We start from the raw sequence: 62,685 nt of genomic DNA on the forward strand, positions 1-62,685 counted from the left end.
TGCTAAAAAATTTAAAATGCTTGGGGTCTTTGAATGCAGCGGAAAAAAAAAACATTTTTAGGGCTTATTCACATGTCCGTATATCGACCGGGTTTTCCCGCCCGGCCGATATACAGTGTCCCTTTCTGCAGGGGGAGGAGGTGGGTTGGGCCAAAAGCAGTGCACTGAGCTCCCGCCCCCTCTCGCCCCTTTCCACTGTTTGCAATGGGAGGCACAGGGTGGAGCTAAGTTCAGCCCCCCTCCCATTGCAAATAGTGGCGAGGGAGGCAGAGAGAGGAGGGAAGCTCAGTGCACTGCTCCCAGCCCGGCCTGCCTCCTCCCCCTACAGAAAGGGACACTGTATATCAGGCGGGCGTGAAAACCCGGCCGATACACGAACGTGTAAATAAGCCCTTAACCCCTTAACGACCAGCCCATAGTGTTTTTACGTCCTCCCGAAGTGGGCTTTATTCTCTGAGGACGTAAAAACATGTGTCCTGCAGAGAATAAAGCCCCTCGGGCTCTGGACGTGACAGCTCCATGCTGTCGGTGTCCACAGGTAGCTGACAGCACGGAGCTGTCATCCTGGGCTGTTCGGACCCCCCCCCCCCCCCCCCCCCGGCATTGCGATTGGCGCTATGCAAGGGATAGCGCCGATCGCAAAAAAGTATACAAAACTGCAAAAAAAGTTAAAGATTCAGCTTCTCTGATGGATCGGATCCATCGGAGCAGCTGAAATTACTCACCGAGGTCCGCGGCACGGCTCCCCACTGTCCCGATGCTTCGGGCCCCGTAGCCGTCCTTCTGCGCATGCGCGCCAGGCGGCATTACGTCAGCCGCATGCGACAATCGCGGAAAAGTGAAAAAAAGTGTAAAAAAAGAAAAGTTTCACCTCCCCTCATGGATCGGGTCCATGAGGGGAGGTGAAAATACTCACCTCATGTCCGCTGATGTCCTCCGGCCGGTGTCGGGACCCCCTGCTGGCTTCTGCGATGTGCCGATGTGGCGCGCATGCGCAGAATCCGGCGAGCCCGGCAAATTCAAAATCTCCCTGCACCCGGCTGTCACAGTTAGCCGAGTGCAGGGAGATATGACTGGGGACCACTGTATCAGATAACGGTGATCATATAAAGTTAAAAAGTAAAAAAAAAAAAAGTTTAAAGTTAAAAAAAGTTTAAAAAGTTAAAGTTTCATCTCCCCTTACGGATCGTATCCGTAAGGGGGGATGAAATTACGTACCCAAGGTCCCGGATTTGTTCCCTGGTGGGATGTTGATCCGCGGACCTTACCCCAGCTTCGGCGCATGCGCCCGTCAGCATGATGGCGGACGCATGCACAAAAGTGAAAGATTGCCCAAGAAATTCAAAATCTCCCTGCTTCTGGCTACCAAAGGTAGCCAAGAGCCTGGAGATGTCACGGGGAGACGCGGTATGCGGTTACTGGTCACGTGATCGCCGTTATCCAATGCATAATGGCGATCACGTAAAAGTTCTTTAAAAAGTGTCAGTTTCATCTCCCCTCACCGATGCGACCCGGGCCATCTAAATGGGCGCATAAACGGGAGATGCAGCCATGACTTGGTCATGGCTGCCTCTTGTTCTTGCGATTTTTGGTCGCTCTGTGCCCATGACACAGATGGCCGAAAATGGCAGCGCCCGTGTGAAAAAGCCCTGAGGCTCAACCTTTCTGATCTTTTTATTACATATTTTCTTGGAGATGAGGAGACCAAAAAAGTACAATTTTAGCATTGCATCTTGTTTTCTCATCGCGTTCACCATGCAGGATTAATAATGTAATATTTTGATAAATTGGACCTTTACAGAAGCAGCAACTGAAACAAGGGGGGGTTCAACCCCTTTGTGATGCGGTTCTTTCTTCTCCACTTTCAAAAAATTCTCAACGGAGATGTCTGAGGGTTTATTTTTGGCAGAGCAAGTTGTATTTTTAATGTACCATATAATGTACTGAAAAACGTTCACAAATTCTAAGTGGAATGAAATGGAAGAAAAACTCACAATTTTGCCATTTTTGGAGGGATCTTGTTTTTTTTTTCAGTACTACTTTTAAAAAGTTAAATATCTTTGGAAAAAAAATAAAATTTTATGCTGCCTTTTTCTGACAGTAACTTATTTATTTTTCATCAACATTTTTTTTGCATAACACAATGTAGTTTCTATTGGTACTATTTTGAAGTACATAACTTTTTGATTGCTTTTTATTAAATTGTTTCTTGGAAACAGGGTGACCAATAAAGTGGAATTCTGTGGATTTTCTTACTGACTACTTTCATCACGTAGGATAAATAATGCGTTGCTTTGATAAATGGGACCTTTATGGACGCAGCAATACAAAGTATAGTTTTTTTTAAATTTTCTTTTATATAAATATGGGAAAAGGGGGTTACACTTTTATTACCTCTTATTTTTTAATAATAAAAAAACTGTTTCAGGGCTTATTCACACTAGCATAAATCGGCCGTCGTTTTCACGGCCGGCCAATATACACTATGATCTTATGCATTGGATTCCAATTCATCAGATCACACAGGCGTATTCCTGTGGAGTAATAGCGCCCGGCCGGCCAATATAGCTCTGGACACTTTTACGCCGGGCAGAAAGGATAGTCCTGGAACTATCTTCCTGACCTGACTACGGCTGCTGCCATAGACTCCTATGGGATCCAATGATAGCGGCCAGAGAAGGGAGGTGGGAGGGAGTTTAGCAGCATGACTGCTAAACTCTCCCTCCCTTCTGTTCTCTTTTCCTCTTTGCCGCTGTTTGCAATGGGAGGGGGGGCATAGCTAAGCTACCTATCCCACTCCCTCCCATTACTGGCTGCGGACAAGAGGTGGGGAAGGGTGGGAGCTTAGCTCTGCCCCCACCCCACCCTGTCCCATTGCAAACAACTGTAGGGGAGGAGAGAAGAGGTGAGTCAGCATATATGCCGAGCTCGTGCATTATATGGTAACGTATACCGGCCGTCCTTAAAAAAGGCCGGCTGATATATGCTCATGTGAATACGCCCTTAAACTGATTTTTATTTTTGAGTCCCCAAAGGGGACTTGAACTTGCAGTAGTTTAATCACTCCTGCAGTATGATATAGTACCTTAATATTCATTATTGCATTGTAATACGACCTGACAGGTAGTCTATCAAGCCACGCCATAGGCAATCTGCAATGGCAGCCTTGCGGTCTTTCAAAAGGCACCTGGCTGCCATGGCAGCCGGATGGCATCCTGCAATCTCCCCCGAACTCTCAGCAGAACATTTTCTGAATTGACAGCGGCATTTAAAGGGTTAACAGCCATGATCAGCCCGAGCACTTGAGAAACACCTAGCACCTGCATTGTATGGAACAGGATAGGCTCACGATTTCCACACCCCCTATACAAACAATAACTATACCCTGGATGTTAAGGGGTTAATCTTCTAATATTTATTTTTTTAAATAATTAAACCATCTTTACTTTAGTTTTTTTTTCACTTTTTTTAATCCCCATAGGGTACTTGAACTTGCAATTGTTTGATCATCTATACACTGTAAGGGCTTAGTCAGACGGGCGTTTTTAGCCGCGATTTGCGCATGCGTCCGGCGATTTTATAAAACCATTGCTTTGCAATGGTATCGGACACATGAGCTCTTTTTATGCGCTCGTCCGATAAATTATAGAACAGAAATCGCAGATCGCACCTATCTGCAATCTGCGATTCCTGTTCTCTTCTCTATATGCGCTCAATGGGGCCGGCGGCAGCAGCGCCGACCCCATTAAGAGCATATGCTAGACAAATCATTCTTCTCTGCCACAGCTGTAACAGCTGTGGCAGAGAAGAACGATGTTTGCCCATTGAATTCAATGGAGCCGGCAATACAACTATCTCCATTGAAAGCAATGGGCTGCCGGCGAGCGCTGGATGAATTGTCGGGAAGGGCTTAAATATATAAGCCCTTCCCTGCAATTCATCCTAAAATGTGTTAAAATAAAAAAAAATTGTATACTCACCTTTCCGCTGCAGCCGGAGTCCAGCCGCGGCCGCTGTCAGTTCTCCTGAACTGCTTCTCGGCACTATTCAGCCGGCGGGGCTTTAAAATCCCCGCCTGCTGAATGATCTGCCTCTGATTGGTCACAGCCTGACCAATCAGAGGCAGGTTTCACTCACACACCCATTCATGAGTTCATGAATGGGTGAGTGACTGCTGCCTCTCATTGGCTCAGCGGGAGCTGCCCCTGATTTTCAGTCTGGTCTAATTGCGCAGTCTGGTCTTCTCCCTTCTGAATGGGGCCGCTCGTGCCAGAGAGCTGCTCATCGTAGCTCCGCCCCGTCACGTGTGCCGATTCCAGCCAATCAGGAGGCTGGAATCGGCAATGGACCGCACAGAAGACCTGCGGTCCACCGAAGGTGAAGATCCCGGCGGCCATCTTCGCAAGGTAAGTAAGAAGTCACCGGAGCGCGGGGATTCGGGTAAGTACTATCCGTTTGTTTTTTTTTAAACCCCTGCATCGGGTTTGTCTCGCGCCGAACGGGGGGGGCTATTGAAAAAAACAAAAAACGTTTCGGCGCGGGACAACCCCTTTAATAAACCCCACTAACAGTTTTGCCATTCCTGAAACACTGTGCTGAAGTGTTCTTTAGTACTCACAAACCTCTCTGAAGATTCTTTACCTCTTGTTGTCTGGTAGAAAGCAACGCTGGCTTGAATGGACATCAGGTGTGGAAAAACAATCATTCTCTCTCTGCATTGGGGTAATTTATGAGCTGCTGCACACATGATTTCTTGAAAGCTTACATAACATGTCTCTAATTACCGCAAGACATAGAAGAAGTAGGAAGCTGGGTCGTCACATGGGTGTACACCTTCTCCGTGTCCATCTCAGCACGCAGTTCAAGAGCCAGAGCGATTTTTACATTAGAAAGTCCCATTGAAAAAACGCAGCGATATCGCAGCTTTAAAAGAACCCTAGTGGGTAGAAGCCCTGAAAACAATCAAAATATATGTTCCTAGAAATTGGATAAATGAAGACTAGAGTTCATCCTGCAATAAACAAGCCCCGATAGAGCTCCGTCAATGGAAAAATAAAAATGCTATGGCTCTTGGACTGCGGCGACACAAAAGCACATCTTAAAAAAGTGTTTTTTTTGTGTACAAAAATAGCAAAACATTAAAAAACTGTATAAACTTGGTATTGCCAGAATTGTGCTGACCCAGAGAATAATGTTATCATATTTATTTTGTGCACTCAACGCCATAACAATTGAATCCAAAAAACAAATGCCAGAATTCCTCGCCCCCAATTCCCTAAAAAAAATTTAAAAGTTATACAATACATGATATGTACCCAAAAATGATGACATTAAAAAAAATACAACTTTTTTTCCCGCGAAAAAACAATCCCTCATATGGGCTATGTCGATGGAGAAATTAAAAAGTTGTGGCTCTAGAAATGCAACGCTAAAAAAACTGAAAACAGGCTTTGTCACTAAGGGGTTAATGTTGGAATAAAAGGCCTTGTTTGGTAAGTGATGTAAATTCATTTCCACTGAATGCTATCTTGGATCTGACATTGATGTATTGCTGAGCCCTATCGGTTATGCATGGATCCCATCTGTGTTCCTTCTTGAATGGATTCTTGCTGTACTGCAGTGCTGATGGTTGTATTTGTTATCTTTGAAGTTGCACTTTTATCATGCCGCACTATATACAATGTGAGTGGTTAGTGGTAGGGAGGCAGAGATGGATGTCTCACAAGGGTTTAGCGATGCATCCTTGAGACTAGAACTTGAGATTGCCAGTGCATTCTTGGTACGGTGCAATTTGAAAAATGATCTACAAGTCATGGGTACCAAGAGCCTGGAGATTAAAATATGACTGTTCTGGACTATTAGCGCACTACAGTCTTAGGGCATGTTCACACAGGATGGATTTACTGCAGAATGTCTGCAGCGAACATTCTGCAGCAAACCCACAGCTGAAAATCTGCCATGATGTGGATTTTTTACACGGTTTTTAATGCAAGGTGGTATTAATAGCCGATTGAAGGCAAATGTTTTCTGCCACATGAATCCTATATAATCAGGTAAAGTCTTGTGGTATGATTATGCGATGCCTCCTGTTCGTTGACGTGCCAGTCATCGCCATATGTTACTAATAGAGGAACAGAATCCTTGAACTGAGAGACCTTGTATTATTTCTCTGGCCGATCACTATGAGCGTAGAGCAAGATGTCAGCAATAGAGATGAGCGAGCACCAAAATGCTCGGGTGCTCGTTACTCGGGACGAAATTATCGCGATGCTCGAGGGTTCGTTTCGAGTAACGAACCCCATTGAAGTCAATGGGCGACTCGAGCATTTTTGTATATCGCCGATGCTCGCTAAGGTTTCCATTTGTGAAAATCGGGGCAATTCAAGAAAGTGATGGGAACGACACAGCAACGGATAGGGCAGGCGAGGGGCTACATGTTGGGCTGCATCTCAAGGTCACAGGTCCCACTATTAAGCCACAATAGCGGCAAGAGTGGGCCCCCCCCCAACAACTTTTACTTCTGAAAAGCCCTCATTAGCAATGCATACCTTAGCTAAGCACCACACTACCTCCAACAAAGCACAATCACTGCCTGCATGACACTCCGCTGCCACTTCTCCTGGGTTACATGCTGCCCAACCCCCCCCCCCCCACGACCCAGTGTCCACAGCGCACACCAAACTGTCCCTGCCCAGCCTTCAGCTGCCCTCATGCCACGCCACCCTCATGTCTATTTATAAGTGCGTCTGCCACAGGAAAAGCAGGCACACACTGCAGAGGGTTGGCACGGCTAGGCAGCGACCCTCTTTAAAAGGGGCAGGGCGATAGCCCACAATGCTGTACAGAAGCAATGAGAAATATAATCCTGTGCCACCGCCATCAGAAGCTGCACACGTGGGCATAGCAATGGGGAACCTATGTGCCACACACTATTCATTCTGTCAAGGTGTCTGCATGCCCCAGTCAGACCGCGTTTTTTAATAAATAGTCACAGGCAGGTACAACTCCGCAATGGGAATTCCGTGTGAACCCACGGCATGGGTGGCTCCCTGGAACCCACCGGCGGTACATAAATATATCCCATTGCAGTGCCCAACACAGCTGAGGTAGTAATGTCATGTTTAATGCAGGGTCTTAATGAAATTTTAGAGAAGTTATAATGAATATACATTAGGGGTTATAAAGATAACAATAATAATAATAAAAATATTTTTATGAATTGTTTTATATTTTATATCATTTATCATTATTAATAAGCATGATATTAATTATATTTATTATAGGTTTTTATGAGAAAAATATATAGAATTAATTGATAGTGTCATTAGATTTAAGAATAATTTTATGATATATTTATTATAATGATATTTATACATATACATATATGTTCAAAATGTATTTATTTATTTTGTATATTGTTGGAATGCCATTAACAACAAGGCCTACATTCCAGGCCAACTTACATCAATACAACAATCTTAAGCTTATAAGTAGATACATTAAATAAAACCTTTTCAATAATTGGTTCTTGTGTTCTGTTCTTTTTTTTCCTTTTCAGCTAGTTACATTCTTCCGAACCATTTTCAAGAAAAACTAAAACTATCAACTCAATTAAATGGTCCAACGCACCTCAAGAAGAGGCACGAGGTGCGTTGGTCCGAGAAAGAAGAGAGTTAGAAGGATAGAAAGTTAATAAATTTTGAGTTTATGAGGAAAGGTTAGGGAGGGGGGGGGGGGATAAGACCTTCCTGCCTTTTCCTACTATTCCCGCGCGCATCCACTGATTCCTTTTCTAGCTGGGTGGAACGACCCTGTCAGGGGGGGACCGAACCTGTTTGGGTCCAGTTGAGTACCTCTGCCCCCTCTCTCAGGGAGATCCAGGCACTCCATGTCGCTATATATTTGTTGTGCCGTAGTTCATCTCTAGCCGCTAATTCTTCCATATAAGTTATACGATCCATCGTTTCCAGCCACATTAGTCTAGAGGATGTAATAGTCGCCTTCCAATTCTTCGCGATAACCTGACGTGTTGCAAGTATAAAGAACCTTAGCAATGATTTTTTAACGCTTGATATGGAAGCCTGAAACATTGAGAGTAAAGCCACTTCTGGCGTCATCTGAAAGGGTCTCCCCACGACAAATGCATAGAGTGCACCCACCTCCCGCCAAAGAGGACAGATCAGTGGACATGACCACCACATATGTACAAAGGTACCTCTTTCCGATTGGCATCTCCAACATGAGTCCGAGTACTGGGGGTATATTCTGGCAAGTCTCTCAGGTGTTCTGTACCATCTGATCAGGATCTTGTAATTCAGCTCTTGTGCTTTACTGGATATACTCAATTTGTGTGTCAGGATGAACGTTTTTTTCCAGGCCGCCTCCTGGGGTGAGTAGCCCAAATCCTTTGCCCATTCCTTTTCTAATACTATCCCGCTCTCCTGTGTGTCCCTTTCCACCATGAATTGATATAAATCGGACGTGCTTCCCTTTGCGGTTGAGTTAAGGATATATAAACTTTCAAAGGGCGTTGGGTTGGCCCCTAATAGTTGGGTTCCTCCCAGCGATGTTATGTAATGGCCTAGCTGCATGTATTGGTAGCATGCTCCGGTCGGGGACCCTCTCCCCCCCAAGATCTCTTCTAATGTTTTCAGGCTACCCTCCTTAGTCATATCTCTTACCCTGGGGATGTCTACTGACTGTCCCTCTTTCAGCATATTGACCAGTGGAGAGCCCTTAAAGAATGTTGGGATGTCCTTGTTCCCCACTAGCGGCGTTAATGGGCCCGGTCTCCTGATCAGTCCCGTCCTCGTGGCCCATCCTATCCAAGCTGAGAATATCCCTTCTGTGAATGGGGATAGGCCCGCGTCTTTGTATTTCCCCTTTCCCGGGATCCATATTAGACCGGTCACACAGTAGTGAGCTGCGTCCCGCTCCATAGTCACCCATCGTTTGTGTGATCTATCTTGTGTTAGCTCTAATATGCGTCTGGTCAGAGTCGCCCTGTAATATAAGGCCATATTTGGGATCCCCATGCCCCCTTTTTCCTTGTGTCCCGTGAGAGCTCTCCAGTTCCGTCTGGGTCTCCCTGAACCCCAGATGAATCTCATTATCAGTTTCCTGACTCTGTTTAGGAATGTCGCCGGGAGAAAAATTGGTAACGTCTGCATGACATACAGCAGTCTAGGGAGGACATTCATTTTTACGGAACTTATCCTGCCGAACCAAGTTAGAGGTGCCGCTCGCCACCTGTCTAAGTCTTTTTCAATTTTAGTCAGTAGTGGTTGGTGGTTTTTTATGAAGAGATCTTCTGGTTTTGGTGTGATATTTATACCTAGGTATTTGATTCCTTCCTTCTTCCATTTGAACGGGAAAGCCGCCCGCAAGGCTCCCTCCTCTTGTTCAGGTATGTTGACATTTAGGATTTCTTTTTTTTTTAAATTCTTTATTGTCTCGTTTTCAATTTTCATTTTCAAAGACAGTGACATAATAACGGAAAAGTATGACATTTTCATTAAACATCTTCAAACATTTGTCTGAACATAACTTGGACATCCTATACATTGTCTCGTCTCAGCCGCTTTGTGTAGTGTGGTGTTTTAGAGTTCTTCTGCATTCGCCTCTCCTCAGGCGGAGTACCGCCCCGAGGACAGCGAGAGCAATCATTCTCTTGCTATTAGAACCGTTTCCTGTAGTGTTCTTTGCCCGGCTGTTAGGTGTATAACCATTGGCTAGACGGGGCACGGGTATAGCAGCCGCAGAGGAGCAGTATGCGTGGGGGCAGTCGATCGCCGGGGGGTTTCGTGTCTCACAACACTGTTATGCCCAGCGGCCGATTGCTCCACCTGTAGTCGCATACCTCTGCCAGTGCTTGCTCTCATGTGCATTTGCAGAAATATGGAACATGTCAGGGTAACTTACAAACATCTCACGAAGGGGAGAACAGTGGGAGCAGGGGGCGGGGAGGTTGTAGGGATTCTGGGGGTGGGGTACTTGGTACCTTAAGTGCGGAGTAATTGCTGATATTCCTTCGAACCCTGGAACGCTATCCAATGATACCAGGTCTTCCTGAATTTTTCTTGTGTCCCTTTTAAAGATGCAGTAAGGTCCTCCATTTCCATGATCCAGTTGGCTATGTTAAGCCACATGTGTAGGGTAGGTGGCGCAGTCTGCCTCCACAGTCTGGGGATACAGGATTTCGCCGCGTTCACCAGATGGCGCACGATCGAATTTTTGTATCTCGCCAGTGGTATGTCGCTATGATGCAGGAGGAAGAAGGCCGGGGATTTCGGAACCGAGTAGTCTGTGAACTTTGATATGATCCGCCAGACTTCGGACCAGAAGTTCGCTAATGCCGGGCACTCCCAGAACACGTGCAACAACGTGCCCCGTTCTGCACCGCACCTCCAGCACAGGTGCGAGACTGACGGGAATATTGTGTTGAGGAAGGAGGGCACCCTGTACCAGCGCGAGAGGATTTTGTATCCTGCTTCTTGTATCTTGCTAGATATTGAAGAGGAGTGCGTAATATTGTATAGTTTTTCCCTTTCCTCTGTGGAGAGCGTAATCCCGAGCTCTGTTTCCCATTTCTGTATGTATCCCGGGGGCGGTGTCTCTGGTTGTGAATTGAGTAGATTGTACATTCTGGAGAGTGTGTGTCTTGAAGGTCCCTCCTGAATGCAGGTGGTTTCGAATTGTGTTTTGGGGCGCGTGAAGGTATTGGGTCGGGGGAGGGAGGTGAGGAAGTGCCGCGTTTGCATCGCCCTCCAGTGCGTCAGTGGTGCTCTGCCTGTCCCACTTGCTAGTAGGGCGTCCACCGAGAGCCATTGGCCCTCCTGTATAAAGTGCTCTGCCCTGAATACGCCCTCCGCGAGCCAGTTTCTCAATGTCTTGTCTTCAGTACCTGGGGGGAAGGCAGGGTTGCCCAGGATTGGGAACAATGGTGAGGGCTTAGGGGAAATGTTTGCTCTGGGGAAAGTTTTTGCTGCTACTGCCAGCGTGGGGCCAATCGTGGGGTGGTTTGCTATTTCCGAGGGGATTCCTGTTTGTGCCCAGGGTAGAACTTTGAGCGGGACTGATGTAGTGTGCTGTTCAATCGTGACCCATTGTTTGGATACTGAGTGCCTGTGCCAGTCTACTATCCGTGTTAGATGAACTGCCTGATAGTATTGCGTAAAATTGGGAAGTCCCATACCCCCTTCATTTTTTGGTCTGGATAAAGTGCTTCGTGCGATGCGGGTGGGTTTTCCTGCCCACACGAATTTGGTCATCAGGGAATTTAGGTGCTGAAAGAATTGTTTCGGTATTTGGATAGGGAGGGCCTGGAGTAGGTATAATACTCTGGGTAGAATATTCATCTTGATAACTGCCCCTCTACCAAACCATGAGAACAGGCCTTTCGTCCAAGAGTTGAGATCCTGTCTCACCCTGTTCAGGAGCGCTGGAAAATTAGCCGCATACAGTCCCTCAACCTCTGGTGTCAGCTTAGTTCCTAAGTACTGTATGTGGTCACCTTTCCACGAGAAAGGGAAGGCGTCCTCCAGCTCTGTCGCTGTGGTCTGGGGTAATGATACATTAAGCGCCGCAGATTTGTTGTAATTAATTTTGAAATTCGATAGGGCGGAGTATTGGTTTACTTCTGCCATTAGATTAGGGAGCGATATTCGTGGGTTTGAGATAAAGAACAGGAGATCATCTGCGTATGCCGCTATCTTATGTTCTGTGTCTGCTAGCTTGATTCCCTTAATATCCGGGTTGGAGCGGATATGTCCTAATAGCGGCTCTAGGCATATGATAAAGATTAGGGGAGATAGGGGGCAGCCCTGCCTTGTGCCGTTATTGATCGTGAATGGGGTGGAAAGCTGGCCGTTCACCTTGACCGATGCTGAGGGGTTGGAGTAAAGACTTGCTAGCCAGGATAGCATGTTAGGGCCCATCCCCACATGGGCGACCGTGGTGAACATAAAGTCCCAGTCTACTCTGTGGAACGCTTTGTCCGCGTCTGTGGAGAGTAGACTGATGGGGAGCGAGCTTTTTTTTGCTATGTTGATCAGGTTTATGGCCTTCGTCGTATTGTCTTTTGCTTCCCTGAGTGGGACAAAGCCCACTTGGTCTTCATGGATCAGGCCCTGTAGGAATTGGGAGATCCTGTTGGCTAGAATTTTGGCGAATAGTTTCAAATCTGTATTTAGCAGTGAGATGGGGCGGTAGCTCTGGCACTGCGATGGGTCCTTTCCTTCTTTTGGTATTACCGCGATGTGGGCTTTTAGGGTGTCCCTTGGAAGTTTGTTCCCTGACGTAATTGCGTTAAATGCCCGGGTAAAGTGAGGGGACAGGACCTCTATGTACTTTTTGTAATATGTGAGCGTGAGACCGTCTGGTCCTGGTGCCTTCCCTGTGTTGGAGTCTGCTATGGCGTTTGCTAGTTCTGTTTGTGTGATCGGGGCCTCCATCGCTTTTATGGTCTCACATGGGAGTTTGCCTAAGTTGGAGTGTTGAAGATAGTCTCTCATTTTTTCTCGTCTGGCTGTCCTCTCCTGCTCTGACAGGGTGGGGGCCGAGTTGTACAGGGCCTGGTAGTAGTCCCTGAATGCTTCGGCTATCTGTTGAGGTGTATGGTGCATATGCCCGCCGCCGTTTGTGATGTGTGGTATGTATGTCCTGGTTCTGGAGGTGCGGAGTGCACGGGCTAGTGTGCGGCTGGGCTTATCCCCGAATTCGAAGAAGTGGCGTTTACATTTTGTCAGATTCGCCTTTGCTCGACCCAGACAGAATGAGCGGACCTTCTCTCTGAGCTGAGCTAGTTCTGTCCCCCTGTCGTTACTGGAGGATTTGTGGGTGCGTTCTAGCATCTGGATCTGTGAGAGCAGTCCCTGGAGGTGTGCGTTTCGCTCTTTCTTGATGCGGGATCCGAGGCTGATGCAAAAGCCACGGATGACACATTTGTGGGCTTCCCATATCATTAATGGGTCTACATCTGTGGTGTTGTTGTGGGCGAAGTAGTCTTGCAATGCCTCCTTAACTTCTTTGGAAGTAATCGGGTCATTGATCAGGGATTCATTTAAACGCCAATGCCATGCTCTGCCATACACATTGGGAAGCGTTATTGACATAGTGATCATGGCGTGGTCTGAGAAGGTGATATTGCCTATGTCCGCTGTGACTAGGGCAGGCAGGTTTGAGTGATGCACTAGGAAGTAATCTATCCTGGAGTATGTATTGTGGGGCGCGGAGAAGAACGTATAGTCCTTTGTAGAGGGGTGTAGGATCCTCCACGCGTCCACTAGTTGGTATTTGTGGAGTGTCTTTCGAATTCTACGATGTGCGGCTTGCGATAGGCAGCTACTCCCCCTAGAGGTGTCTATGTGTGGGTCTAATGGCAGGTTGAAGTCTCCCCCCAGTATCAGGGTGCCCTCCTTGAACTCCTCTAAGTCCTCCAGGGTCCTCTCCAAGAAAGTCACCTGGTTGGAGTTAGGGAGGTAAACCATTGCAAATGTGACTGGAGTGTCGGCCAGCTTACCTTTAATGAAGAGAGATCTGCCTCCTGCATCAGCGTGCGTCTTCACGTGCTCCCACGGAACCGAATTGGCGATGAGGATCGATACCCCCTTAGACTTGGATTCGTGGTTCGTGCTGTGGTAAGCGTTCGGAAACCTGGCATCGCAGAACCGGGGGGCTGCGTCTGTCCGGAAGTGTGTCTCCTGTACGAAGGCCACTTGTGCTTTTCTTTTCCACAGGAGATGGAGAATGGAGGACCTTTTCTCCGGAACATTCAAACCCTGTGCATTTAGGGACACAATCGTAAGATTAGCAGTATCGGGTGGCATTTTTGACATGGTTGGGGTTGGTGTACCAGTAGGTGCCGTTACGATGCCTCTGCGGTCAGAGGTGTTCCCCTGGGGATGGGTCCGTGGGGGAAGAGGGGAGGGGGGAGAGAGGGGGGGGTACGCACAGACAAAGACGTACACTAAAAACTTAACTGCTAGCGTAAAGCCAGCAGAATACTATAAACTATTCAGAGGGCCTGTTGCTCTGAGTTTCTGTGAGAAACCAGTGCCCCTGAAACCCTACTTGGGGTAACGTGGCAGTGCGTAGGGTCCGAGGCGGCGCTACGGCACTCCGAAATCGTGCAGTGAAAGATAGAGGAGGCGACGTCCTCCTCTATCTTGGTACTGTGTAACCAAAAACAATATAAGTGCTTGGCCTAGCCGCTTGGCCGCAATTTACGTGTCCTACTCAGGGAGGAAAAAGAGTGGTTATAAAGATAATGTCCATCTCGTTGCTTCTCTGCTCGAGGGTAGAAAGGGTGGAGAAGTCCACTCCAGTGGGAGGGTCAAAACGGTGTGTCATGTCCCGGTAACTGGTCTCGTGCCAGCGAACTCACCAGTCTTGGAGCCCCGGGGGACATTTAGGATTTCTGACTTATTTACATTAACTTTAAAATTGGAAAGTCGACCAAATTTCTGGAATTCATCAAGTACGTTGGGGAGGGCCACCCTTGGGTTTGATAAATATATTAGGAGGTCGTCGGCGTATAATGCAGTCTTCTGCTCGTTTTTAGCTATCTGTACCCCTCTGATGCTGGGATTTGCCAATGTCTCCATCACTAGGATATATAGAAAAGGGGACAGTGGGCAGCCCTGTCTCGTTCCATTTCCTATTTGTACCTGTTGTGAGAGTTTACCATTAACCCGAATTCTCGCCGAAGGATTATTATATAGTGCCATAATCCACCCTAACAATCTTGGGCCTAGTCCGATCTGCTTCAACACCGTTTCCAAGAAACTCCATTCCACTCTGTCGAACGCTTTTTCAGCGTCGACTGACAACAGGCACAAGGGGTCTTTAGACTTAATGGCCCTTGAGACCAGGGCTATAGTTCTTATGGTATTGTCTCCTGCTTCCCTTCCCGGCACAAAGCCCACCTGGTCTCCATGGATCAGGGTTGGGATATGGTTTTGGAGGCGTCCTGCTATTAATTTAGAGAATAGTTTGGTGTCGATGTTTAATAAGGAGATCGGTCTATAGCTTCCGCAACATGTTAGGTCTTTACCCGGTTTGGGAATGACCGTAATGATTGCTTGCAACGCTTGTGCCGGGAAGGGACAGGTTCTTGAGATTGAATTGAACGTTTCCAGCATCAGAGGGGCCAAACGATCCATGCAGATCTTATAGAAACGTGGCGAGAAGCCATCTGGGCCTGGACTCTTCCCTATTTTTAGTGAAGTTATTGCTTCTTTCAGCTCCTCAAGGGTGAAGTCCTGTTCTAGTGCTTGTGTGTCCTCTCTCGGTATGTGCGTGTGGGTGTGTTTGGCCACGTATGTGTCCCTGTCCCTTTCTAGCTCTCCTCCAGATTCCTCGGACTGTTTCCTGAGGTTGTATAAATCCTGGTAGTACCCCTGGAAACTCTCGAGGATCTCCGTATTGCTATGGACTATTCCCTTTCCCGGTTTATGTACCTCGAAAACATACGTTTGGGGGGTTCTGGGATTTAGCGCCCTAGCTAGGCCTTTACCACTTTTGTCCCCGTACTCATAATGCCAACCTTTTGTTTTGTTTCTTTGGCATAGTGAGGCCTGATCTAGGATGCGCAGTATGTTAATTCTAGTTGTTGAAATCTCTGCTGCGATGTCGTCTGATGGTGTTGTTTTGTTGTTTGTCTCCAACCTATTTAGTTGGGCAAGGAGCCCCTCCAGCTTGGCCGTCCTCAGTTTTTTAAGACGTGCCCCGTGGGAAATGCAGATTCCTCTGATCACACATTTGAGGGCTTCCCATTTCAGTGGGGCAGATGTGGTGTCCGTTTTATGGACGTCCACGAATGTGTCGATAGCCTGCTGTATGTCCCGCAGACAGGCCCCGTCCTCTAGCAAGTTATCATTAAGTCGCCAGGATGGGCTCGAGTCACCCACCTGCCTCCTACGTAGTGATCCCCAGACCGGAGCATGGTCAGACCAAATGAAGGAACCCATGGTTGAGGTTGGTGTTCTATCTAACAAATTATGGGATATAAATAGGTAGTCTAACCTATGATAGCTATTGTGGGCTAGAGAGTGGAAACTAAAGTCCTTCTCTCCTGGGTGCAGGACCCTCCACAGATCTATCAATTTAAGGTTAGCTAGTTCTGATCTGATTTTGTGTAGTGCTGATGGGGAGATCCCCGACTTACCCCCGGAGGTGTCTCTGGTTGGGTCCATTGCCAGATTAAAGTCTCCACCGAGAATGATAGGAGATCCACCCGCGAAGTTCGCCAAGGCTTACATATACATATATAATCCAATTGAGAAATGAAGAGAACAAGTTGCGGTAGAAAGAATAATAATAAGAATGAATTGCCATGAAAATATTTTCTTCCTCCCGTTTTATAAAGAAGAGACAAATGTTTTTATAATAATATTTTATGAACCAATGAATCATGATAGATATGGGTGGAAGCCAGTAACACTTATATTCTTCATGCATCCCAATAGCTGCAGTTCTGCCCGTCTAGACTCTCTCTCACAGAAAGAGCAGCGCCCGGCTATGTGACGTCACGGCACCATGTGATGCAGGTCACATGACACGCACGGGGGGGCGTGACGCCGCAGGACGCTGGAGGAGACACGGGACGGAGCAGACCGCACGGGAGAAAGGTATGTGCATTTTACTATAAATAGAATGTAATTGAATGTATTTGTGCACTTGAAAAAGTCCTCCTGGAAGGACGAAACGCGTAGTTTAAAGAAATAAACTTATTTAAAGGAAGATAGAAGTGTCAGTTCTCGGAGCGCGGGTCCATATTCATTCTATACGGCTATGTACGCAACACATGGCTGTCCTCACTAGGAAGATCACTTTCAGGATCCTCCTCCTCCTCAGGCCATACACGCTGAAAGGATGACAGGCAAGCAGCATGGGTACCCTCAGCAGTGGGCCAAGCTGTCTCTTCCCCCTCCTCCTCATCCTCCTCATGCTCCTCCTCCTCCTCAACGCGCTGAGATATAGACAGGAGGGTGCTCTGACTATCCAGCGACATACTGTCTTCCCCCGCCTCTGTTTCTGAGCGCAAAGCGTCTGCCTTTATGCTTTGCAGGGAACTTCTCAAGAGGCATAGCAGAGGAATGGTGATGCTAATGATTGCAGCATCGCCGCTCACCATCTGGGTAGACTCCTCAAAGTTTCCAAGGACCTGGCAGATGTCTACCAACCAGGCCCACTCTTCTGTAAAGAATTGAGGAGGCTGACTCCCACTGCGCCGCCCATGTTGGAGTTGGTATTCCACTATAGCTCTACGCTGCTCATAGAGCCTGGCCAACATGTGGAGCATAGAGTTCCACCGTGTGGGCATGTCGCACAGCAGTCGGTGCACTGGCAGATGAAACCGATGTTGCAGGGTGGCAGCGTCCGTGTCGGACTTGCGGAAATGTGCGCAGAGCCGGCGCACCTTTCCGAGCAGGTCTGACAAGCGTGGGTAGCTTTTCAGAAAGCGCTGAACCACCAAATTAAAGACGTGGGCCAGGCATGGCACGTGCGTGAGACTGCCGAGCTGCAGAGCCGCCACCAGGTTACGGCCGTTGTCACACACGACCATGCCCGGTTGGAAGCTCAGTGGCGCAAGCCAGCGGTCGGTCTGCTCTGTCAGACCCTGCAGCAGTTCGTGGGCCGTGTGCCTCTTATCTCCTAAGCTGAGTAGTTTCAGCACAGCCTGCTGACGCTTGCCCACCGCTGTGCTGCCACGACGCGCGACACCGACTGCTGGCGACGTGCTGCTGCTGACACATCTTGATTGCGAGACAGAGGTTGCGGAGGAGGAGGAGGGTGATTTAGTGGAGGAAGCATACACCGCCGCAGATACCACCACCGAGCTGGGGCCCGCAATTCTGGGGGTGGGTAGGACGTGAGCGGTCCCAGGCTCTGACTCTGTCCCAGCCTCCACTAAATTCACCCAATGTGCCGTCAGGGAGATATAGTGGCCCTGCCCGCCTGTGCTTGTCCACGTGTCTGTTGTTAAGTGGACCTTGGCAGTAACCACGTTGGTGAGGGCGCGTACAATGTTGCGGGAGACGTGGTCGTGCAGGGCTGGGACGGCACATCGGAAAAAGTAGTGGCGACTGGGAACTGAGTAGCGCGGGGCCGCCGCCGCCATCATACTTTTGAAAGCCTCCGTTTCCACAACCCTATACGGCAGCATCTCCAGGCTGATAAATTTGGCTATGTGCACGTTTAACGCCTGAGCATGCGGGTGCGTGGCGGCGTGCTTGCGCTTGCGCTCCAACACTTGCGCTAGCGACGGCTGGACGGTGCGCTGACAGACATTGGTGGATGGGGCCGAGGACAGCGGAGGTGAGGGTGTGGGTGCAGGCCAGGAGCCGGTAGTGCCTGTGTCCTGAGAGGGGGGTTGGATCTCAGTGGCAGGTTGGGGCACAAGGGGAGAGGCAGCGGTGCAAACCGGAGGCGGTGAACGGCCTTCGTCCCACCTTGTGGGGTACTTGGCCATCATATGTCTGTGCATGCTGGTGGTGGTGAGGCTGGTGGTGGTGGCTCCCCGGCTGATCTTGGCGCGACAAAGGTTGCACACCACTGTTCGTCGGTCGTCTGCACTCTCAGTGAAAAACTGCCAGACCTTTGAGCACCTAGGCCTCTGCAGGGTGGCATGGCGCGAGGGGGCGCTTTGGGAAACAGTTGATGGATTATTCGGTCTGGCCCTGCCTCTAGCCCTGGACACCGCACTGCCTCTTGCAACCTGCCCTGCTGCTGCCCTTACCTCCCCCTCTGAAGACCTGTCCTCAGTAGGCGTAGCAAACCAGGTGGGGTCAGTCACCTCATCGTCCTGCTGCTCTTCCTCCGAATCCTCTGTGCGCTCCTCCCTCGGACTTACTGCCCTTACTACTACCTCACTGATAGACAACTGTGTCTCATCGTCATCATCCTCCTTACCCACTGAAAGGTCTTGAGACAGTTGGCAGAAGTCCCCAGCCTCATCCCCCGGACCCCGGGAACTTTCCAAAGGTTGGGCATCGGTCACGACAAACTCCTCCAGTGGGAGAGGATTCGGAACCCTTGCTGCCCATTCTGGGCAGGGGCCCGGGAACAGTTCCTGGGAGTCTGCCTGCTCCTCAGAATGTGTCATTGTAATGGAGTGAGGAGGCTGGGAGGAAGGAGGAGCAGCAGCCAGAGGATTCAGAGTTGCAGCAGTGGACGGCGCAGAACTCTGGGTGTTCGATAGATTGCTGGAAGCACTTTCTGCCATCCACGACAGGACCTGCTCACACTGCTCATTTTCTAATAAAGGTCTACCGCGTGGACCCATTAATTGTGAGATGAATGTGGGGACGCCAGAAACGTGGCTCTCTCCTAAACCCGCAGCAGTCGGCTGCGATACACCTGGATCAGGAGCTCGGCCTGTGCCCACACCCTGACTTGGGCCTCCGCGTCCTCGCCCACGTCCACGTCCTCTAGGCCTACCCCTACCCCTCAGCATGGTGTATTACCAGTAGTGCAGAAACAGAACGCTGTAATTAAATGTGCCGCTTATTGGCCTGTGGTTGGAGGCTGACTTCGCTTACGGAACGCCAGGAAATAATTTTGCGCAAGCCTGCTGTAACACTTAGCTGGCTGCGTATGAATTAGGAGGACAACTACACCCAGCACAGACCCAGTACACTGAGGACAGTCACAGGCAGCCCAAATAGATTTTTTTCCCAAATGTTTTTGGAAAGGCCCACTGCCTATATACACTGTATATGTCTTCTCTCTCTGCGTCACCACTACTGGCCCTGGAGTATGTAAAATAACTGCAGACTGTTGCACTGTGGACAGGAATACAGCGGTGATGTAACAGCCAACACAGAGCCAGGAAATAATTTTGCGCAAGCCTGATGTAACACTTAGCTGGCTGCGTATGAATTAGGAGGACAACTACCCCCAGCACAGACCCAGTACACTGAGGACAGTCACAGGCAGCCCAAATAGATTTTTTTTCCCAAATGTTTTTGGAAAGGCCCACTGCCTATATTCAATAAATATATGTCTTCTGTCCCTGCCTCACCACCACTACTGGCCCTGGAGTATGTAAAATAACTGCAGACTGTTGCACTGTGGACAGGAATACAGCGGTGATGTAACAGCCAACACAGAGCCAGGAAATAATTTTGTGCAAGCCTGCTGTAACACTTAGCTGGCTGCGTATGAATTAGGAGGACAACTACCCCCAGCACAGACCCAGTACACTGAGGACAGTCACAGGCAGCCCAAATAGATTTTTTTTCCCAAATGTTTTTGGAAAGGCCCACTGCCTATATTCAATAAATATATGTCTTCTGTCCCTGCCTTACCGCTACTGGCCCTGGAGTATGTAAAATAACTGCAGACTGTTGCACTGTGGACAGGAATACAGCGGTGATGTAACAGCCAACACTGAGCCAGGAAATAATTTTGCGCAAGCCTGCTGTAACACTTAGCTGGCTGCGTATGAATTAGGAGGACAACTACACCCAGCACAGACCCAGTACACTGAGGACACTCACAGGCAGCCCAAATAGATTTTTTTTCCCAAATGTTTTTGGAAAGGCCCACTGCCTATATTCAATAAATATATGTCTTCTGTCCCTGCCTCACCACCACTACTGGCCCTGGAGTATGTATAATTACTGCAGGGCGCAATGCTCTGCACGGCCGATATACAAAAAAAAAAAAATGTGCAACACTGCAAAAAGCAGCCTCCACACTACTGCACACGGTTAGATGTGGCCCTAAGAAGGACCGTTGGGGTTCTTGAAGCCTAAAATACTCCTAACACTCTCCCTATAGCAGCTCCGGCACCAACAGCACTTTCCCTCCTCTATGTCAGAATAAATCTGTGCCGAGCCGCGGGAGGGGCCGATTTTTATACTCGGGTGACACCTGATCTCGCCAGCCACTCACTGCAGGGGGGTGGTATAGGGCTTGAACGTCGCAGGGGGAGGTTGTTATGCCTTCCCTGTCTTTCTATTGGCCAGAAAAACGCGCTAACGTCTCAGAGATGAAAGTGAAAGTAACTCGAACATCGCGTGGTACTCGTCTCGAGTAACGAGCATCTCGAACACGCTAATACTCGAACGAGTATCAAGCTCGAACGAGTACGTTCGCTCATCTCTAGTCAGCAATGTTCAACGTTGCATGTCCCAATGTTTGGGAGAACAAGAACAATCTCACATGAAACAAGAGGTGCACAAAGCCGAGTCTCCGTATGGATGGATCCTCAGATTGGAATAATGGCACATAGTAATCCATTCTGTGCTGCGTGTGAAATTGAACGTCATATCCCAAACCTAGGGCGTTGACTAGTGTCTACACAAACCATCTGAAGACATGTGCAAGCCAGATGTTCTACTGAGCTCATGACACAGCTCTCACAGGCTATCGTGGTGCAGAGCAAGATGGCAATCAAGGCTGGTATGAAGGTCCATCTTCTTCAGAGCTCCACTTTTGTCTCAGATGCAATGATAGCCAGAGATTGCCCTGGAGATCACGTGGGAAATACCCTGAAGGGGCCTTCGGGGTGGAACGTCACACCGCGCCTACTCCCAGGATTTTGGTGAAGGTTGGCATAATGTACTGTAGCCAGACCCCTCTAGTTTTCATTCCAGGTACACTAACAGCTTTATTATTGATTTGTTCATGGAGTCAGTATGAGGTCTTTTCTCCAGGAGCCATTTTTCAACATGACAATGATAGGCCGCATGTTGATCGTGCAGCTGTGAGCAGCTTGTGTGCTATGGACTTGCTTCCCATTGAGCATATATGGGAGGTCATTCGTCAGCAACTGCACAGGGAGCCCCTAGCAACACTTCTTGATGATTTGCATCCCCATGTGCATTCAACATGGCAGAACATTTCTCAGATGACCATTAATAACCTCATTGATAGCATGCCAAGGTGTGTAAGTGTGTGTATTTCTGAGCATAGACCTCATACTTAATACTGAATAAATAGGGAAGTTTTTAAAGTTTCTTTTGTCAATTTTTTTCCAGTCAAGGATGGATAAGGCTGTACTGCTATTTCATTCTTATCAGCCGTCAGTTCTAATAAGTCACTTCTTTGATTTTAATTGCTGAGGATTGTTATAATTATTGGCCGTCATTCCAGCTACATTTATCTGTGAAGAAAAATTTTTGGGAGCAGTTTTTTGAATGATCTTTGGGTGGTGCAAGCAACCTACACATGTTTTACCTATGTCTTTTACATATGTGGGTTAAAATATGCTTGTGGCGTTTGCACCAAACTCCTTTTTAAGGGTTGATTTGGTAATGGCTATATTTCTTCCGATATTAGGTTGGTTGTTCAATAAATTTGTCAAAACACATGGTTGGCTTTCTTGCAGAACCAATGTGTTAAGTGGTGACACCTCTTTAAATACTTTGCTGCTGTAAATCATCAGCTACCGTGTTTCCCCAAAAATAAGATTCGGTCTTATATTAATTTTTGCCCTAAAAGAGCATGAGGTCTTATTTCCGGGGGATGTCTCATCATACTTACCTAGCAGGCACTGTCCGGGTCCCTCCCGCTGGTCTCTACAGTTCCGGCTGGCTTCCTTAAAGTTCTCAGTCGCCGACAGAAGATCGCTTGCTGGTAACGGGGTTCGTAAACCCTACCTCCAGCAAGCAATTGCTCTGATTGGTTCTCGAGCATCGTAGCTCAGCCAATCACTGCAGTGCTCGATGAACCAACCACGAACGGTTCCTGCTGGGTAATGTATTGCTTTCTTTTTGTTTTTCATGTAGTGTAACTAGGGCTTATTTTTGGGGGAGGGCTTATATTTCAAGCCCCCCAACCCTCCAAAAACTGTGTAGGGCTTATTTTATGGGTACGTCTTATTTTCGGAGAAACCCGGTAGTAGCAGGCATTAATTAGAACCCTGCAGCCCAGTCGGAGATCTGTGCCAACCTCTGACTGGAGATCTAGAGAGAGCCATTAGTGACAGTTGGGTGAGCTGCTGTGATGGCAAATAAGAACAGATTAGGCCTTTGGTTACCAGATGGTGTTCGGTGTTGGTCAACTGATGAAATCCCAAAGTAGGCTAGGTGGGAAATCCCAAAGCAGGCTATGAGTATACCCTGAGGAACAGAGCCACCACAAGGGAGAAACAGCACATTGGAAATGAGGACATTGCACAGATATGCAGTGGCTACAAGAAACTAAGTATCCCTGTGTCTACAAAGAGCCTCAGCAGCATTAGCCTATGAGTGACTGGTAAGTGTCTCCAATTGTGATTGCATCCCTCTATGAGAAGTAGGCATAAAGTGAAAGTGGCCTTTAGTCCTGCAAGCTAAAATTTGGCCTACTGAAGTACTAAAAATTTATAAGCCTTCTATTTTAGAGAGAACGTGCAATAAAGTGTATTCATCAGCAAAATAAACGTGTGGTTGTCGGTTCTTGTAGACCCTCCCACCTTATTCATGTCTACGGAAGATACTGTTGCTTTCTGAGTAGTTTTATCTACATCTTACAGACTTGATGTGGTTTGGACTTTACAGCTTTTCAAATGTTTTCGTCTGTAAGAACAACCAGTATGTTAAGTGGTATCTCTGCAGTGAACGGCCAGGATATTGGTCGAGTGGATGGCAACAAATAAAATAACGCACTTGTTGCCCTTGTTCTTGAAGTTTGGTACATTGTAAGTGGCAGAGATTGTAGTTATGGATACAGTATCCATACTGCCTGTCAACAAAACAGCAACTCCTGTAGTGACATTTGTAGAATTTAAAGAGATTTTTTTGTTTCAGGAGAATTTTGGAGCCAGATATTGATGGAGGATTTGTTAAAACTGTTTGTATAACTTCTTTTCTTAATGTGTGCTTAAGTTCATCATATGCCACAATTACCTTAATCTAAAGTACCTAATGTTATCCAGGAGCGCTACATCACATTCGGGGTTTACAGGATGTTTTGAGTTCTCTAGCGCCGACACTCAGCGGATCCGTTTAACTACCGGATACAACATTACCGGATGTGATGTAGCGCTCCTGGATTACATTAGGTACTTTACATTAAGGTAATTGTGGCCTCTGTTTATCCCAATTTGTTACACCTGATGCGGTGGGAACCTCCATCTTTCTGACCAATCCTGGTCATACCCCTGTGGGGGATTGTCTTTTGGGTCCTTTGTGATTGGTGGGGGTTCATTTATATGCTTGTCTTTGTCTCTATGTGAATATGCTTGACAAAATCCTCTGCGTAGGACGAAACATTGCAAGTTTTTGTTGGTGCTAATGGAGTTTTTTACTCAATAAAGATGGAAATTTGGATTTAGATTCCCTGAAGAATCCAGGATGTTCTTGTGAAATAGCTTCTATTGATGCTGCTTTCCTCAAATATTTTCTCTGTGCCTGACTGGGACCTCTGAAGTCCGGATCCCATGGTGAGCGTGCATCTATTGGCTTGACGCTGTATTCAACCTTTTTTCTCCCTATTTGTAAGCCTGTGTGGCTGAAGGTGTGCTGCTGAGATTCTTTGCCTTTCTTGCAAGGATCAAGGTATAGGATTTAAGGGAAAAAATTAGGTTATTACAGGAAGTTTGTGTTTAGGGTGGGAAATCAGTGGAAAGCATGCTGGAAAAGCAAGCAGCAAAAAATATTTCAATAAACTCTACACTACTTTAGAACAAGTAATATATATATATTTTTTTTTAATCAAGTAGTTTTTAGGGCTCCCACACACTTGCGTTTGCGTTTTTTGTTAACGCGATTGTCAATGGGACTTTCTTATGTTAAAAACGCAACACAACCCAATGCACCAAAAATGCAAATTGCGTTGCGTTGCGTTTTTAACATTAGAAAGTCCCATTGACAATCGCGTTATTAAAAAGCACAAACGCAAGTGTGTGGGAGCCTTTATTGAACATTTTCTATTTTTTTCAAAACACACAAATTCCCACATCCTAGAAACAAAAAGAATTTAAAAAACGGAATTCCCTCCCTTTCATAGTAAGAGTCTGATATGTGGTGGAAGTCCATTACTGAGGATATTGTCCAGAATTCACCATGTCATTCAATACGACGGTATAATCCGAGGTTTCATGAGTTGTGTTTAGGACATTCCACAGCGCTATGAACAGTGTACACCATGAACATATGGTCTTATTAAGCTTAACATTTAGGCAATTATAAAGGACATTCAACATATATTAAAAATCAGTGAGGACCAATAAGTAACTGGGTTCATACACCAATATTATCATCTCAAGCCATGTGTATCTTCTACAGACATACTCCAAGACAAAAGGATATACCTGGGGTACTAGCTACCCAGTAGCATCATACTGATCAGATTAAGCGGAGCCAGTCCTGGGGTGTTAAACCATTTTTGCCACATCGTGATGAAATTCTTCCCCGTATTGCGTTTCATATATATACGTTTTTACCCCAACAAAAGTTTGTTAACTCTGTTACGAAAATCTTTAATTGCAGGAGGTAGCTCATCTAGCCAGTGCTACGCTAGAACAAGTAATATTTTGAAGATGTTGTTGTAGCAGTCTGTGTCAGCCAGAAGCAATCTTCAGGACAGCAGCCTATGAGAAACCAGGACGGGTCTCCGGGACAGGTCGGCACGATAACATCATTCATTCACATCGGCCTGTGCAAAGGCCTTCCAGTGTCTCAGGCAGAACTTTTGAGGAGGCTAAGGTTCGTTCAGTGTGGGAATGGCACTAGGTAAGTAATATATTTTTTTTATTCTTGCACTACAAAATTGTGCAGACTCGATTAATAAATGTGGGATGGTGGTTGGAGGGAGCATTATTTTTGAGGGCACTAACAATGGGCACTATTCCTGAGTATTGGGGTACTAAAAGGATACCATAATTAACTGTGGACACCAGTACTGAATATTGGAGTACTATAGGGGCACTATAACTAACTGGAGGCACTATTACTAAGTTGTGGGCACTAAGGGGGCACCAGTATTGAGTAGCAAGCACAACTGTTAAGTGTGTAAACACAAAGGGTCACTATTACTTTTTTCTAGGGAACTCAGGAGCTTAATTACTGTCAAGAGAAAAGTAATGTACTGGAAAAGCAAGGATTCAAAAATCTGAAGACAAAAGTCATAGCTCTAAGAAGTCATTATGGCGGTCTGGGCTAAAAGGAAAATATGGTAAAATGATTGACACCAGTCAGAGAGGACATCATCTGTGATCACTGGAGATAACTGCTCTGTGATCACTTATATGGTCTGTAGTGCACCTGTGTAAAACTGGTATCTACCACTATACTGTCATTGTGCTGTGGGAATATTGGAAATATTGAATTTTATTCAGTATTAGTATGGTAATATTGTTCAGTTACTTCGTAGTGGTCATAGTGCGGTAATAATATTTGGACCTTGAATGGTGATATTATTGGTAATATTGCTCTTTGAATAGTATGTTTTTTATTTAAATACACTATGATAATATTATTCAGTCAGTTTAGTAATAGTAGTCCTGAAGTGAGGGCATGTACATTGCCACTCCATTCATTTAAGTGGGACTACTGAAGATAGCAAAGTTCTCTGGCAATCCCACCGAAATGAATGGAGCAGCAGTGCATGGGTGACTGTTGCTACCTTCACTTCAGGACGCGCTGGTGGAGTCATATTCTCAGGATCGTTTGGGGGTCCCAGCAATGATACCCTCATCCATCAGCAAGCTATCCCCTGTTCTATGAATAGCAGATAACTTGCTTTTGTGGCATAAATCTTTTAATCCTTTAAAAAAATGTATTGTTATCACTTAGTAGTATTTCCTAATCATTCTCCATGATAGAATAAGGAAGATACAGAAAAAGCTAAGTCTAGCTTACCTCTCTACACTTTTATAACAAGAAGTTGAAAGTTATAGGAGTAGTCATATAAAAGTTGCAAAGTTAATGGCAGTTACTTGTATTTTTTAGATTGAGCCAACCTAATATTTCAAAGACTTAAAGCACACAATGAGTAAGTCCCTTAGTCATTTTAATGAAGATACGTCTTTCTGGAATATACACATACTGATCAACCACTTCCTCTACAATTTCCTGGTTAAAAGGACTTGCTCTGTACCGGCATATTATGACTTTGTTGTCACACAGATTGTGGGTTAGATCACCCCTAGCAATTTTACTTTGTTGTTCATTCACTTGCCTCTATTTTTCATCCTCTAATGGATTTATACCTAGCATTTCTTGGTCTGACATTGCCTTCACTGATGAGGTTTGCATCTGGCAGAGGTAAGGACATAAATACTTCTGTAAGAGATAGTTACAAAGGAATTCGAACAGTAAGTACTACTATATTCTTTGGAATATGTGAAATAATACTTGAATTCAGATAAACATACGAATATTTTATCTTATTTCTTGCCGTATGAACATGGGTGTAAGATTTACAAGGCTGAAGGCACCAGAATTCTGGCTAAGTTAGTGCCACAAATCTGGTGTACGAGTCTTGTGGTAGATTTATAGTTATTATTAGCATTACTATTTGAAAGGTGGTATGGCTTGCAGAATTGTAAGTACCCAAGAGGTGGTAGAACATTGGACAAAAGTATCTAAAGATACAGCAAATATATGATATGGTGTAAGGCAGTGTGTTAAATTTGGAGCACCTAGTCTACTTCTTCTAAGCTGTCAAATTTTAAGACCATATTAGTAAATCTTCCCCTAGGTGTATAAAACAAGTCATTCTGTAATAAGGATAATTTGTGATCATAAATGTGACCCATCCTAGCATTTACATGTATGATGGAAGCTTTAAATTCATGAGAAATAAGAAATTCTAACCTTTACTTATTACCCAAGAAAGTTCCACAGTTAACAATGCAATGGGCATCACTTCCCATATTCTCACGACTGCTCTGATTAGGAGTGCAATATGCAGCAGCTCTGTGCTTTTCCTAGTAAGTATGTAAAATAAAGGATCCTATCGTTGCAACTGAACCCTTTATTCTCTCATCTCTTTACATTTTCAAAGTAAATGTCTCATTGTATTCAGTGCATCAATAACATATTCATGGTATTGTGCTTCAATGGGTGAATTTGAGACACCATTTAAGTGTGCCCCCTATACCTCTTGGCTTAATTAGTTGAGAGATATCATGTGACATGGCTTGAATCCCAAATGCAATCGCAGGTCATTTTGGCAACAGACAGGTTCTAAGTGAGATAAAAGACAAGCAACCCTTTCACTTCATTTTACGGTTCTCTGAATGGAGCCAGAACTTTCTATAGATTCCATATTTTCAATTTTTTTGCATTCTCATTGCCATGGAAGACACATTTATATATATATATATATATATATATATATATATATATATATATATATATATATATATATATATATATATATATATATATATATATATATACACACACATTTTTTTAATATATATATATATATTCCATATTATAACCATGGCAACGATAATGAAAAGAAAGATCCATTGTTTACACCTAACCACATTCAGCGACTGCAGATGATACAATTTTCTGTGTTACTGGATGCTTTATGCATATGGAAGTAATTTGGCTTGATTTACAACATTGTGCAAGGATTGTCAAACTTCAGAAAAGAATGGTTTGTTTTTTTCCCCCATAATCATGGAAATTAATATTTTTGCATTAGGAATTCTACATCATCAAGTTTTACTGCATTTACAACATTTATATGGTAGACATTCTTGCTGACTAGTAAAACATGATGGACAGAAAAAAAATCACCATTGAATACAGCTTTCCAATCTTCAATACAATTTACCTTATACCTTATGAATACAGATATTTCTTAGAGTAACTATGATCCAGCAAGAATTAAATTCTCTGATACCATTTCCCATTTCTCCTTTGACTGACGTTCAAGTTAAAGGAGAAATGGAAACCAGCAGCGTATATATTACCTGTTGGATCTCTGTCAGGAGGGGTATAATCACTCTTTAAGGAGAGCACCTAGAAGGTGAGTGAGGAGACTTATAAGGCCATTCATGCTCCTCTGGGAAATATATGCAAATAAGGAAGATGCAACAATACCTCTGCAGCGCCACCTATTGGATGGCAGCATTCCTGTAAACCAATGTCCGACCCTTTGAAAGTCTTTGAAATAATGATTGGGAATTGAAAACCAAGCCAGAATCCATACATAGACAGCTGTTTTGGGGTTTTTTCCCCTCATCAGTGTGCAGTTGGATTCTGGCTTGGCTAGTGAGAGGTCTGTGACGTGAATCGGGAGGGGTATCTTCACTTCTTAAGGAGGGCACCTAGAAGGTGAGTGAGGATTTGCAGGAATGCGGCCATCCAATAGGTGGCACTGTAGTGGTATTGTTCCATCTTCCTTATTTGCATCTGTTGGATCTCTGATACAGTTCTTACAGTTACTCTAAGAAATATCTGTATCCATTGTAGAGTATAAGGTAAATATGTTTTGAATATTGGAAAGCTGTATTCAATGGTGATTTGTGTTTAGTTCTTATTCTACAGGTTGGTATTATAGTGGGTGTTATCTGTATTTATATCTTACTATGATATTTCGCACCAATTTTTCTTTCATTTGACACCATGTTTTAGAAGCTTGCCAATACATTATATGGACCATTACATGTTCTATTAAAGAATGCAACAACCTGCAAAAAAGAAGGAAAAATAAAATCTTATGGCTCTTGGAAGGCGGAGATGAGAAAATGACAGTGAAAAATGTCTACAGTGTTGAGGTGCTAAAGACTAGATCTGTAATACAAATGGGAACATTTTCGAGGAAAATAATTGTAAAAAATATATGATCTAAGCTAAAAAAACAAAAAAAAAATGAACTGTTCAGCAATAGAAATACTAACGTTGGCCTAAAATTATGCTGCAATTCTGTTTCATTTTTTTGGCCATGGAAGATTCTGTAGGTGGTTTCTGTAAAATTTAATCTGGCAGATGAGTGTGCGAGAAGTTCTCCCTTATTTAAACATTATCTGCTGATTTATACGAAGTCTGCTTAATCAGCCAGCCGCAAAGGTAAAAAAAACAGGCAAAGAAGTGTAGAATTCTGAAGACTATCTCACCATTTTCCCCAGGTTAGTCATAACACAAGTGTATGAAACCACAGCTTTTTTTCCCCCTCTTTTCTTTCACTCAAAATATTTCTTTAGAAAACGTAAAGTGTTAAACTATGTTTTAGCATGTTAGAGCTTCTATCTCTGTTCGCTCAAATGACTTGTCTGAGGTATGAGATCAAAGATCTCTGAAACCTCAGTGCTCTTAGAAATGAAATGTCAATGTGTTTGGTTAAGATGAGCAGTATGATTAATCATTTACGTGAACAAGGACAGGCTTATGGTCAACTTGCACATGGTTTTACATCTTTTTCGGTTTCAGAATTCGTAAGCTATGGAAAAACAGCTAATTTTTTTCAAATTTGTTCTTCCATTAAAATATAAGTAGCAGAAAATAATATCCTAGACAGTGATGGTTAAGGACATCTCTAAGATAACATAAAGCCTTAAAGGGGTTGTCCCGCGAAACAAAGTGGGGGTATACACTTCTGTATGGCCATATTAATGCACTTTGTAATGTACATTGTGCATTAATTATGAGCCATACAGAAGTTATTCACTTACCTGTTCCGTTGCTAGCGTCCCCGTCTCCATGGTGCCGTCTAATCTTCAGCGTCTAATCGCCCGATTAGACGCGCTTGCGCAGTCCGGTCTTCTCCCTTCTGAATGGGGCCGCTCGTGCCGGAGAGCGGCTCCTCGTAGCTCCGCCCCGTCACGTGTGCCGATTCCAGCCAATCAGGAGGCTGGAATCGGCAATGGACCGCACAGAAGACCTGCGGTCCACCGAGGGTGAAGATCCCGGCGGCCATCTTCACAAGGTAAGTCAGAAGTCGCCGGAGCGCGGGGATTCGGGTAAGTACTGGACGGTTTGTATTTTTTATGCCTGCATTGGGTTTGTCTCGCGCCGAACGGGGGGGCTATTGAAAAAAAAAAAAAAACGTTTCGGCGCGGGACAACCCCTTTAAGCTAGCATGCAAAGTCCTGCGGAGCGTAGCTGCGCCAGAATGAGGGAGATTTCTTATCCCTCGCCGGCTGTTCAAACTCTGTGCCAGAAAGGGAAGATGGGTGCTGCCCGATCTTCCCCGCACAATGTATTCACTACGTGCAGGGAAGATAGGGCATGTTCTATACTTTCTGGCCGACCAAGAAATCCTAATAGTGAAAAGAAAGCCACTTAACGATTGATTTTCACGGCCATAAAAGGGGAGAAAAGCACACTCCTGTTTTTGCCCTCAGGGATTGCTGTGTACTCTTGAAGACCATCAGATATGCAAATGATAGATCAGCAGCTCTTAATTAGTATTGCCAACATAATGCCAAAGTGCCACCAAAGGATTTTGGACGTGGGACAAAGGTTTTTATTTAAACAGTGCTGCCTTAAAAACTTTTGACATGCAATATCTTCGAGGCCTACGAACTCCAACTATTAATCACCTATAAACCGCTTCTGTTAATAATCTGCAGTAAGAAACAGTAAGAAATTCTATGGGAGGGAGTAGGGTCATGTGTTTGTTCTGGGAGTGCAATGTCCTGCGGGAGTACTGGTGTCACGTTCTTGGAGTCTCATTTAGGAGCGCTGAGTATTTTGGATGTAGCGTCCCACACTCTATAAGTTACTATTGCTTTTTGTGGAAAAAGGACATTTTGCTTAATTGGAAACACCTTAAGAAACCTACAAGAAATGCTTGGATACATGACGTAAACAGTGTGGTACCCATGTATAGGTATATAGCCCACAGCTGTCCTGCTAAATGTGATAACATATGTTGCCGGTGGGTGGATTGTCCTTTTAATGTACTAGGTGTATTTTATTTACTAATTTTGTACAGATATTCCGATGCTTCCCACTTTACGGAGCTTCTGCTCCTTACTCTAACAGTTGCGCTGTGTCTGTGGTTTTGCTTCTCTTAGGCCTAATGTCCACTTGCACATGGATTTCACTGCTGAATCCAACAGTGGAATCCATGCGTGCCCGCGGCCATGGACGTAAAAAGACATTTTCTTACCTCTCCGGTTCCAGCGCGGATCCCCTCCGTGCCAGCTGGATCTTCTTTCTTCAGCACGGTGGATGTGCAGTGCCTTTTTTCGTTTTTGAATCTCCTGCTTTCCTGCGGATCCCCGGCAAGTCCACAGTGAAGGCTTTGGTGCTCCGCAAATCAGACGTCATTGACTTCAATGGAAGCCGTCCCTACGGGATCTGCAAGAAAATGGAGCATGCTACGATTTCTTCCCACACGTACGATCCGCACGCCGGGAAAAAATATCACATCCGCATTTTTTAGCTGCTTCTCAGGCACCCGTGTCTCCCTATGGGTGGCTTGATTTGCTGATCTCCCATGGCTGCCCCCACGTGGGTTCTGCAAATCAAATCCGCACGTGGACAATGGGCCTTATTCTTTTTGTTCTTATTATCCTTTTCTTGAGTAACCTGTTGGGATTCATTGCTTTCTCTTTAATTTCTATAAAATCGGGAAAGGTGGTTGCACTTTGGAGTTGTGTACAAATGTCTTGAATAAGTTCTCTTGACTTTATGACAAGTTTGTATCCACTTGCTTTTACTTGATTTTGTATGCATCTGTTTGCTCCTGTACCCTATAATTTACCTAATAAGTGTTCCTTAAAGGGAACCTGTCACATCCCTACAGCACCATAAACTAAGTTATGGTGCTGTTAGGTAGGAGCAAGTGCATGAGACTATAAAAAGTAAGATTTTTGTGCTGCAACTTCATAGGGAGTACCCCATTGGAAGACGGGAGTGGGTGAGTATAAAAAATGCAACACCCGGTTCCCTGTTACGTTCCCTAACAGCACTATAACTTAATTTACGGTACTTTGGGAACATGACAGGTTCCCTTTTAAAAAAAAATAAAACTAAGAAAACTATGTTAGGGTGCGTTCACATATGGTGGAAGTACTGCAGATTTTCTGCAGCAGCAACAGAAATGTTTTACTGTTAAAGTGAATGGGATTAAGGCCTGTTTCACACAGACAACAAAATCCTACTGTCAAGCCCTAAACTAAGCCCCAGCTGCAGAAAAAAAGCAAAAAAAACCCACATACATTACCTAAGAAGCACTGCATCTTCTTCACGGTCCCCAGCACTGGTCTTCAGGCATGTCTTCTGGCCGGGGATTGGAGAATCCCTGCCTTCAGGAAGCGCTGCCTCTGAATGGCTGAGGGCCACGACTCAGCCAATGAGAGCCAGCGCTTCCTGAAGGTGGGGATTTTCCAATCCTCAACCTGGAGACATGCCTGAAGACCAGTGCCTGGGACCAGGTTAGAAAATGCAGCGGAACCGGACAGTGCTTCTTAGGTGATGTATGTGGTTTTTTCTCTGCAGCTTATTTTCGGGGTAGGGCTTATATTTCCAGCCTCCTACTACCAAAAATCCTCGCACGTGGTGCTTCAAAGTCGCACGAAGCAAATCCTGCTCACATGTATAGAAAAAAAACGGTGGTGCGGAGAATTGTCCGTACCTGCAGTGGAGCCGTCTTATCCTGCAGGAAGACGGGCGCATCGGCGCCCGGATGCGCCCGTGTGACTAAGCCCTGAGGAGGAATAGGTAAGTATAGAATTTTTTTTTTAATGACAGAACCCTTTAAGGGTGCTTTTACACGTAGTGATTTATTATTTGCACAAGCGAGCAATGAGCAAGTTTGCTGTGCAGTCTGTTTATACAGGCAGATACATTGTTTGCTCGCAAATCGTTCAGTCCTTCACATTCACTGTACTAGTGAATGTGAACGTCTAAATGATCAATCTTTACATGCAATGATGTGCAAACAGGCAAACAATGATTTTTATGCCTGCATAAAATATACAATGAACAAGAAGTGAACCAATTCTCGGCTGTTGTTCAATTGTTGGCCAGATCTGTGGTTTGTTCTCCAATATATTTGGAACAACCTCACTTCATAGTTTCAAAAACTGTGTGCAAGTATACCTAGAAGAATTAATGTGGTGTGGAAGGCAAAGGGTGGTCATTTCATTTGTTAATCAACCAAAAAAACTTAACACTTCTATTTTAAAACGCATTCTTACTTTGCAGCATTTTTTACACATCTGCCTAAGCCTTTTACACAGTCCTGTATATCTTATGGATACACCATGAAAGTGTGATACGGGAATACAGCTTTAAAATAATAATAATTGCAAATATATTGAAGTATAAATCCCGGGTGGTCCGTTCAAACCTCCTACGTTTTATCAGTTCTCAGAGTTGAAAGTATAAACGGCAGGAAATATAAGAACAACTCTAAATTGTTTTAACACACAATAATAAACCTCTACATGTACCCCACTGGTAGCACCAACAGTATCCAGCCTGCACTCAATTACTTGCCACATTCTCTTCAGCATGCCCACTGTTACAGTAGCAATTGTATCACAGATGCAGACTTGCAAATCTGGGAGATCCTTAACTGTAGTCACAAATCCTTCATACCACACGGTCCTTCATATAACCTCAGAGGAAGAAAAACATGTGGGGAATGGGGCCAAATTAGTCCACCATGTCCAATCCAGCAATCTGGAAAGGTGTTGTTGAGGGAACCCCAAACATCCATACTGCAATGTGGGGGAGCCCATCTAGCTGGAAGATGATGATAGGATGCAGATTGGCTTCTTATGGATACAAGAACTGTTCCAGCATGCCAAGGTTTAGGGGACAAGTTACTGTACGTTCACTGTGAAAAAAAACCAGGTCAATAATCCTGTCCTTCATTACACCGCAGCAAACATTCAGTTTTCGGCTATGTCTGAAATGCTCTCTGTGGATGTGGGGATTTTCAGTTCTCCATATCTGCACATTATGCCAAATGACAAATCCTGACAGATGAAATGTGGGCTTGTCTGAGAACAAGACGTTTCTAAGAAAGTGACTGTCGGTGTTCATAGAATCAAGCATTTTGGTAGCAAATTCCTGTCTACGCAGCTTGTTAAAAAGCAGGTGTAAGACTGCGCCTTGTGTTTCATATATCGTGCTCAATAATTGAATATAAAGGTGAAAGGTTACTCACCTGGTGCATGATGGGTTAACCTTGGCCAGGGAAATCCCACCGGCACCTTGTGTCCAGGTTAGCGTATAAGCAGATTCTTTATCCACGATCCAGTGTATTTGGATAGGATATAGCCAAAGGTTTATAAAAAGTTTATAAATATACTGCATATGTAAGAGTGCTGCCGTAGTCCACTGAGCACGGGCATACTTTTTATAAACTTTTGGCTATGTCTACACAGCTTGTCATCTGGCTTCAATTGTTGGACAATTTGCACTTTATATGAAGGAGTGGGGGAATCAAATTTAAAGCATAACTTTTAATAGAACAAAGATAAAATATATGATGCCTCAATAAGTGATGATAATCAAATGCAAGAAATAGATATTGATCACATGCATATCGCCATAAAACATGTATATAAAAGATGAATAGCCATATGAAATTCACCTATGGCAATACGGCTTCAGTAGTAATAATGGAATTAGACTTTTACCACTCCTGTAGACTCATCCACATGGCTGAATACAATTTTTTATAGGACCTGTTAGCCGTCCGCAGGAGTTTTCTCTTGAGAGTGAACTGGGAAGGGAATGGATACCTGTCCTTAAATATCCCTAGTAACTAAATCACCCAATGCAGCAACATACAGGGTGATCACCCTAAAAAGAGTGGATCTGCGGACACCCTGAAAGCGAATAAACCCTGTGTGACCCTATTCAAGATAGACAACAACAGGACAAACAAATATCTGTCTGGGATGATGTAGTAAATCATGAAGTGATGAGGGGGTTGGACCACACTACTGTTTGTGCATGCTGGTGCAGAGTTATCATTTTGCTACATAGTGAGTGAGGACTTCAAAATGAGACAAGTCATGAGATAAAAGGTCTCACTTATCAAAAATATACAGTAGTAAAATGTAGCAACCAATCACAGAACAGCTTCTGTTTTCTTACATTGTGCGGGTAAAATGAAATCTGAGCTGTGATTGGTTGCCATGGGCAGCAAAGACAGTTTTACTATTAGACAAGTTTGATAAATAGGCCCAAAATTCTTTGAGTATTTCTTTCATCCAGTGCAAGTTACAATCCATCATAACTTTATCATATTGGGTAATAGAAATGTGGGAGTTTTGTACACATTTGCAATTGTTCTAATCATAACCAACCACTAGTCCAGGCGTATCAAACTCATTTTCACAAAGAGCTACATCAGCCTTATGGCTACCTTCAAAGGGCTGATTTTAATTGTAAGAATATATAGTAAAGGCTCATTGACGCAAGCATATTTGCACAGCGTATTACACACGTAATACACAGTAAATAGAACCCATCGATTTCAATGGGTTAATTCACATGAGCATATTTTTTCAAGCGATGTGCGATCGCGTGAAAAAATACACAGCACGACCTTTTTTGGTGCATATTACACACAAAATAGTCCATTGAAGGGAGTGGGTCGGAGAAAATACATAGTGAATATGCAGGAAACCTGTGTATTCACTGTGTATGTGCGCAGAATTTCAATGGACCTCCCTACTTTCTTTTTTGCGGGCACCAATACGCAGTGTATTTGCACACATAAAAACATTCGAAAAACACATATTTGCACGACCGAAATGGGCTTACACTTGTGTGAACGATCCCTAATAGTGACTCCATAGTGCTTGCAGTAGTAATAGTGAACCCTGTAGTAGCCCCAGTAGTAACAGTGACCCCCGTAGTGGTCCCAGTAGTAATAATGACCCCCGTAGTGACCACAGTAGTAATAGTGACCCTCGTAGTGACCCCAGTAGTAATAGTGACCCCCGTACTGGCCCCAGTAGTAATAGTGACCCCTATAGTAGTCCCAGTAGTAACAGTGACCTCCCTTTTGGCCTCTAGCCGGGAAGCATATTAACAATTTCTGTAACAGCTCAGCCATAACAACCAATCAGGTTGCTGGAATTGTGAATCAGAATCAATCAGGTTGCTGGAATTGCTGAATATGGCTGAGCTATTACAGAAATTGTTAATATGCAGCTGGGAAGCATCCCTACAGGCTTTCCACTTGCCCAGCCTACAGCTGCCGGACCAGAGCTGCAGGCGGGGTCGTAGAATGCCTGTTAAGTTTGCTTCACAGATGAAGGGCCACATAAAATGAGCTGTTGGGATGGATTTGGCCCGTGCGTCTTGTTTTTGACGTGTGTGCACTAGATTAGAGTTAACATATCAATTGTACTGTTTGGGGTTTTTTTTAAATCAGTCTGCAAAAAAAAAAACAGGCCATCATTCAACTTTGCTGAGATACACAATAAAAAAAATTGGCTTTGAGGCACAAATGAAAATACTGTTAGCTTCATATTTAACACATAAATAAATTCTCCTAAATCTCTTCTCTATTTACTGATGTCGTTTCTTCTAATAAACCTTTACACCAGTACAACTTCATTATATAGCCCCTACATTTATCACTACTGTTCATAAACCTCAAGAATAAAGAGTCCACTACAATAGATCACAAGCCTCCTACAGTCCTCCATTGCTTTTATTGCATACTTCAATTGTATAAACCGGAGAGGCATATATACACTTATGTACGAGGTATAAGGGAAAAAAGTTAGATAATGTTGCAGAGAAAGTGATGGTACTCTCTCATGGTTGTTTTGTCTCACAAGCCATTAATAAATTGTGTGTGTCTTCCAGTGGTTAGATTGTGGTTTACTGCTTCTGAGCTACTTCTTAAGCCACAGGTTTCTGTTTACTCTACTGAGGCTGTTGATATTATGGAGCACTTAAATAATATGTTCTTTGCAATAAAAAGTAACATGGCTTGTTCTGCCCGATAGCACTTTGTTTAGGACATTTTGTTACACTTTCATCTTGATTTCTGCTGAAGACAGGCAACTTTGTTTCACATAGATACATACTGTAGATATATTATGACAATACTGAAAAAGTACCTTCTTGCTATTTCCAGTTCATTGAGTGAAGCCAGCACAGCTCTCACAACCCTCCAACTAAAAAATTCTGCAAACTTTTACCCTTTACTGATGATATGATATCCTGAATATAGTTAGGGATCTATACTCAATAATTATTGATCTCAACCATTTCACATGCAATTTTATCTCTAAGCTTTGTAGCTTGTGAGCAGGGCAGTTAGAGACCTGGGTACTATTCCGTCCCATTCGTGAGAAACAACAGCATCAAATACAGCACTCTAATTAACTATACAACAACCAGACACAAAGGGCCACATAGCACCCAGATGCATTTTATACAGTATCAAGGTCTAGGGCAGTGAAGGAGGTAATGACTGCATCCCTGGTGTTTTAGGGCATTGAAGGGCTAAATGCTAGCAAGCTTTTTGGTTTGTGGCAATGAAGGGGTTAGTTTCAGCATCCCTGGTCGAGGGTAGGGAAAGGGTTAACGTCAAGATTCATGGAGATCCGATTAAGGTGATTGGGCTAATTCCTTTCTTGGATAGTGAAGGGTTTACTGCCAGTATACCCGAGGGTCTAGGGAGTGAAGGGGTTTAAATAAAGAACCCTGGTGGATAAGGACTAGTGTTGTTTATTATGAATTAAGTCATGTGTCTGTGTGTGTCCACTTCAATGAATGTGCCATAGTGGTAAGCACTATTGCCTTGCAGTGCTGGGGTCCTAGGTTAAAATCTTATCAAGTTCAACATCTGCATGAATTTTGAAAAACTTGATACAAATGTTAGTCAGATTTCAACCTAGAACTCTGGTATGGCAAGGCGGCAGTGCTAAAAACTGAGCCACCACACTAACTCTTTTGTCTCCAGAGGAAGAGAAGAGGGAGAATCATAAACACTGAGACTTAAAATGCGATACGGATGTTGTGCTTGGTCAGATTTGAACCTTGAACTCCTGCACTGCAAGGCAACAGTGCTAACAACTGAGCCTCCACACTTGGTCTTTCTTCTGCAGAGCAACAAAAGAAGCATAGAAAGACCATAAAAAACACATACAGATGTTGGCCTTGGTCAGATTTGAACCTAGAACTACAGCACTGCTAAGAACTGAGACACCACACTTGTTCTCCCTTTTTTCTTCTCTGGAAGGGGAGGCAGAGAAACACAAAAAGAACATACAAAGTCTATGCAGACATTGTTCTTGGTCAGAACTGAACATATGACTAAGAAAAAGTGTGGTGGCTCGGTTATTAGCACTGCTGCTACGCAGTGCCCGAGGTCTTGGTTTACATCTGACGAAGGGCAACATCTTTATGGGGGTTTTATGTTCTTTTTGTGTTTATTCTCCTTGTTTCTTCTCCTCTGGTAAGTAAGAACAGGTGTGGTGGCTCATTTGTTAGCACTGATGTCTTGTAGTGCTGGTGTTCTAGGTTTAAAGATGACCAAGGACAACGTCTGTATGGAGTTTTTATGTTCTATTTGTGTTTTAAGCTGCTCCTACACCTCCTCTGCATAAAAGAAAGTGTGGTGGCTCAGTTGTTAGCACTGCTGCAATTAAGTGGTTTTCACCCCTACAAGCTCCATCGATGTCCCCATAACAAGAAGCTCAACATAGATCATTCAGCGTCTTGTTTGCTCAATGCATGTGTCATAGAGATTAGTGTAAAGAGGGGGAGAGAGATGACTGTGCAGCTGTAACTTTGATTGGGCAGGCTACAGAGGTAGCTTCTGGGATGCATGGGCATGCTGCTTCAGGCTGGCTGCATGCGGAATTGCATTGCAGAATCCGGAGCAAATACTGCCCATAGCATGCAATGGGAAAGTAGTTTTTCCAGTACATGAGCGGAAAATAAATGAGATTTTTCTGCACATGGAGGGAAAATCTCAGCATGCTCTATTTTAGTGCAGATTCTGCACGGACGGCGGAAAGTTCACAGATTCCACATAATCGCCTAGCGATGGCGTGGGAAAATCTGCTCTGTGCATGTCCGATGGCTCGCTGTGTGGACCATCCGCAGTACAGGAAAAGAAGAAAAATGACAGGTGCGCAGGGTCACCAGCCAGGCACATGGTCGGATTCAGCTGCGGGCTATCGCATGCAGAATCCAACCCGTTCAGGTGCAGCCGGCCTCACAGTTCTAAGGAATTAGTGGTCACAAGAATTCCCTACTTAGAACTGCAAGTGCCATAGTCCTCATCCTCAATGTCTATAGGCTCCCAAGTGCCGAAACATTTCCCATTATGCATTCCAGAGAAATATTGTTTTCTATCTCGAATGAGAAGTCAAATTTAGTTTGCTATATGCAAGTCCATAAACCTCTGGCTTTTGAAGGGATCCAGCTGTTGATCTTGACAAACCAATATTGCTTAATGTTCTAGCAGTTTTAATGCACTCAGTCCGGTCCTGAAATGCCTCCCTCAACAGGCAGGAAGTGTCTTCAAATGGTTCTTTGATTTCTGTCTAACTAGAATTTGATTGCCAGTGCTTCCCCCCTGCACGCCTGCTAACTTTCTGGACTTTTTGCATTTCCTGCATTTTTAGGATCTTCTCTTGTCAGGCTGGTTACTTGTATCAGCAATGAATTTTGCTACCTTTCAGTAGAATAATAACAGGGATGCACAAATATCTACATCTGTGAACAAACATAAATCTGCCAATCTCACAACTGCTATTATATCTACCTGCCAAGTGCAATGAATATACTCCTACATCTATTGTAAGTCTTAGAACTCTTAAATCCAATTTTTCTGTTAGAAATATTACATTTTAGGTTTTTGTGGCACAAAGCAAGGCCACGCATCCACCAGAACCTATGCTATCTCACTATTAACTAGATGGTGCATTCTTGGCTTCTTTTTCTGTGAGTTATGTCTTTGTACATTTTTTCTCTCACCTCTGTGACTTTAATTTAGTTAATAATGAGATAGTGTAGGTTCTGACAGACGTGTGGTGGTCTTGCTGTGGCCTGTTAGCTTATGTGTCTTAGCCAAAATCCAGACTAACACCCGCATTTATCAGTGTATGTTTGTTCTTTTTCATGCAGTTTGTTATAGATGCTGAGTGAGCCTGGGATGTCAGCCAGTGTGGCGCACTGTGGTGATACAGGGAAATACACTGTTTGCCAGTAGGGGTTGTAATCCTGTATGGTGTGTCACACTTATCTATGGCTGACATCCTTGGTATCAGTCCCCATGTGCAGACTGTTTGTTAGCAGTCACCCCTCCTCCAATCTGAGCTGAGTGGCTGTTTTTTGTTCTGCATTGAACATTTAGCTTGCTCACATTGCAATCTGGCTCTCTGCATACTACCAGGGCCTGTGGTAATTGAGCCTGCCCTGCCGTTTATCAGATGGTGCATTCTTGGCTTCTTTTTCTGTGAGTTATATCTTATCTCTAGTTATGACCCTGATTCTATCATAGCCCAGAGTTGAAAAAGTCATTGCAGTCAATGGAAGCCTTCCAACCCGCGGCCTGTCTGCAATTGACATTGCGGTTGGGACACCGATTCTGTAGGAAAAGCAGGAGTTAAAAAAGAAATCGAGCCATGCGGACCATCTACAGTACAGTCAGAAGAAAATTAAAGCAGGTAAGCGCGGTCGCCGCTGCTGCCAGGGCCGGATTCCACGGCGAAATTCCGCATGTGACATCTGACCCGCCGGTGTGCATGTGGCCTTGGAGAGAGAGAATACCCTTCCTGACCCACGTCATAGGCCTCTCACTAGGCAAGCTAGAAACATATTGTACACTTTATTGTAGACTATAAATTCTGTCCCCTCGCCGATTAGTCCCCGTTGGTGGAATTCTGGTCCAGTTCTCTCTATTGTGCCTTCCTTTGTTCTGATAAGTCCCCGCTTTCATTCTTGTTACTGTTGTGTTACGGCTTCCTAAACTGTTTGGACTATTGCTATTAACATCTGTCCATAGTCATTCCGATATCGATCTAGGCACAGTTCAGACAGGCCCTCATCAGGATGATTTCCCCACTTTAGGCAGGGTTTCCGGTTTTAGTAGATTAGGCTGAGATTTCCCTTTCCCTTACTATTTAGTTTTATTATTGTGAGTTTTGTTCTCCAAGTTTTTACATAGCGTGTATATTGGTGCTTTCGAAGAACTATTAAGTCTGATCTGGAGAAGGTGTTTTGGTGTCTGGCTCACAATTAACACCTTAGTTTTCCACATGACTGTATTTTTTTCCATTTCACTCCATTTTTAGTACATTATGTGGTACATTAAATAGAACCACTAAAAAAAATACAACTTGTCCTGCAAAAAACAAGCCCTCAGACATCTACATCGATGGATAAATAAAAGAGTAATGATTTTTTAAAAGGGGGAAGGAAAAAACGAAAATGGAAAAAAAAAACAGCCGCGTCATTAGGGGGTTAAAATGCTGTCAGTTTATAATTGCAGATAATTAAAAATGTTGTCATCATTCGCTTGTCCAGTTGATCATTAGTATTTCAGGGGATGGGAATGAGCGAACGATTGCTTTATCTACGTAATGTCTTTTAAACTAATGATTTTTATTCCTGCTTAAAATGAACAATGAACGATAAGCAAATGAATTCGTCATCTTCCAATAGTTGGGCATGTTCACAATGAACAATTCTTACAGTTTCATACAACTATTTTTTGAACAATAATCATTCTGTGTGAAAGGGACCTAAAACTCTACTGCTGTGTCTGTGGGGGTTGATATGTAGACAAGCTGCCACATCTCAAAGAGAATGACTGAACACTACTGGAGTATACAGAGGAGCAAAATCCATCATTCATATAACATATACAGTAGATCACAAATAGGTTTATTATTCAAGTATATACACTGCCTTATTTGGATGATGGAACTAGAGCGCTTTAAATTGTAGAATTCAATTTAAACATAGTTGTAAACAAAATAAAGCTAATATTTGTATGAATGATAATAACCAGAGAGAGATCACTAAATGTCTTTCTGTCTTTTTCTTTTTACAGCAATGTGCCCCTACCCCTCAGACTCGAGCATCACTGGTCTCACTGCTAAGAAGTATCTGGTTGGCACAAAACTCTTATATCAGTGTGATCCAGAGCACTTTGCTGGCTTAATGGATGTTTTTTTTTACACATGTAAAAATTCTAATGGAGTTAATAAGTGGATATCACAGGATTGTTATTGCCACAGTAAGTGATCAGTATATGATTGGCAGTCTGTATACTACAATGTAAGTGCATGAGGAAATACGCCTACAGTACCCAACTAGAGAGAATACAAATGGTCACTACACTTTGAGACAACTTTTGCTAATATAGCCAATGTGATAACTAGCAAAAGTACAAATCACTTTATTTACTTAAAATGATATTTTTTTGCTGAAAATTAACTCTGTAGCATTGGCCACTAGGGGTCTCTCTTCCTTCTAATTTGCTGTCCACTGCCTGTTGCTTCTGATTTCACTTGGAGCTCGATCTGAAGGCTACAACTGAGGATCCCCAGTTTCACCCTTTAACTCCACTATTCGGAATCTGGTCTTCACTGCGGGAAACCCCAGACCGCTACCGCAGAAATAGTCTTGATTAATAGGCAGCTGATGCAACTTGGTCGGGAAATCTGTAATGTGGTATCAATGGATATAGGAAGAGACGTAGTTGAAGAGCAAAGCTAAGGTCAGGACAGGATAATTTGTGTAGTCAGAAAACAGGCCGAGAATCAGGGCAGGCAGCTGGCAGAATAATCAAAGTCAATGAGCAAGCTGAAGTCAGGAGAGGAGAAAACCAGGATGGATGGATGGATGGATGGATAGATATATAGATAGATGCTATAACACCTTTGTAGAGTAGATATTAGCTTAAGCATCTTTCAGTGGGGTAGGATGCCTTAAATAAACTAGAACCTATACCGATTGACTGGGAATTACAAAGCTGGGTGTGTGCACTTGCCCTTTAAGAGGCGGACCGAATGGGCATGTGTACTCATTGGGTAGCTGGAATGTGAGCAGAAAGAATGAGCAGTCTGCTGCAGATGACACAGAGACCATGGCGCCAGTCATGATCAATGACAGGACATGGTAAGAAACGTTTGCCATGACTAACGGCCATAACACCTGTTGTCATATGAAATCCGTCTCTAGTAACAGAGATAATAAGATGGAAAACAGGAAGTAAAGGAGGGTGTTGACTCATACTGCCCAGAGAAGTCTATGGAGAGAAGACGAGGGAGAGATTCACACAGAGTTGCTACTAGAACAAACTTAGAATAAAAGTTACAGCCTGCAGAGGAAAAAACAAAAGTGTTAAAAATTGCAGGATGCAAGTCCTAAAATGGCAACATATAATGTTATGTACACACATGGCAGCCAGTTCAGAGAGGTCATCTAAAAGTGCAGGTACGCTTTAGGACTATTTCACATTAGTATATTTACAGACCAAGTGCTGTCCGGATCTACAACAGACTAGACAGAAACACAGACACATAGTAGCTTATGTGCCAATTATAACATCAGTTTTTCCATCTGCACACATGGATAGTGTGATAAAAAACAGCAGGCACTATTCTGATCCGATCTACAGATGGGACTTGCCCATTCAAGCCAACGGGGCCATTAAAACCGGACTGCACACACATGCCATCTGTTTGCTGTTCAGATTTCATGGACCCATTGCTGAAAGATGTAAAAAAATGTGAATTAGTCTTTAAAGAGGTTGTACAGGACTTTTTGGATTTTTTTCTATTGATGACCTATTCTCAAGATAGATCATCAATAGATGATTGGCATGGTCCACTGCTCAGGAGTCTTGCTGATTAGCTGATTCCTGGCACTGCTGTCAGTGTCAACAGCACAGGAAGCAGATCAAGCTGTCCGTAGTGCAACGGCCCGGGTTGGTATTGCAGGCGAAGCTCCCACTGAATTGTGCTCATGACTTTGGGCAGATGCCTTCAATTATATTCTGCCTGTATATCACCATTCTGGATCTACATAGTCTTGTGAATACCTCCGTGGTCACCATCTATACTCTATAAGTGCTGGAAGCTCTTTTGTCTCCTGCATGTAAATGGCTTCTAGAGATGAGCGAGCATACTTGCTACAGGCAATTGCTCGAGCGAGCATTGCCCTTAGCGAGTACCTGCCCGCTCGAGAGAAAAGGTTCGGGTGCCGGCGGGGAGCGGTGAGTTGCAACAGTCAGCAGGGGGGAGCTGGGGGAGAGAGGGAGAGAGAGATCTCCCCTCCGTTCCTCCCCGCTCTCCCCCGCAGCTCCCTGCCCGCTGCCGGCACCCGAACCTTTTCTCTCGAGCGGGCAGGTACTCGCTAAGGGCAATGCTCGCTCGAGCAATTGCCCTTAGCGAGTATGCTCGCTTATCACTAATGGCTTCCAGTACATATATTAAAGTTTATAACACTGTGATCAAATGATGTAAATTTTACATGCTGAGTCTATAGTGGTAAATAAAGCAGAAATAAAATTGCATGATCACCTTCAAAGGGTGTTTCCATCTGGGCCAAACATGGCCATGACGGGCTCTATGGTAGAAGCGAAGAAGCTGGAAAGACAAAAACAACTGAGCAGGACTGGGCTATGTTATTTCTGAAACTTCCATAGAAACCAATGATAGTTATGCAAATGGCATAGCACAGAGAGCAACGCCATTTCCGTAACTCCTAAATTATGGAGATTGCGCAGCTCACTGTGCTACACTGTTTGTGTTGATCCTATTGACTTCTGTGGGACTTTTGGAAATGATGTAGTGAGGCCCGTTCAGCTGTTTCCATCCTCCTGACCACCTTTGGCCAACGAAAAAGCTTGGCCAGAAAACATGGAGGCCCAAAAAGATGGGACCTGCACCTATTGGACTTTTATGGCATATGATGTAGCATATATCAAGTACTATATTCTTTTTATGTTTTGGATTAAATGACATTATAGATTGAATTATTATTTACTGCATCTTTTGATTGTACCTCAGAACATAACGGGATTACTACAAATACAGAGATTGGAAACAAGTCATCTGACTGTGAAGTCCCAACTAACGTGAATGAAACTGTACCAGGAGGTAGTCACAATAATGAGTATTAGAATGTATTTCATGTTATATGAAAGCAGAACTTGTTACCACCTTCATTTTCAGTGCTTACTTTATACCATACACTGTTTTATAAATTATACAATTGTACAAGTCATACCTAACAGTTAAATGCATTGCATTTAATTTAAATTCATGCAATTGTAAGAAAAAGTCAGTGAATCAATGGAATTTCTGCATTGATTATTAATAAAATGTGGTCTGATACTTATCTAAGAAGCAACTATAGAGAAAGACAACACAGAAAAAAAGCCGTCTCCATAAAAACACTTTTTCTTCTTTTTTTTTATTACAAAAAATCCATAAAATTATAAATGATGGGTACCGTGTGATACCATGTCAATGCACAGACGCGTTTCGAAAGACTACTTTCTTGATCACAGCTGGATTTTTTTTTTCTTTTATTGTTGCTATTCAAGCCGTTTGTTACGTTTGTGTGGGCAAGTAAGCAGCAGGCACACACAAATGTGATCCAGAATGATAGGAAACACCAGGTGAACTACCACAGATTAGCGCCTCTCCCTATCTTCTACTAGGGTAAGTGACACGGTCCTACCTGAGCGGGGACATCGCCCCAATAAAGGGTGGCCCGGCGGTCTTCAGATCTGGGCCTTTGCTGCCCCTTGGAGCCCATGTACCCTGGATAGGACACATACACATGCCACCACTGACAGGGACAACTTGACAGAGTAAGAAGACACACAGAGCCCAAATCACAGCATCTAGCAGCCACTACGCAAACACTAGTAGCAAATGTTAATGCTATAAATGGCAGGTATTAGTTGACATTTTGATCAAAATATGGAAGCTAGCAGGCCATGTCACGGCTCCTGGCTATACCGCTAGTCACTACACTAACCAGGAGTTCAGTGACATAACCAAACAAACACAAAACGCAAACTTTTCTTGCAGCCACCACACATAGAACCTGCTCACACCACACAGAGAGAGAATGAGAACAGAGAAACCTGAACACACCTGGGAAGACAGCTTTATGTGTACTGACCTGGAGTGATTGGCTGACTAGAGACACATGCACAGCCAGCCAGCACAACCCCACACACCTGAGCAGGAAAGCTGCAGATCATCTGTAGCACCACAGATCTCAGGAGACTGATGTGACAGTTTGGCTCACGGTCAGTAAGAGCACCTGAGAACTTTCAAGCCAAACCGGGATAAATATTACTATCAGATGAAGATAATGTTGTGTTATGTGTTTTGGAATCTATAGAGAAAGCCAAACTAACTAAACTAATAACACACAAACAGCTGTACCATTCATATCTTTTATTGAGCATACTGAGTAAACATCCACAGTGCAGGGAACTTGTAGCTTCACCTTTAGTAGCAATAACCTGCACCAAATATTTTCGGTAGTTGTAAATAGGATTTGCACCACGTTGAGGAGTAATTTTGGAACATTCCTCCCTGCAAATGTTTCAGTTCATCAGTATTTCTGAGATGCCTTGTGTGCGCAGCCCTACTGTGACTTGGCCATTCCAAAACGCAAATCTTCATCTTTTTCAACCATGCTTTAGAGGATTCACTTACACTTTCTTGCATCTGTAACCCTTAGGCCTCCTTCCCACGAGCGTGACGGGCTCCGCAGCGTAATATTACGCAGTGAAGCCCGTCACGGCGCCCCCCAGAGCCCCTATACTTACCTGCGGGACATAGCGTGAAATCGCTTCCCCGCCCACCGCCGCCGCGTCACTGCTCGTCACCGCCCACCGCCGCGCGTCACCAGCCGTGTCACGTGCACGGCCGGCCGTGTCACGTGACGCGGCCGGACCGCGTCATTTGGCGTCATATGACGCTCGGCGGTGGGCGGGAAAGCGTTTTTTCACGCTATCTCCCGCTGGTTACAGCGGGAGATAGCGTGAATGGACGGCTTCCATTGACTGCAATGGAAGCCGTCAGTGCGTACAGCCCGTCCTCACCCGCAGAAAATAGAGCATGCTGCGGGTGAGGACGGGAGAAATCGCGGTGCGTAATTCCGCGGTGGAATTACGCATCGTGAGCATTGAGCTATTAGGTTCAATAGAACCTAATAGCTGCGTGCAACGCAGCAGATTTTCGCCGCGAATTACGCGGCGGAAATCCGTTCGTGGGAAGGAGGCCTAAAAATGGTTGTCCAGGATTTTTGATGCCCTATCAGGATAGATCATCAATAATAATTGATAAACAGGGTTCCAGTGTCAGCTGAATATCCGGCCCGCTGACAGTATTTATCAATTTTGACAATTGACAATATTTATCAATATAAATATTGCTAATATTTGTCAATTTTATGTAAGCATTGAGTCTTAATTTATATGTATGCTATTTATGCAAATTTATACAAATGCCGCAGTGTGTTTGGTAATGTCATATGCTGCTGGACCATGTGTTTTATGTGCTTTAATCTTGTGTAAATCTGAATAAGGCGATGTTCTTGATAAAGGAGTTGGTCCATCTCGGAAACATGTTGCTATTAAAGCTCTCTAGTCTTGACCTCTGTAGTTTCTTACTTTACGGCAGTGCCAATTATCTCACCATCCTACCCGTTCTTTATCAATACTAGCTTACATGTAGGGAACCTATAGCCGCAAAATATTTGACTCCTCAGACCACAAACAACCCTGCAAATCTGCAGTTTTTACATGAAGTGGTCCATATTTGATTTTCAGTTGCAAACAGTTCTTCCAACATTTTCTACTGTTTCTTTAAAAATAAAATGACTGCAACTAGATTTGTGAACCTGACCTTACGCTACACTTGCAGATTCCCAACACCCAAAGTACACACAGCGCAGTCACACACTAGGTGTAACTGTACCATCCCAAGCATTAATATTTCAGTATACTCCAGCAGTGCGCCCTCTACTGGAAGGAACCCTAAAATGAGCAGTCTATTCTCAACTGCTGAATGAAGCTTCCTGATCCTTTTTCTGTTTCAGCTAGCAGAGATCAATGCGGGAAGATCACAAAGCAGCTGTCAGTGGTGGACTTTGACCACCCCTCCTATGCTCTTCTAGCAGAACCAGCCATGCCTACCATGTGTAATGGGTACATGTTGCTTACCTGTCCTCACCAGTAACTAACTACATGGCTGCCTCATCTACAATATATCAGGTCCCAGCCTCCCCATGCCCCAGACTGGGGGTTCTGAATTACCTGCTAGTCTTGTTATACCTGTCCCCTCCAGAGATTTAAAGGTTATCCAGGCAATGGTGGGAAATGCCACAAAATAATAGAAGAAGCAGTTCTTAACTAATAGATCCTCTGTCATTTCAGCGTCACTTTGTTTACTATGCTGCCAGACTGATGGCACGTGAACGCACGTGATCACTGCAACCAATGACTGGCCTCAGCTATCTCACTGCTTTAAATCCCTTTAAATCCCTGAATGTCTGGCCCTTGATCATGACACTACCATTATAAAATGCATTGATTATATCCCTGATGTGACATTCTAAAAGTTGTCAAATATATGCGATTAACTAGAATCGACATTCTAAAAGTTGTCAAATATATGCGATTAACTAGAATTGACATGTTTGCATGGTTATCAGATGATATTAATACATTCTGGAAAACAGATCACACCTTGTAAACTGAAGAGGACTGAACTGTGAATTAGGTTCCAGCAACATTTAACATTTCTTTTCTCTCTAGATTACTGTGGCCCCCCACCATCTGTAAAAAATGCAACACTAGATTTGTCTGAATCAAACTTTCCAGCAGGACAAGAATTTCATTACAGGCGTCAATGTAATGATCATGACCAAAACAGACACCGTGGAGTTCTTAAGTGTAATTCAAGTGGTGCCTGGAATCCGTTGCTTGATGGATGTATTAGCAGTAAGTATCAAACTAACAATCTAATATAAGTCAGGAAGGATTTTTTTCCCTTAAGACCTCGGTCAGACGAGTGTGTTTTTTCTGTGCCTATGTGCGTGAAAAAAATGTGATCCTCGCATAAGCAGAAAACGCGTGAATTGGCAAAGTTTCATATGTGCAGCGTTTAAAAATCCCCGCCTCCTGAAAGTGCTGCCTCTAATTGGCTAAGCGCAGGGACCAATCACAGCCATTCAATCATTGAATGGCTGAGATTGGTCCCTGCTAGAGATGAGCGAGCACGCTCGGTTAAGGCAGATACTCGAGCAAGCATCGCTCTTCTCGAGTAGCTGCATACTTGTTAGAGCAAATGCGGGGGGGACGTGGGGTGGGGGAGAGAGAGATCTCTCTCACTCTCCCCCTTCCCCCCCCCCTGCATTTGCTCGGATGAGTATGCAGTTACTCGAGAAGAGCGATGTTCGCTCGAGTTTCTGCCTTAACCGAGCGTGCTCGCTCATCTTTAGTCCCTGCGCTCAGCCAATTCAATCATTGAATAGCTGTGATTGGTGCCTGCACTTAGCCAATCAGAGGCAGTGCTTCCAGGAGGCGAGGATTTTTGAACCCCGGATAGAAGAAATAATACAGAATAGTGTCGAGAGTCAGGGAGAAGACGCGCCAGAGCCCTGACAGCACTGCTAGATGATGTATAATTTTTTTTCCAGCAGCTAGGGCTTATTATCATGGAAGGGCTTATATCAAGCCCTTCCCAGGAAATCCGTGCAGGAGTTGCCTTCATCCCATTGCTTTCGATTGAAAGCAATGAGATAGCATCGCGGTCCTCTGCCACAGCTGTCACAGCTGCAGGGGATTCTTTCAACCCTGCGGGGAATCGCCTCATCACTGAACACTGTCACAGTGCTGTCATAGTGTTCAGTGATGAGGGTACTCCCCTCTGGGATTAATGGAACCCTCGGGGAGTCCCATCATCCCCACGGGGACTAAGGGATTAACAGCAGGACATTTAAAAGCTGCTTCTGGCCAGCAGGAGTTTCTATTAACTCCTGCTCCCATAGGAGTCAATGGAAACTCCTGCCAAACGCACACCTGTCATATCCTGGTTAGGTGCATGCTGTTTTGCGCTTCAAATTCCGCGCATATGAACGCTTCTATAGTTACCCATTGTTTCTTTTAGAAGTGTGCATTATGCACACGCAAAACACACACTCGTCTGACCGAGGCCTAAATGGGAAAAATTGGCTTCCACCTCATTGTTTTTTTTGCCTTCCTCTGGATCAACATTATGGGTTAATAGGCTGAACTGGATGGACATATGCCTATTTTCGGCCTTACACACACACACACACACACACACACACACATATATATATATATATATATATAGTCTTATACATTTGGCTCAGCTTCTTCTGCTTCACCAACTTGTGGCCAGCCATTCCTGCTGCAGTCAGTGCCCACATTGAAGCGCTGTACAGGGATGTACAAAGTGATGTGGGCCCTTAATAGGATGCATTTTCTATTACAGTCACCATCCTGGGACGAGCCATCCACTAGTCTCTCACTATTAGAGGGGTTTTCACACAATTACCGTAGATATCACATTACTCTATTAGATCACACAAAATATAGATTTTCAGTTGGAATAATTTTAGTGCTTCTATGTTTAGTGCTACCTATTGTTTCTGGTGGCCCTGGTATTATTTTTATTTGGCGCTGCTGCCACCCCATTGAAAGCAACCCCTGCAGCGATGATTTTTGGGGGAAGGTGGGGGTGCTTGAAATATAAGCCCTACCCCTAAAATCATTCCTAGGTATAGAAAAAAAAATTAACTCACCCAGAAGCACTGTCCGGCTCTTCTCCCCGGCAGTCTTCTTCTATATTCTGGTGGCCGGGAATTGAAAATTCCCTGCCTCCAGAAAGCGCTGCCTCTGATTGGCTGAATGCTTTGACCAATCAGAGACAGTGCTCAGCCATTGAATGACAGCTGAGCGGGGGATTCTTTGATCCCCGCTGCATTCCCCTCATCACCGAAGACTGTGACAGTGCTGTCACAGTTTTCAGTGATGAGGGAACTCCCCGCAGGGATTAACAGAACCCTCAGGGAGTTCCCTCATCCCCACGGGGACGAAGGAGTTAACAGCGGGACATTTAAAAGGTGCTTCTGGCCCCAGTGCTGGGACCAATCAGAGGCAGCTCTCAGCTGTCATTCAATAGCTGAGAGCTGCCTCTAATTGGTCTCAGCACTCAGCCAATCAGAGGCAGCCCTCACTCACCCATTCATGAATGGATGAGTACTGTCTCTGATTGGCTGAGCGCAGGGACCAATCCGAGGCAGCTCTCAGCTGTCATTCAATAGCTGAGAGCTGCCTCTGATTGGTCACAGTGCTCAGCCAATCAGAGGCAGCCCATTCAGCAGGCAGGATTTTAAATCCCTGTCTGCTGAATACTCACAGCAGTGGAGGAGAAGAGCCAGCTGGACGCGGCTGAGCCCCGGCAGCTGATGAAAGGTGAGTATAGATTTTTTTTTTATTTCTATCACCATTTTTTGTTGTTTTTCAGGAAAGGGCTTATATTTAAGCACTAAACACTGTATGGAACTGTGTACCAATCCTATGTCTGCATAACAAAACTGATGGTCGCAAACACATTAAAAAGATAAGAAATTACATAAATTAACTCTTAAAAAGGCATACCTGTTAATTAAAAACCATTCGAGGTGACTACCTCATGAGGGCTTAGTCACACGGGTGCATCGGCACCCGTGTTACTGCAGGAAGAAGACGGCCGCTCTTCAGAGCTGCGGGAAGTCGTCCGTCCTGAAGTGCGGCCGTCTTCTTCCTGCAGTAAGGGCTCAGTTACACGGGCGCATCGGTGCCCGTGTACGGACGCCAATGCGCCTGTGTGACTAAGCCCAGAAGCTGATTGAGAGAATAGCCAGAGTGAGTAAAGCTGTCATCAAAGCAAAAGAGGGCTACTTTGAAAAATCTGAAATATAAAACATATTCTGCTTTAACACTTTTTTTTAGTTTTCTACTTAATTCCACAGCTGCTCCCTCAGAGTTTTTATGTCTTCAATATGAACTTACAATGTAGAAGAAGAAAAAAACACAGAGAATTAATTGAAAGAAAATGTGTGTCCAAACTTTTGACTGCTGCTGTATTATAAATGCTATGCCCCCCACCCAAAAAAAGAAAAAGAGACAAAAATAAAATATCTCTTTAAGTTAGTCCCCTGAATCTTTAGTGTAGTAACCTGCTAACGAAAGACACATTAATGGTGTTTCATCGGTATTTACAAGGAAAATGAAAGAATAACTGCACTTTAAGAAAACTTTTCCCATGTCACAGAGACATGTCAAAAGTATTGATCAGTGGGGGCCCTTAAAAATGAATTAACGTGGTCGAGGGGGCGCACTGCTTGGGTGAGCGCTGCAGCCCCCTCATTCAACAATCAGCGGGGGTCTCACCTGCGGGTCTCCCACTGATCAATACTCTTAACATGTCAAAACTTTTCTGAAAGTCCAGTTGTTCTTTAAATATAGTTCAAGTGATGCTACCTGGTATCACGTAAAAAAGAAGTGTTAGGCCGCCTGCAGACGGCCGGGTCGGATCCGGCTGCGAGAATTCTCGCAGCGGGACCCGACCCAAGAGTCTGCAGAGAGCAGCGCGTCACTCACCTGCTCCCGCGGTCCCGGCTCTTTCATGTGCCAGGTGCCAGGCAGCCGGAGCATGCGCAGAGCGGAGCCGGCGGCTGGTGAGTGACGTTTCTCACTCATGCAGAGCCCTGCACAGAAATAGGGCATGCCGCGATTTGTTTGCCGTGCGAGATTTCAAGCGGCCAAATCGCGTCCGTCTGCATAGGATTGCGTTTGTTAACGCAATCCTATGACAGTTTCCAGGGGCGGAAATTCCGCCATGGAATTTCCGCCCATCTGCAGGCGGCCTTAAACATAGGACATGGTGTATCAGGTTAATGAACTACATGTTTATAATGCTACTATAACTATTTATGTATTTTGTTGTTAGAGTTCATACTGCAGCAATACCAGTATCAATGTAGTCACACCCAGCATAGCTCACATTCACAGACGTTACTCGTCAGTAACTAATAACAAAGGAGGATTATTATTGCTAGTCTTGCTAACTTCTGCTTGTTTTCTACAGCAGGCATACATGCTACTTGTATCGGTGTTGCTGTTGGTGGGATTATAGCTGGCGTGGTTCTATTTGCGATCCTCATAATAGTGCAATGGTCAGTACTAAAGTGACAGATGTTCAATATAAAAATTACTCTCCTTTCTGTTGCAGGTTCTACAGGGAATGATTAGAGCAAACCATTCAGATTGCTACATACCATGTCCTATATAATAGCAGAATATTACACGGATAGATATTATCCCATGTAGCACAGAAAATATTAGAGCACATTTATTACTAGTATTGCGCCAGATTTCTGAAGTAGGTCGCATCTTGGTTTTGGTGCAAATTTAGACAAATTTACTATTGACTTGCAGCAAAAAGAACCAATGTTTTATCTGTCCCTCCCATGTATAAAAGTGCCCAGAAAAGTAGGCATGGCTTTCTATTTAGCCAGAATGTAGAGACCTTTATGAAGTATGAACTTCAAAAAAGTTGCAAAAGTTATTGCAGTCTCACTCCAGTATCTGGGAGGGGTATAAAATGACTCCACATCTCTAGACATATTTAAAGATGTGGCAAATTTATTAACAATGTGCAACATTTAATACATTTGTCACATTTAAACTGGAGGAGAAAAAAAGCATGTCAGAAAACTGGCATCAAATATTCCCCATTATAATAAAAATTGAGCCGCTTAGCTAATATGAGTGATTAAAGAATACAGTGGACTCATGGTTATGAATCTGCCATATTCACCAGGGAGGCTCTCTCACCTCCCTTCTCATCCATAACTGATGACTGGTTGCTCTACATGCAAGAAGACAGCAGTCTATTAATCACTGCTGAGATTTATGAGCGATCCCTAATGAATACAGTGGACTCATAACTATACTGTATATCCAGTGCATTCTGTGATTGCTCATATTAGCCATGTCATACAATGTGTTTGCTTTGGGCAGCAAACTGTCACCTAGACAGACACTTTAACTTGGGGCATTTGCTGTATACCCTTAAGGGCGCCTTCACACTGGCAATAAAATCGGGCGATGCGAGACTGAGTGGAAACGCAGGATTATGAAATCAATGATTTTCAATGGTTTCCTTCACATTTGGGATGTTTTCACTTATGCGATATTGCGGTAAACAAAAATCACGACATGTCTTATCTTTCTGTATTTTGCGTTTTTTAAAAATCTCCCATGGAGCCTCCTTTTTATCGTACAAACTTGTGATGATGCGTTTTTAACACTAGAAAGTCCTATTGACTTTCTCACAAAAAAATCGTGGAAGAAAATCGTATGTGGCTGTGATGTTTTTGTGAGAAGAAGCAACGCTGACGCTAAAAAATCGCAGGGAAAAAAACCCGCAATTTTGCCATGATTTTTACACGGCAATATTGCGATCGCCAGTGTGAAGGCGCCCTAAGAGTAAAGTTATAACAAAAAACAATATTAGAAGTGTTGTATTAACATTTAACAGAAGTGTTGCATTCACACAGGCCATAATCACGGCTGGCTTTCTGCAGCAGAAAATTGGCAGTGAATCTGCAACTAATCCACGGCGACCAAGTCTGCACTTTAATGGTGTGGATTGTGCCACAGGTTTTTGTGCGCTATTTGTCTCGGGTTTCAATCTTTGTATTACAAAGGCTGAAATCTGTTGGCCAAATCTAAGCTTAAATTGACGTGACAGATAGAATCTGCAGCCTATTTCAAATATGTTCTGGAACTTTTCTGCTCCATGTGAATATTTATTTATTTTACTTTAAATCTTGTTCGCATAGCTTTACCGTAAATGCAATTTTTCACAGCGCATTTTGCTGTGGAAATTCTGCAGTATTTACAGCCTGTGTGAAGGTACTTATTAATAAGAGCTAATGTAAATCCACTGTATGTATCTATTCACATAGTTGTATTTTTCATATCCGTGTTTCAAAAGCACAGCATGTTTTAGGCCTCCTGCACCAAATGAATTTGCATTGCGGAATTTGCATTGCGGAATTCGTGGCGGCCGCCTGCATCGCAGTTCCAAAGCAAATGCAGTTTGTTACATTCTATCAAAAAGCGCTTCTTCCTCTACCATTGCGAAAATCAATAGCGATTTCCGCTCAGGGAGGAAAAATTCTCTTTTTGCATGGATTCCGCGCAGATGGCTTTCATTGAAGTCAATGGAAGCAGTTTGCCCCACTGCCCTTCTGCAGTGACCTTGTGGAAAAGTGGCAGATTCTGCGTCATCACCTAGCGAGAGTGCGGGAAGAAGAAACATTTGAGAAAAAAAAAAACTGTAATGAGCATGTCCGACGATGAGTCGTCCAGACCATCTGCAGTACAAATAATGAAGTTAAAAGACAGGTACATGGGGTCGCCGGCCAGAGTCAGAACCAGATTTCGCTGCGGGCTCCTGCATTCAGAATCCGTCTCTGCCCATGTGCAGGTGGCTTTAGGCCCGCAGCGGAATCCAGACTGTGCTCGGCTGGTGTTCGCATGTACCTGTATTTTGTCTTCATAATCTGTACTGTGGATGGTCCACCATTGGATCTACACAGTATAGATCTTTTTTTTAACTCCTGCTTTTCCTGTTAATTTGCAGAAGGAACGTGTGTCGGACAGCTTCCATTGACTTCAACGGAAGCATGTGCACGGAATCCATGAAAAAATAGAGCATGCTGCAATTTTTTTTTCTCCATGCAGAAAATGGCAGTCATTGTCCGCTTCTGTGAGCGGACATGTGGTTTTTCTATTGGTTTGAATCTGTGCGGAATGCCACAGATCATCCAGACGGGAGATGATCGTGGATTCCGCAATTCAATCTAATTCATGTGCAGGCGGCAGCCTTACTTTTGTCTGTTTTGTCTCCGTATTTGCATTCATTTGTTGATATTATTTTCTATTGGCCAAATACAGATTCGCATTTCCTCTGTAGAAAATAAAAACTATGACAGTAAATATAGAGGCAAAGTTAGATCAAACCATGATGAAATACTGGTGACATACAGTTGCAAAGTCATCTGTAAGGCCCCCTGTCCACAGGCGTTGCGGTAACCCGCGGCAGATCTCTACCACCCAGGAGCAGGAGCCGGTAGACGGATCTCCGCTGTCAGCCTATCTGACAGATAGGCTGATCGCAGAGAATCGTGGCAATTCGCAGCATTACCGGCCGCGAGCGGAGAATCACAATAATTCTCTGCTCGTGGACATGGCGCCGGCCCTTTCCATAGCAACGCTATGAAAAAGCTTCAGACGGCGTGATTCGCCGGCGGTAAATCGCTGGCAAAATCACGCCCGTGGACAGGGGGCCTAACACATCCATATTACAGATCCTTACTACAGACGTCTTACAATATGCTCATATGAAACTGGTCTTAATGGGCCTCTCTGACAAAAACACATTTTTCCATTCCTGCACCTCTCACCTGATTGTCTGTTATATTCTTGAGGTGTTGTCTGTATGTTGAAGTCACTTCCATGTAGTGAAGCCTCCTGTGTGATACTTATCAGCACAGCATCACATGAGCAGGTAGAGACTGTACCATCTCTGTCTGTAGAGAGGACAGTGTCTTACCTTCTGTATTCTATATTTGCCTAAATAAGCTACAGACTATAAGTATACAGTGAGGAGCCTAAACTGTCCTCTCCTACATTATCACTGTGTGATAGCAGAGTCTAATCTTCAGCAGTAACTCTAAAGGTCCCTTTACATGAGACGACTGTCCGGCAAACGATGCCCGACACTTGTCCCTGTGTCTCCGCGCTCCTGTGCTCCTGCACAGAGCTAGCAGAGCTGTCTTACTCATGGAGCAGCCAGCAGGGGGGCGGGGCAGTGCAGAAGATTTCTCTCCTCTCGCTCCCTCACCCCCCTTCATTGAGATAACACAGCGGCCGTTTGTTACTAAACGGCATTTGTTTAAACTGCACGATCTTCGTTACTCATCATTTATGCTACATAAAAGATTAGCGATGAAGCTCATTGCTCATCGTGCAGTTTAAACAGCGGCCGTTCAGTAGTGAACAGCCGCTGTGTTATATGAATGGAGGGGGGTGGGAGAGCGAGAGGAGAGAAATCTTCTGCACTGCCCCGCCCCCCCTCCTGCACTGCCCCGCCCCCCTGCTGGCCTCTCTGTATGTGAGCCAGCTGTGCTAGCTCCCGTGCAGGTGCACAGGAGTGCAGAGACACAGGGACGAGTCTTGGGTATTGTTTGCCCAACAGTCGTCCCGTGTAAAGGGACCTTTATAGGAGTTTCTGCGTTACCCTCTAAAGAGCTTGTGTGGTATGGTCCATCACAGAGGAATTATGCTGACTAAGAAACTGGCTAGTTTAAGAATACATAAACCCAAGTAAATCTGAAGTAGTCAGAATTGAGATCACATGAACCAAGTGAGGAGAAGAAGGCTAGGAGTTTCAGATAGATAGGAGTAACTAACCAAGATTTATATATACCAACATGTCAGGAGTGGTGACAGGCTCTCTTTAAAGTGAACACTGGATACTAAATGCTGCGGAACTGGTTTATCAATAAAGAATTGCACTGGAGTTTTAATTTTTCAGCACTAAAGATTATTTTGTTGCATCGTGTACCATAATGTTGTTTCTATGATGTATTTATATTGTAGGAGGATAAAATCTACTGGGAATGTCAAGTTCTTCGAAAGAAATAATGTGTCCGCACAAAAAGAAGAGGAGATGATTACTGCCCATGTCCCTCTAAACGCAAAGCAACAGATGCAATGAGTGGTTTGATTTCAGATGAAACTACAGACTATATTTTCATTTTGCTAATTTTGCAAATATTTTAAACAGTCTGTGTTCCTTATGTTTTACATAATTATTAATGTCACTCACAGAGCAGTTCCTGATATTTCTTTCCATTGAAAGTCACATTTTGCAACAAAATGTCAAAGCCAGTATATTTAACTACATACAGGTTGCACAAGTAAAGGTACAACAGTATTCCAGTAGATCACCAACTAAATGCAGTCAGTGGGTTACACATGTAATATTAAACATATATATTTGATAGATACAATATAATTCATATTGTAGGGTCATTTAAACTTTTTTTTTTATTACAAAAGAGCTCATGCAAAACGCCGTACTGTAGATCTGTGTAGTATGAATTCATAATACAATGTCTATTGAACTCTGCAGCCTCAAACTGCACTTTATTCTCCAATTTGATACAGAGGAAAATATACCGGTAGTTTTATTAGTATTGCTGATGAAGGCAAAAAAGGCTTTTATAAATGGCAGTGTTTTTAAAAATGTTACATGTATTTTTTTCTGGTATGTTCCCTGCAAAAAGTGTTTTAGTACCTGTGTTTTTTGGTTGCTTTTTTTGCTGAAATTTTTCACATTAAAAACACAATCCAAAGAGAATATATTCCCCCTTTGTAAAAAAAAACAAAAACAATGGATCTCTATGGGGGAAAGATGTCCAAAACTGGGTGAATAAAAACGCCACACCTGGAGCATAATGCGTTTTGGAATACACAGCTAGAGAGCCAAAAATGCTGGACAAATTAAAGAAAAACACCATGTGAAAAAAGCATGGTTTGTAATAAGATTCAGCTTTCCTTATTGAATTTTTTTCACGCATTTGGCCATGACATTTTTTTCCCTAGGAAGATAGGGAATTTGCCAGGTAAAATGGCCAAATGGGAAGTGTTTTCATGTTAAACACTATGATGCACATTCATCTAACACCGGTATCTTACACACCATTATTAGATAAGTGATGAAGGAGTGATGCTGAAATCTATGGCTGTAGATTTGCACTGTAATTTATGCCAGTTTCTAATATAAATTTATAGTGAATTTGATGGGTCTTCGCCAGCCCTGCCCCCCTTCTCACCAAGCCTTGTCTATTTTTTGCAAATTTTTGTGACCCTTTTATCATCAGAATTCTGAAACAAAGTCTTTTATGAATTCCCACCTATGTTTGAAACCACATTTAATTTGATTTATTTTTAATAAACTGTTAATACCAACCTCTCCTTTCTCATGCTACAAAAACAGTCACTATTTACAACAAATTAAATGCACAGGTGCACATAAATCATGGCCCTGAAAATGCAGCACAAGTAAAAACACATGGCAACAGGACTCATACATATGCAATTTTTATTCATACATTAAATAACTGTTGTATTAATCATCTAAAAATGCAGATTCTTGGAGCGTATTTTGATCAAAACATGTGTGCCCATCCGCCATGTTCAGGCAAACTTTATAGGACAAATACCTAACTCCAGTGACGAATCTGTTCAATAAGGTTCACCTGGCGGATAGGTCCACATGTTTTGATCAAAACATGCACTATGAAGCTTGCTTTTTTATGCAGTTGGTATAGACCTCATTTCTCAACATTCCCACCCTATTTGTTCATATAATACAATATAATCATTACTTGGTTATACTGGCATGACACATAGTACAAGGCTCATTTATATAATACTGTACCTGTGAGCAATTGATTTCTCATTGTAATATCTGTACAACCTTGTCATTTAATATTGTTATAACCTAATAAAATATTGTACAAGAAAACTTTGTTGCGTGATATTTGTATATAACCTTAATAATAGAAATGGAAGAAACCAGAGTGCTATTGAATCTTCTTGCATTGGTTTAATAATGGACATTTCTATTTCAAGAAAATTGTTTGCTTGGATCATTCGAACTCCATCTCACCCCCTTAACTTTTATTTCTCACTGTTTAGGCCGCCTGCAGACGAGCGGGTCAGATCCGGCGGCGAGAATTCTCGCCGCGGGACCCGACCCGAGCGCCTACAGAGACGAGCGCGTACTCACCCACGCCCGGCGGCCCCGATTCTTTCATGTGCCGGCTGACGGGCAGCCGGCGCATGCGCAGTCCGGAGCCGGCGGCCGGGTGAGTGACGTATCTGTGCGAGGCTCTACAAGCCCCGCAAAAAAATAGGACATGCCGCGGTTTGTTTGCTGCACGGCATTTCGCGCGGCCAAACCGCGGCCGTCTGCATAGGGGTGTGTATTGTAATGCACTCCTATGCAGGCTTTCAGTGGCGGAAATCCCGCGGGAAATCCTGCCGCGGGATTTCCGCCCGTGTGCAGGCGGCCTAAAGAAATCCTTTCTATATCAATGATGGAAGATTTGGGGAGACTAACTACAGCTTTCATCATAAGCCATGTAGTATTTATCCTCCTTTGTCGCTCTCAGCACTCTTTTGCTGGTTCCAACCTGTACTCAAAACAGTCCGAAAATCCAAGGGGTTGAATAGTGGTGACGATAGTTTGTAAGCAGTGTTCAGCTGTGATTTCTGGAACTTGGAGTAGAAATTGCCTTTCTGCTATGACCTTATTTGAAGTTTGTCCAGCTAAGCACATTCTGCATCAGGATGACTTGGAACATTTTTGGATTGCTGCTGCCTGTGTGGATATACTCTATATATGATTTATTGTTAAAAAAAGTTAATTGTATAATGAAAATCTGTACAACTTTCTACAGTTTATGTGTTCATTTTCTATGTTCATTTCTTACCAGTCTTTAGCAATCCGATGGTATGCAGATAACTTATCAGTCTGGACCCTATGCTACATTCTACATATTGATTACAGCTAACCACTAATAAAGGAAAAACTGTTTTGAGATATATGAAATCTTCAGCACAATTTAAAGGGCTTCTGCAATTTGCTTAACCCATGCCAGAATGCGAACAGCTTGCTCCACGTCCTGCTCTTGGCAACTATAGCAACCAGCTGATTATGCCAGGGAAAATCACAGCCCTCCACACATTCTAGCAGCTGCTGCAGGGGTAGTAATACAGGACAGCCATTCACATGAATTCGGGGATAACAAAAGGTCTCCCAGAATCTGGGTCGTTCTTACTGAGTGACTCTCCATTCTGTGAGTGATGTAGGGGATCCCACTGTATGACATTCATATGCTCTAATAGAACATATGAGCAGGGCTTGTGCTCTTATCGAACCCGCTTTTTAAGTTTGCAAGTTGAGTATATAAACAAACTACAAAAGGTCTGAAACAAAATGACATGCATAGCAAATATAGCTAGGGAAAAAACAACTATTGTGATAGATTCACGTCATGTCCAATGACTGCACCCATCTTCCTATGTGTTCAGGCTCAGACTGGTCTACAGGTGAAAAGATGAATCCTCCAGTGGTCCCTGAGCCAGGATGGACCCCGTGCCTCCCAATCTCTGCACAAATTGCACAATGATCTGCACATATTGGATAAATGGGAGTTTACAACTTCCTGCCCACTGCATTCTCCAAATACTTCAATGGAGACAGGGCCACATGCTATGGTAGCCACCTTTCCACTGAAGTATTTGGACAATAGCAGGGAATTTGTAAATGGGGATCAGTTAAAGTACACACGTAGCTGTATAGGGACCCCCAGAATTAATTTTACCAGTGGGCCCTGGGCTTCCCATTTCAACACTGTATGTGTTGAACACTTCTAGCCGAAATAAAGTCATCATACCTGCAACTGTCAATTAATCAAGTAATCTTAATTCCGGTATATGACTATGGCAACCAGTCTGCTAAACTTTTGGGGCTTACAGACAATAATTCAAATTGAGGCCTGATAGAGAACTAGTCAAAGAGCATCCAGCTATGAATTCAGAAGCATATGGAGAAGATGGTTCCCAGTTTGGAGGATCTGTGTTTGAACCAAGTAGATGTACTATGGATTAGAGGTAGAAGAAAAGTGATTGTAAAAGGTCGTTTTT

General features: G+C 44.0%; 1 protein-coding gene across 3 annotated transcripts; it reads left to right on the top strand.

Annotated features, from left to right (window-relative positions):
* Positions 1 to 27,057: 27,057 nt before the first annotated feature.
* LOC136610705 (uncharacterized) lies at positions 27,058 to 60,445 on the top strand. Of its 3 annotated transcripts, none has more exons than XM_066589913.1 (6): positions 27,058 to 27,197; positions 42,895 to 43,080; positions 45,860 to 45,949; positions 49,636 to 49,821; positions 53,981 to 54,068; positions 58,567 to 60,445. In XM_066589913.1, the coding sequence occupies exons 1-6, from the start codon at positions 27,131 to 27,133 to the stop codon at positions 58,682 to 58,684; spliced, it is 735 nt and encodes a 244-aa protein (XP_066446010.1). In that variant the 5' UTR covers positions 27,058 to 27,130; the 3' UTR covers positions 58,685 to 60,445. The 3 variants fall into 3 exon arrangements, with proteins under 3 accessions (XP_066446010.1, XP_066446011.1, XP_066446012.1); XM_066589914.1 differs by having other exon boundaries at positions 53,984 to 54,068; XM_066589915.1 differs by lacking the exons at positions 27,058 to 27,197; positions 42,895 to 43,080 and adding an exon at positions 43,937 to 43,964.
* The last annotated feature ends 2,240 nt before the right edge of the window (positions 60,446 to 62,685 follow it).

This window comes from Eleutherodactylus coqui, chromosome 2, assembly GCF_035609145.1.
Source record: "Eleutherodactylus coqui strain aEleCoq1 chromosome 2, aEleCoq1.hap1, whole genome shotgun sequence".
NCBI lineage: Eukaryota > Metazoa > Chordata > Amphibia > Anura > Eleutherodactylidae > Eleutherodactylus > Eleutherodactylus coqui.

Excerpts from the sequence above, each read along its gene's own strand:
- LOC136610705 (XM_066589913.1), top strand. The coding sequence starts at position 27,131 with ATGGATTTATACCTAGCATTTCTTGGTCTGACATTGCCTTCACTGATG. Across the intron at positions 43,081-45,859 it reads ACAGGATTGTTATTGCCACA|AACATAACGGGATTACTACA; the intron begins GTAAGTGATCAG and ends ATTGTACCTCAG. Across the intron at positions 49,822-53,980 it reads GCTTGATGGATGTATTAGCA|CAGGCATACATGCTACTTGT; the intron begins GTAAGTATCAAA and ends TGTTTTCTACAG.